Below are 67834 nucleotides of genomic sequence, written 5' to 3'. Positions count from 1 at the left end.
TCTGATCGCCTCCACCTTGGCTAATTCTGGCTTTAGGCAGCCGCTTCCCACCCGGTGGCCCAGGTAGGATACTTCAGCCATCCCCACCTTGCATTTCTCAGCCTTTACGGTCAGCTCAGTCTTCTGGAGTCGGTCCAGCACTTCTTTAACCTGGGAAACGGTCCTCCCAGGTCTGGCCAAAGACACAGATGTCGTCAATATACGCCACACCAAAACTCTCCATCCCCCTCAGTAGCTGATCCATCGGGCGCTGGAAGGTAGCAGGTGCCTCCTTGAGGCCGAAAGGCAGGGCCAGGAACTCAGAGCCCCAGAGGGGTGATAAAGGCCGATTTCAGCCTGGCATCTGCATCCAGTGGCACTTGCCAGTGGCCCTTTGTAAGATCCATGGTGGTGAGGTACCAAGCGCCTCCCAGCTTGTCTAGGAGCTCGTCAGGCCTGGGCCTGGGGGAGGCATCAGACACAGTGATGGCATTAAACTTCCGATAGTCCACACAGAACTGGATCGACCCGTCCTTTTTGGGGACCAGCACCACAGGTGAGGCCCAAGGGCTGGAAGACGGCTGGATCACCCCCAGAGCCAGCATGTCCCTGACCTCTCTTTCCAGGTTCTGAGCCGTTTTCCCAGTGACTCGGAATGGGGAGCATCTTGTAGGTGAGTGCGATCCTGTCTCCACCTGGTGGACAGTCAGATTCATGAGTGGAAAACAGCTGTGGGTACAGATGCAGCACCCCTCTGATCTCAGCTTGCTGGGCCGGGGTTAGCCGATCAGAGAGAGGGATTGCTTCCAGGGAGGAGCCAGCTCCAGTCTCAGGAAATAGATCTACTAAAGGGTCATCTCCCTGCTTCTCCCAATGCCCACACGGCCAACACCACATTCCCCCTGTCATAATATGGCTTCATCCTATTTACATGGTACACCCAGTGGTGGTGCGCCCGGTTCGACAACTCCACCACATTGTTTACCTCATTTAGTTGCTTGACAGCCTTGAAAGGGCCTTCCCAGGTGGCTTGTAGTTTTTCTTACGGGGATGAGAACCATCACCCAGTGGTGTATGCGCAGGCCCGCGCCATGCGGTGATACCAGACCTGCTGTTTCCTCTGAGCTCTGGCCAGATTCTGCTTGGCCAGGCCCATGAGCTCAGCCAGTCTTTCTCAGAAGGTCAAGACATACCCCACCACTGAGTCTCCATCGGGAGCGGCCTCCCCCTCCCATGCGTCTCTCATCAGGTCCAGGGGCCCCCTTGTCCTTCCATATAACAGTTCAAAAGGCGAAAACCCGGCAGACTCCTGGGGCACTTCCCTGTAAGCGAACAGCAGGTGAGGTAAGTACCAGGTTAATACTCTGTACTCCGTCACAGCCCTCTCCTCCCTTACTGGTTACATGACGGCAAAGTGAGCTCACAGAAGTATGATTCTCTCTTCCCACATGCCCCTTCTCCCGCCCCATCCTCTGTGAAATGGGGATAAAAGGGGGCTCAGGGTCTTGAGCTGAGATTGCTCCTTGGCATCCCGACAAACTGGGCCCTGGGCTGTTTGGAAGCTGGCCAGCAGCTGCACAGGCTCCATCTCAGCTGCTTCCGACTTCCCCCACCACCACCACCACCAGCACCCTTTGCAAGTCCAGCAGCTGGAGCTGGCCCTAGGCCCCCTCCCTGGAAACAGGCCCCTTGGTGCCTTCCCTGGCTCTGATGGCTCCAGCCCTGCTGCAGCTTTTCAGCAGGCCCCGCTCACTGTGAATGTGGGTGGGTTTTTCTTCAGCTGGCTCCATTCAGCTTGCTGGGAAAGGCAGGGAGGGCTCAGCCCTGGCTGGAGCTGCCAGCATTGGGCTCGGTGTGTGGTCCCCCTGCGTGTCTCCTCTTCCCCCTCCCCCCACCCCAGCTCCTTGGCGAGGTTTCAGCTCCACAAGCTGGGAGAGACTGAGTCAGGGAATCTGTGCTGGTGTCTCCAGGGGGCAAAGGAGACTTAAATGAGTGTAAAAGAGCAGCGTCCGGTCCGGCCCTACTGTGAGCAGATTTTCTTGCTGGAGAAAGCTAGATCATCTCTGTGCAAATGACTGTGGGGGTGGCCTGGGGAGCGCAGCCCAAACGCACTGTGTGTGAGTAAGGCAAGGAATGGCCGAGTCGCACTGCACACACCTATCCTGGTGTGCTAATGCAGGGGCCTCTGTTCAGGGCTAGGAGGAAGGCTGGAGTGAAGAAACAGCCATGCTTCTCAAGGCCCTTTGGAGCCAACAAATTGTCCTGTGAGCCTCCATAGTCCCACAATCCTTTGCAGCAGGGATTTGCATCCTGGCTGTTTCTTTTCTGCCACTTTGGGGTGTGGGCATTGTGCCCGATGATTATCCCCCCTGCGTCACAGCTGGGTCCTGTCCCAGCAGATGAGCGGCCCACGGGTAGAGAATACGGCAGCCTGCATTTCAGCGTTCTGCTGGGGTGAGACCTGGCTCAGAAGCCAGGACAGTAGAACGGGGCTGGTTAAAGGACTGTCCACAATCAGGGCTGAGCCCTAGGGGAGCAGCTCTGGCCGATAACAATGGACAATCTCCTGTAAGGAGGAAAACTTCCTTCGATGGATTTTCTTGTGTTCTCTCAGGGGAGCAGCTGTGTGCCTGTCTCCCCACATCATAGCCCTTGTCACTCCAACCTAGCCGGACAGGTGTGGAACTTCAGGCGCAGCCTCCGAAGGAACAGCTGGAGCCAGGGCTGTCAAATGAGATGAGGGAGGCCTAGTTCAGTGTTACAAGGGGGATAGCTCCTGACCAGACATGGGAGGCAGCAGTACCCGCCCCTGAGGCCTGCACATCTCTCTTGTTAGTTTCTCTGTAACTCACTCACGGGACAGGCAGGAGATGAGGTCTCTGCTGAAACTGTTCCACTGCTGTCCTGTCAATTAAAGGCAGAGAAAGACCCTGCTCCGCTTATCTGGTTTTCCAAAGAGACCTCCAGAAAAACTGGGCAAAGCCAGACTGGAGGTTCCTAAGGCAAGCACCAAGCAGGGAGGAAAAAAATAATCTTCCACACGCTCCTTAGACATCACAAAAGCCACAACCCAGCACTTGCTCTTTACTAATCACCTATAAGGAGCAGCTCGATCTGCTGTTTGTATGAATAGTGCCTGGAGAGGCCAACTGCCCTCAGAGCCTCATTGTGCTAGGAGCTGTATAAACACACACTAAGACCCCCTTCCACTCCCAAAGAGTTTGTCAAGCTGCTTGGAGTGACTCGGGGTGGGGGAGAGGGGGTACCAACCTCAGGGCAGCCTGTTAAGTAGTTAGTTTCACCCCCCAAATTGGCTGTGAGTTCTATACATAGATTTCACCCTGTATTTGGTGTGAACTCTGGCACTACACCAGCCTTAGGACGGTGTCACAGTCCCCATGGAGGCTCGCTGCCTGGCACTGTAGATTAGCAGGTTGTTGGAGCACCAGCATGTATATCCCACACACCTCCTGGGTGTGGTGTTCTGTCCTGTTTAGTGGCACCGAGATCACTTAGAGATTAACAAGTCTACTCTACAGCCTGAGCTCATGTGGTAGAGGCTCATACACTAAGTTCCTGAGGTCCCAGGTTTGATCCTGCCTGCCGACATCTGTGTTGTCAGCATGACAAATGCAGCTTGTTTCAGGGGTGGTATGTTTGGGTCTGTCCTCCCTCCCACCACCACTTTTAGGTTTTGTGGGTTGCTGAAGGCCCCCATGCCCTGGCATTTGTCTACCTTGTCCATGAATAGTGCTCCATGGGTAACACCCAGGGGAACTAGTGGGGACCGGACCCTGCCAGTTTTTATCCTCACGTTGTCCACAGTTGCTCTGAATTGGAGGCAGTGGTAAAAACATCCATGCCACCGTCAGCATGAGAGCACCACAGACAGGGCGCTGGTGGGCATGTTGAACAAAAACTGGGGCAATGGCAGCCTGGAACCAGAGGGGAAATTCTAGTGCGAAGGGACTGTTGGTTTTTTATGTCTAATCTGTCTAGCATCTAGCACGGGGTAGGCAACCTATGGCATGTGTGCCAAAGGAGGCACGCTAGCTGATTTTCAGTGGCACTCATGCTGCCTGGGTCCTGGCCACTGGTCTGGGGGGCTCTGCATTTTAATTTAATTTTAAATGAAGCTTCTTAAACATTTTAAAAAACGTATTTACTTTATATAAACAATAGTTTAGTTCTATATTATAGACTTATAGACAGAGACCTTCTAAAAACATTAAAATGTATTACTGGCACACGAAACCTTAAATTAGAGTGAATAAATGAAGACTCGGCACAGCACTTCTGAAAGGTTGCCGACCCCTGGCCTAGCACAAGGGGGCTTAAAAGTGACTTGGACAACGTACAGGAGTATGAATGAGCTAATACATCGCTCTTCTATAGGTGAGTAATAGATAGTTAAATAATAATCTATCGCATTAATGTGTAATATATATTTAAATACATTCTGGAGTGATACAAAATCCACTTAAAGGATTTACTGGACATGAACAATCACAGATCTGGGCTGGAGACAGGGAACTTCCAAAAACCTTAGGTTGATGGGGGAGGGGCATTAGCAGCCCCAAACTACTGCCCTAGATCAGTAGTTCTCAGCCAGGGGTATATGTATCCTTGGGGGTACACAGGGGTCTTCCAGGGAGTACTCAACTCATCTAGATTTTTTCCCAGTTTTACATCAGGCTACGAGGAAAGCATTAGCAAAGTTAGTACAAACTACAATTTCATACAATGACTTGTTTATACTGTTCTACCTACAATAGACTGAAATGTAAGTACAATATTTATATTCCAATTGATTTATTTTATAATTATATGGTAAAAATGAGAAACTCAGCACTTTTTTCAGTCCTAGTGTGCTGGGACGCTTGTATTCTTATGTCTGATTTTGAAAGCAAGTAGTGTTTGAGTGAGGGGATATGCAAGACAAATCAGACTCCTGAAAGAGGTACAGGAGTCTGGAAAGGTTGAGAACCGCTGCCCTAGATCAGGGGGAGTTCAACCTTTTTTCATGTGTGGACCCCTAAAAATTTTCAAATGGAGGAGTGGCCCCCCCCCTTGGAAATCTTAGACTGTCTGGGGACCCCCAGGCACTCACAGCCTGCCACTTGAAAACCATGGCCTGGAAGGGTCTGAACTCTGTGATCCAAAAAGGGTCTGCAGACAAAGGCTTTGAATGGAGTACAGATTTGGTGCAAGGATTCAGCTGGAGGTTGTGGCTCTTTACATCATAGACTACCAGGGTTGGAAGGGCTGGCTTTCAGGAGGTATCTAGTCTAACCCCCTGCACAAAGCAGGACCAATCCCCAGATAGATTTTTGCCTCAGATCCCTAAATGACCCCCTCAAGGATTGGAACTCACAACCCTGGAGTTAGCAGGCCAATGCTCAAACCACCAAGCTATTCCTCCCCCTTTATGAACTCATGGGTGCCAGCTGTTTTCCAAAGCAGGGCACTTCCAGAACTGGCCTAGATGACCTCAGGAGGTCTCCTGCAGCCCTAACAGTCTCTGGGTATGTCTACATCTAAAATTTTGCAGCGCTGGTTGTTACAGCTGTATTAGTACAGCTGTATAGGGCCAGCGCTGCAGAGTGGCCACACTTACAGCAACCAGCGCTGCAAGTGGTGTTAGATGTGGCCACACTGCAGCGCTGTTGGGCGGCTTCAAGGGGGGTTCGGGGAACGCGAGAGCAAACCGGGGAAGGAGACCAGCTTCGCTGCAGTTTGCTCTCGCGTTCCCCGAACCCCCCTGCAAACCGCAGGGAAGGAGACCTGCTTGCACGGAGGTTCGGGGAACGCGAGAGCAAACCGGGGAAGGAGACCAGCTTCGCCGCGGTTTGCTCTCGCGTTCCCCGAACCCCCCTGCAAACCGCAGGGAAGGAGACCTGCTTGCACGGAGGTTCGGGGAACGCGAGAGCAAACCGGGGAAGGAGACCAGCTTGATTACCAGAGGCTTCCTCAGGTATGCTGGGATACCTGCTTATTCCACGGAGGTCAAGAAAAGCGCTGGTAAGTGTCTACACTTGATCACCAGCGCTGGATCCTCTACACCCGAGACAAAACGGGAGTACGGCCAGCGCTGCAAACAGGGAGTTGCAGCGCTGGTGATGCCCTGCAGATGTGTACACCTCCTAAGTTGCAGCGCTGTAACCCCCTCACCAGCGCTGCAACTTTGTGATGTAGACAAGCCCTCTGATTGTATGAACGTGGCTCCCCTGGCACAGGGTAGGGAGCAGATTCCGGCTCGGATTCCGAAGGCCAGTGGAACAAACTGGAGTTGGAATAACACACACACACACACCCGCTCTGGGGCACGGTGCAGTCCCTTTGTCCTGCCCCACATGTGCCAGAAGAGCTCAAGCCACAGGGGTTCCCTCAGCCTGGGGGGAGCTCCGGCTTGCTTCTCCCTGCCTGCTGACCGCTCCCCGATTGGGGGGAGGGGGCTCCCCGTTACTTGCAGCCAGATCCCGCGGCTAGGAAGCCAGGCGAGGGGCTCCCCTTCTGCTGCCCGCGGCCGTGCGGAGCAGGGGGAGGGCCCCTCTCGCTCGCTCTTTTGGGCTCCCTCCAGCCTGCGCATTCCTGAGACAGGACCCAGGACAACAAAGGAGGCAGGAAAGGAGAAGCGCAAGACAAGTTTCTAGCGGGAGGAGGTGGCGGCGCATTGGGGGCGGGGCTGTTTCCCAACTTTCCTCCTTTCCCTGGCAAACTTTTTTTTGCAAACTTTTCGGGTTGTTGCGCGCAAGAGAGGGATCGGGGGCGGGGCGCGTTTCAAGGCCCGTCCCGCCCTCGCGCGGGCCGTTTTGGGGGGCTGGGGAGCCGGCCCCGGGGCTAGGGGAGCGAAGGGGGCAGGCGGAGGGGTGGGGGGTCGCTAGGATGAGCCTGGTGGCGGGGGGGCCGCGGGCCGAGGCTGCCCAAGATGGCTGGGAGTTTGCAGAGTGGCCCGCGGCGCCGGGGCCCGGCTCGCCCTAGGGGAGGCGCGGGGGGGCTGGGGATGGCCCCGGAGGGCTGGGCGCGGGGCCCCCTGCTCTGGGGGCTGCTGCTGCTGCTGCTGCTGCTGAGCCCGGGCCCGGGGCCGCCCGCCTGCCGCGGGGCGCAGCCCAACGCCTCGGCCGCCTGGGACCGCTGCAAGCGAGCGGCGCCCTGCGAGCGCCTCCGCTCCAACGCCTGCCTGGGCTCGGCGCTGCCCTACGCCGCCACCTCCACGCTGCTGGCCGCCGACTCGGGCTCCCAGGAGGAGGCGCACGACAAGCTGCTGCTCTGGTCCGGTACGAGGGCAGGGCATGGGGGGGGGAAATGCAGAGGGGCAAGGCATGGGGGGACTGGAAGCCAGTGCAGGGGGAGGGGGTAGGATATGGGGCCGGGGGGCCAGAGCAGAGAGAGGGGGACAAGGCATGGGGGGCCAATGCAGGGGGGCATGGCATAGAGGGCTGGGAGCTAATGCAGGGGGCGGGGGACAAGGCGTGGGGGGGGGAATGCAGCGGGGCAGGGCATGGGACTGGAAGCCAGTGCAGGGGGAGGAGGACAAGGCGTTGGGGGGAAATGCAGAGGGGCAGGGCATGGGGGGACTGGGAGCCAGTGCAGGGGGAGGAGGACAAGGCGTTGGGGGGAAATGCAGAGGGGCAGGGCATGGGGGGACTGGGAGCCAGTGCAGGGGCATGGGGGCAGGGCATGGGGGTAGGGGGGTCAGTGCAGTGGGAGGGGGACGAGGCATGGGGGGCCAATGCAGGGGGGCATGGCATAGAGGACTGAGAGCTAATGGAGGGGAAGGGGGGCAGGGCAGGGCATGGCGGTGCCAATGCAGGGGCAGGACATAGAGGGCTGAGGGTTAATGTGGGGGGGACAGAGCATGGGGGGAGGGGCAGGGCATGGGGTGCTGGGGGTTAATGCAAGAGAGGGGGCAGGATATAAGGAGTGGGGGGCTAATGCAAGAGGGTAGGCTACGGGACAAGGAGGCAAATGCACAGGGTACAGCATGGGGTCTGGGTGCCAGTGCAGGGAGAGGGGGCAAGGCATGGGGTGCTGGGGACCAATGCAGGGGGGTAGGCTATGGGGCCAGGAGGGAAATGCATGGGGCAGGGCATGGGGGCAAATTCAGGGGGAGCGGGCAGGTCATATAGGGAGCCTTAGGGGAAGAAGCAGGTCATGGGGGAAGGGATGTGGGCAAATACAGGGGGAGGGGTGGTCATGCAGGAGGCTTGGGGGAGGGGGCACATCATGGGGCCCTGGGGGCAAATGCTGGAGGTATTGGGGGGAAGTTCGGGGGGGGCAAAGGACAAATTCAGAGGGAGCCTGGAGGAGCATGGGGACAGGCCATACAGGGATGTTAGGGGGCCATTGGGTATAAAAAGAGGGGGTATTTTACTGCACACCTTACAGGGGTAGATCACTTGGCATCGGGTGGCCAAGTGCAGGCGGCAGCGGGGAGAGAAGCAGAGCTCACAGGGGGCTTGGGGAATTGGGGGGCAGGTCACAGGAGAGTGTAGTTCTTACAGATGTGTCCTGGACTCCCTTTATTCCTTCTGCTGTAATGCACCAGCTTAAGGTGTCTGGGTCTAAGTGTTGAGAGCCTTCTCCAGGCGCCAGCTGGATTCCTTTAGCTCAAGCATCACAGGTCTGTACTTTTGGTACTGACGATCCAGGGTTCGGTCCCTACTGACAGCGCGCGGTGTCTCATCACACCAGCCCTACGGTGACCCTAGGTTCATACAGTGCCAAGCTGCATGGGACCGTGGATGGCACGCTGGGTGCGGCGCTCCGATGTGCAGGTGTGGCCAGGAAAGCAACTGGTCATTCCCACCGGTGAGCAGCTCTGCACTTCGAAGTGCAAAGGGGAAAGTGACTCTTTGTCTGCTGATGCGGCGCGCTCCAGCCAGGTTCTGAGTCCCAGGTTGGGTTTTTTCCTGCGGCTTGTCTGCCCTCAGGACTGAGCTGGGGGCAGTTTCATTGCTGAGCCATGAGGCAGAATGGAGGATGGCTTTGCTTTGCCCACGTAAATCAGTATTCTTCCCTGCAGCCAGGAGGGCTAGGACCAAACCTACACTGCTGTCTGTAACCTAAACAGGTAGGAGCCAGCAGTTACCAGGGACAATTCCACAGAGCCTGGACTTAATGAACCCTGGTCGCAGCAGCAGCTGATTCCCAGCCCTGGAAAGGGAACCCTCCAAAGGCTGCTGTCCCTGGAGGATGAGGGTGGAAAGACGGGGAGGGAATTGGTCAGGTGCAAATGAAGGAGCTGGGGGAGTTGGGTGGGTTAGGACAGTGGTTCTCAACCAGGGGTACACATACCCCTAGGGGTATGCAAGGGTCTTCCAGGGGGTACATTGCCTCCTCTAGATATTGCCCTACTTTTACCAGGCTGCAAAAAAAGCACCAGCAAAGTGAGTACAAACTACAATTTCGTACAGACAATGACTTGTTTAGAGCTCGATATACGCTACACTGAAACGCAAGTACAGTATTTATAGTCCAATTGATTTATTTTACAGTTATACAGGAAATGAGAAAGTCAGTAATTTGTCAGTAATAGTGTGCTGGGACACTTGTTTTTTTGTCTGATTTTGTAACCAAGTTGTTTTTAAGTGAGGTGAAACTTGGGGTATGCAGGACAAAACAGACTCCTGAAAGGGGTACAGTCGTCTGGAGAGGTGGAGAGTCACTGGCTTAGGAGACTGGTAATGAGCCATTATCTCTTTCCTGGATCTCTCGTATGCCAGTTCTGACCTGGCCTATGTCAGGAGGAGCTGTAAGTTATCACCTGGTACACCGCTACCTCACCATAACGCCACCTGATACAACACAAATTTGGATATAACGCGGTAAAGCAGTGCTCGCGGGGGGGGGAGGAGGGGGCTGCACACTCCGGTGGATCAAAGCAAGTTCAGTATAATACGGTTTCACCTATAACGCGGTAAGATTTTTTGGCTCCCAAGGACAGCGTTAGATCGAGGTAGAGGTGTATATGACATTGGTTTCAGCCCAACTCCCAAAACCAGGGTTGGCCCCCTCGTTAGAACTCCCAAGAGAGTGGGTGTTGGGCATCAGACATACTGGTTTTGGGCTGTGAACGCTGCTGTTGCCCTGGCTGGTGGACGGCTGAATGGAGAACTTCCCTCTCCAAGTGTGTCTGGCGGGTTTCACCATGATAAAATCACGGCTACCGAACAAAATGAGCTTTTGCTGCCCCGGTGGTCTGGTGCGCCCCGTTCGTTCTGAGCATTCATCAGCACATCCTGCGGTGCGTGGCGGTAGCCAGCCTTTCCCCGGCTGACGCTTTCACTAGCAATCTGCCAGGATCCCACGTGCCAAATCTAATTTGCATTAGCTGGTGCGCACTGAAGCTGTCCCCAGCCTTAGTATCTGTGTGCATACTGCTGAAACTGCAGAGCCCTGCATGCATTGGCACCAGGCGCTGGATGCAGGGCAAGCAGTGTCCATAGGCTGCACCTCCTTGTAAAAGATGGAAGACGTCCGTGTATCATACATGGAGGAAACCAACAGCACCAACTGGCTTGCAGTGTATGAGGGTCATACATGGCTAATATTGTCTCTGCCTGCACTCTGTTTTGTTCTGTTACTATTAGTATATTCTCCTTTTTGGACTGTTTGCCTGTAGACAAAACTACCAGGAATCAGATTTAGATTAAATCTCAGGAGACTCTTTCTAACTGTAAGGCCAAGGCCAGGAGGACAATGGAACAGGTGCCTAGGGAGGTCAGGGAATCTCCTTCACTGGAGGTTTTCAAAAAGAGGCTAGCCATCTGCCTTTTGTGGTTTCTCTTGCCTCTTGGCAGAGAGTTAGACCAGATGAGCCTTGAGGTCCCTTCTAACCTTAGGGGTCTCAGATTCTGTGCTGGAGGGCCTGGTTAGTGTGATTGAATGCTTCTTTAGATGTGCCCACTGGACACGGTATCCCAAATTAGCCTGAGTTGTAGCTTTCGTCGGCTATCCTATCAACACGAGGATGATATCTGCAGGGGACGGGGAGAGTTATAGTTCTAGGATGGTAGAGATGCCTGTATTTGAGTCAACCAGTGGTTCGTCTGGCATGCCGTGTGCTTTAGCGGAAGACAAAAAGGACCATACGATGTATTTCTGGTGCGCCGATACCATGGAGATGGGTGCAGCAGGAGAACCCAACTCTGTATATGTGTTTTGATACAGAACAGCGCAAAGTCCTACACCTGGAAACATAGAGCGTGGGACCTAGGCACAGAATGGGGGACTGCATCCTGGAAAGCAGTGATTGTGGAACTGGGCAAGCTCCCAGTGCCATCCTGTGACAAAAGGGCTAACGTGAGCCTGGGATGTGTAAAGGCTGGGTGGGGAATAGGAGAAAGGAGGTGATTTTACCTCTGTCAATGGCAAAATACTGGAATACCATGTCCAGGTCTAGCATCTTTTAAAAAGAATGTTTGAAAATTGCAGCGGGTGCAGAGAAGAGCCACAGAAATGGTTCGAGGGCTGGAAAAAATGCTTCACGGTGAGACCGAAAGAGCTCAGTCTGTTTAGCTCGTCCAAAAGAAGATTAAGAGGTGACTTGATTACAGCGCATAAGGGTGTCCGTGGGGAGGAAATACAGGGTCCTAATGTCGTCTTTAATAAATGGTGAATTCTCCAGCTCTTGTCTACAGATCAAACCGGGAGGGAGGCCTTTTGGGGAGATGCGCTTAAGTCAAATGCAAGTGACTTGCTCAGCCCAGGAGAAAATGTCATGGACTGAGTTACACGGGAGGCTGATCTAATGGCCCCTTCGGGCCTTGAACTCTGTGAATATAGAGCAACACAGTATCATGGGAAGAAATTTATTCCTGATTCCCTCAATTCGTGGCTTGAAGCACTGACAGCCCTGGTCATTTTTTTCCCTTAGCCTCAGTGATCTGCAGATGCTAATGAAGTAGCAAGACCCAATCTGTTCCCAGCCCTAACGTGTCTTTAGGTTTCAATGCAAAGTAATGCACAGGCTTAATTTGATATATATATTTTTTAATCTCTAAATACAAAAAACATTAACGGTTTCATTGGAAGCCGGCCAGAGCTGGGTCGTTGGAGTAGTAGGGGATGAGTCTCCTTAGCCAACGTCAGGACTTCTTTGCGGGCAGCAGGGTTTTCTGCAGCTTGCGCTTTTTGAAGAAGCTGTAAGGTTGGGCTTTTCAAAACCCTTCTGTGTTACCCTAACCCAGCCCCCGTAGACGCCAATGGGGGAGTCTCATTGACTTCAGGGAGAGCAGAATTAGGCCAGTGCTGAGCCTTTGGAAAACCTTGCATGCGGTTGCCGCAGAAAACTCCTTCCAGCAATGCCAGCCTTTCTCAGAGGCTTGATATCCTCCAGGGACTGTGACGTTCTGCGGAGGGGTCAGGCGGCTGCAGCAGATTGGGGCCTACGGCATCAGCTGACGCAGATTCCAACAGACGCAGGCAAACGGTGCACTCTGGAAAGGAGCCAGCCCTGCCTCCTGGCTGGCAACGGTTCTTGGATCCTTTCCCCAGCCCTCAGTGCCCGCTGGGAGGGGAAGGTTCCCCCCGTCCTCTCTTCTGAGCCTGTGTGGAGGGAGGAAAGGCGCCCCTGTTGGGAAGTAAAGGGGTGCTGGGGCCCCTGCGTTCCACTGCTCGCACAGTGTGTGTTGGACTGGCGGACGAAGGGAAGAGTGGCTTGGTGCACCAGGGCATTCTCCAGATGGCTCCTACTCCAGGCATAAGTTATACTAAAAAGCTCCCGTATGTGGAGAGGGAAGACCTGGTCTTTCCCAGGGTGGCCCAGGAGCTGCCTTTTCGTTCCTCGTGGAGCTAGTGGGATGCCCCCGCTGTAGCCCTAGCCCTGTGATCACGGCTCTGCAGCAGGGCAAGTGTTGGAAAGCTGGAGTGAATGCAGGGAGGGTAGAAGATCTCTCCACCATGGAGGCAGCCCAGTAGCCAGCCTATAAGATGAGCCCCACTCCCCAAGATCAATATCGCACATTGGTGTATTTCACCCTGGTGTGTATACTGCTTGGGCCTGCTCTAGAGACTTCCCATCAAGGGCCTCAGTGCGTGTTACAGGCACGTCAGTGAGCTAGGGAAGTGTTATCCCTGTTTGGCAGGTGGAGAAAACCAGTTGCAGGGCGGGTGATGTGACCAGCAGAGTCACACAGAGAATCAGTGGCAAAGCTGGAAGTGGAACCAGGTCTGCTCCTAGAGGTGGGGATAGAACCCAGGAGTCCTGGCACACAGGTCCATGTTCTGATCATTGGACCAGACTCCCCTTGGCCCAGAGAATGCGTGGTCTGCTTGTTGCTAGGAGTGAGAGGACAGAGGCTTTGGGTTTCTGAGAGATGGGCTCTCTGGTGTGTCTTGTAGGGGTGTGTTTGCACAGAGAGTAAGTAGAAGAGCCTACGCGTTCTGTGGCTGGTGCGTGGTTAATGTGGGCTGCAGAGTCAAGGCCTGAGCTCTCTGCTAGCCCGTCTTCCCCCTACCATCATCGTCACCTCTCCGGGTTATCTTGGGTGAATGACATAGACTGAGCGTCTCTAGCCTGTTGCTGTAAGACCTGTGTCCCAGACCTCAGATTGTTCTTGTTTGAACAGCAGGATTCAGCCGTTCAGCCCCAAATAAGCATCTTCCCATTCCAGTCTGTGCTCACGCTCAGGGCCGGTGCTACCATTTAAGCCAACTAGGTGGTTGCCTAGGGTGCCAACATTTGGGGATGCCAAAAAGCGGCGCGCCCAATATTTTTTTTAAAGCCTTTCAGTGGCCGCTGTGCTGGGAGGGAGAGGGAGTCTGAGCCACCGGCAGCCAGCCCTGGGGTTGCCCTGGGTCAGCGCGTCGCTGGCAGCCAGCCAGCCCCGGGGTTGCCCGGGGTCAGTGCGCCACCGCCGGCAGCCAGCCAGCCAGCCCCGGGGTTGCCCGGGGTCAGCGCGCCACCGCCGGCAGCCAGCCAGCCCCGGGGTTGCCCGGGGTCAGCGCGCCACCGCCGGCAGCCAGCCAGCCCCGGGGTTGCCCGGGGTCAGCGCGCCACCGCCGGCAGCCAGCCAGCCCAGGGGTTCGGGCTGCCGGCGGCGCGCTGACCCAGAGGAACCCCTGGGCTGGCTGCTGGCTTCTCAGATTCCCTCTCCCTCCCAGCGCAGCGGCCGCTCCATCCTTCTCATTGCCGGAGAGGGCGCCGGCGGCTGAGCAGAGCTCCGCTGCTTAGCGCACGTGGCAGGAGCCACACGACAGCAGGGCTTCTGGAGCAGAGGTGAGCTGGGGTCGGGAGGTGCCAGACGGCTCCGGTGGAGGGGAGCTGGTGGGGGGGTGCCCCAGGGCAGAGCTGGTGCAGGGCTTGGGCGGGGGGGCGGGGTGCAAGGTGGCAGTTTCGCCTAGGGTGCGAAAATTCCTTTCACCGGCCCTGCTCACGCTCTCCTCTCATCCCCCTCCAGGATGTCCCCCTGTCACATTTCAGGTGGAGACGCCTGATCTGAATTTTCCTCTAAACCTTCCCCTCTGCCTCCTCGCCCATTTACTGCTGAAAAGCTCCCGGCGCCCAGCCTGGATACCTCCTCCACTCCCATCACATGAGCCACACCTCTCGTCCTCTATGTTCGCTTTGCCGTCTGCTTCAGCGGCTGCCTCCCCTCCGAGTCCCCATACGGCAACACCCTCTCCTCGCTCCGTCCTTGGTCTCAGCTCCTGCCCGCCCATCTCTCTTCCCACCTTCTTTCAGGCTGCTCCCCCTTGGATCTCCTCCTTCTCCTGCGGGACTCACCAGGCCGCTTCCATCTCCATCTCCAAACCTTCCGCCGAAGTTGGTTCAGGTGTACGAGTCCACGAGGCCAGCACCCGTCAGGACGTGTTCACTCTTGCTGTTAATCAGCCAGACGCAGGCATGCTCCTCAGCCACTGTGCAGCCTTCTGCCTGCTTGCACGTACAAGACTGTCTGTGGCTCACTTACACTGCACTCCTTGGGAACCACGCCCGCTCCTCTCTGAGCTCAGGAACCGCGCTCAGTAAATACCCATGAAACCCAGGCCCCTTAAAAACTCCGCTTGCTCTGAAGCGACACCGGAGATTTCATGCAAAAGATTTTGTGGTCCTTAGAAATGCAAGGGGAGATTAATCTAAATCTAGTGGGGTGCAGAGCCAGCAGTGTTCATGCAGTTGTCGTTCCCAGATTAACCTTAACTCTGCCCCCTGTGCTGCTGTCCTTTAACCATCCACTCTCTTGAAGTAGCCAGAGACAGACACCCCCCCCCCCCCGCAACCCTTTTCACACACAACTTTCCAGGACAGTTCATGGACCCACATGTCCCCTACCAACCCTTCACATACAGATAGGAAATGCTCGCTTCTCCAGGGACTAACTTTGCTTCCACACCAATACACGTGAGTATAGCCTCATCTTGTCACATGGTGATATAATCCACTGACCTTCCAGGCTCACTGTGAGATGCTGGGGTAGGGGGGGGTTTCTGCTTGTATAAGCCATTGGGTGAAGTTGTGAGGGAGTCTCTGACCCATATTTAGAAGTGAGTGGGGTCTGGGAAGGACTCAGACCTGTAAGAGGGGGGTGGGTGAGGACACCAGGGCCGTGTGGGTTATGGAGCGTGTGCCAACATTGGCAGGGGCACCAATGGTGGAGTTAAAACTGATGCTGAAATGGTGGTCAAGATAAAAATCCAAATGTTTTTAATAAACAAACGGCCTTTCCTATTCTACTAACAACAGGTGAGATAATGAACATGGAAATGATTTAAAATTTGCATTTGCTTCTCTTACGTCAGCTGCTCACACTTGGCATTTCTCATCAGTTTGATTAGCAAAACAAGATCATCCGTTTCACTTCCACCTCCCCCTTTCTCATCACTTCCAAGCCCCAAGGTGCCTGCATGACGCTGCCGTGTTACTTTGCAAAGGCTGGAAAGGAGTTTTGCTTGTAGATGGTCTCGTTTTTATTTTATTTTTACATTTAATAACAAATACTTTAGCATTTGAGATTGTGGTTGGTTTTTTACAAAGCTCATAAGCTTTGGGTGCAGTTTGACCTTGTTTTATCCCTTCAGCTTAGAATTGCTTAATAATTTATGTTTAAAGTCTCAACTCGAACGTTCTCTTAAGTAAGGGCTTTGGTAGCATGACAAGATTAAAGTGTTAATCGGGCCCTACTGACTCTTTGTTCTGTCAGATGCGTGTCTAATTGTTATTTTGAATCTTACTATTTGTCTCTGTCCTGAAGCAGTGAGTTCCACGGGTGAACGGTGTGTGGCATGTTTCAAAGATCTGTATTTCTGGAGGACTTTCTGGCTTGGGCAAACTAGTGTCACCCCTGGCGCTCACTCACTAGCCTATTTGCAGTCGCAGCAGGGAGGCTTCCAAGGTGTAGTGCTATCCCTTATCTCTGAGAGGTGGCAGAATTATCCCCATACATGTAGGGGGGAGTGGAGAAACCAAGAGGTTTAAGTCAGTGATTCTCCACCTTTCCAGACGACTGTCCCCCTTTCAGGAGTCCGATTTGTCTTGCATACCCCCAAGTGTCACCTCACTTAAAAACGACTTGCTTACACAATCAGAGCCTTCAAAGGGCAGGTCTTCCACCGTTGACTGGACTTCCCTGGGGAGCCTGGAGATGCACGGACTTCCCTGGGGAGCCAAGATGCACGGTGCATGACCACCAATGTTGCAATGGATCTTCTGGCCAGGTCTGTTGAGTCAAATGAAGCTGTAGCGCCGTGCTGGCGATGAGGTGGCCTTCGGCAATGTTGGCTTTACACTGTTCTTTTTTGTCATCTAGTAATTTTCTGGTAATATTTCTGGTAATATGGTCAGTTTATAGTAGTAATTATGGTAATTTTCACTCCATGCATTTGAAGAAGGGGGTTTTTTACCCACGAAAGCTTATGCTGAAATAAATCTGTTCATCTCTAAGGTGCCACAGGTACTCCTGTTCTTTTTACAAATACCAATGTGTGTCAGCGCACTATTACCGAAAATTTGCCGACCGCCTCCTTTCTGCCGTAGGATTATAAAATAAATCATTTGGACTATGAATATTGTACTTGCGTTTCAGTGTAGAGTATATCGAGCAGTCTAAATAAGTCATTGTCTGTATGAAATTTTAGTTTGTACTGACTTTGCTAGTGCTTTTTTCGCAGCCTGCTGTAACACTAGGCCAATATCTAGATGAGTTGATGTATATGTGCCCTGGTTGAGAACCACTGGCTTAAATGACTTGCTGAGATCACACAGTCCGTCAATGACAGAGCTGGGCTGCGAACCCAGGAGTCATGACTGACAGCACATTTTAGTCACGGGTATTTTCAGTAAAAGTCATGGACAGGTCACGGGCAGTAAATAAAAATTCATGGCCTGTGACCTGCCCATGACTTTTACTATATACCCCCTGACTAAAACTTGGGGGAGGGTGCAGCCTGGGGAGTGCTGGGGAGGGAGTCTCAGCCTGGGGGCCTCACAGGTGCTTGGAGGGGTGAGGGGGGAAGTTATGGCCCAGAGGGGCACCGCAGGTACTGAGGGGGCGTTGCGGTCTTGGGTGCTGCGGGAGCTGGGAGAGGGGGTTGGTGGGGCTGGGGCAGGCTCCCTACTGGCTCCTGGGAAGTGGGGACCCCAGATCCTAGTACCTAGTTCCATGTGCTGCCTCAGCTCTGTCCCAAGCCCTGGTTCTGCAGCTCCCATTGGCTGGGAACCACGGCCAATGGGAGCTGCGGGGGCGGTGCCTGCAGGTGGGGGCAGCCCATAGAGCTAGGCGCTGAGAGAGGCGAGCTTCTGTCTCCCTTCTGGGGAGCCCGCCCAGGTAAGCACCACTCGAGCCTTGAGCCCCCCACGCCCAAACTCCTGCTGCAACTTCCGTGACCTCCGTGACAAACACGGAGCCTTAGCCATGACACTTGCGCCCATGCTCTAAGCACTAGACCAGGCTGCCTTCTCCATAAGGAGCAATAATTCACTACAGAGAGAGAAGGGGAAGATGGAGCTAATTAAAGTTGCAGAGAGGCCAGGCAAAGAGAAGACGCTGCCGAGGGAACGTGTGTTTAGATGTCGTAGTGTTTGCATACGTTGGTATCCCGTGTGTTTTTGCAGTGAGCTCATCTCTATGATCTTTCACCTGCTTTGCCAGTCTCCGTGCAAATCGCTCACTTGTTGATCTCAAAATTCCCATTAGCAGGAGGGCTGCGGAGCCGGGATAATCACAGGGCCTGCTTGCAAGCCAGCCACTGATTACCGAACCCTTGCAAACAACCGCGGCAGGAGGAGACGTGTCCCTACAGGGGCTGCCATTGATGACTCATCAGCCTGGCCGGTTGGGACGTTCGGTGCATCAGTCACCGAACTCTGGTGCAATTGTCCTGGTGCCTTGTGAGGTGTTGGTTTGGCCTTTCACGGGAGATTCAGTAATTGGTCACTGAGGGACGATGGATTTCAAACACGAAGGACCAATGGGCCGACCCGCTGCGGCAGATGGTCCTGATACAAGGTGACAGGGAGCCGGAGGTTTGAAGAGCTGTTCCTGGGGAGAGGACTCAGGGGACAAGCTGCCCTCCCAGCCTAGGCTTGGGCCCAGGTTAGGGGAGAAACCATTTGACCACTCGCTACGTTTCATCTTTATTGCTTATTTTTTGAAGCAGGGCTTTCGTTGGCAATGAAGGGTTAATTAAGTTCATAACCAGCTCTGTGCGCTGCCCATTTTCCTGCCTTCCCTGGAGCTGGCGGTTCAAATCCCAGCGTGGTCAGCTTAGCCTGTTGTCCACCTTGGCTAGATAAAGGGAATCCCAGGCCGGGTGTGGCCAAACCAGGGCTCGTGAGTCTCCTGTGGATCTTCTACAGTTAAAGTTTGGCTTGCGGAGCCCCCCGTGTCCCCTCTGTTCTCCACTGGGGGGGGAGGCTCGGGGCTTCTGCACTGCAGTGGAGTAATGGGGCCCAGGGCTGCTGCCAGAGACGACTGGTGCCTCCTGAGAGTGGGGGAGCACAATTTAAATGTTCACTCTCCCCAGCAGCTTGAGTCACATACCCCAGGCATGTCCCCCCTGTCCCCCCCCCGGTAACCAGATGTCCGGATTTTATAGGAACAGTCCCGGTTTGGGGGCTTTTTCTTATATAGGCTCCTATTACCCCCACCCCCTTCCCAAATTTTTACACTTGTTGCCTGGTTACCCTACTTCCCCCACCCCCCGTTCTGCTCCGCAGCCCCTAGTCCAGGGGTGGGCAAACTTTTTGGCCTGAGGGCTGCATCCGGTTTCCAAAATTGTATGGAGGGCCGGCTAGGGGAGACTGTGCCTCCTCAAATAGCCAGGTGTGGCCTGGCCCTGCCCCATCCAACCCCCCCCAACCAACCCCAGACCCCCTGCCCCTGACTGCCCCCCCGCCACCCCATTCAACCCCTCCTCCTTCCTGACTTCCCCCCTGGGGCCCCTTCAACCCCCCTGTTCCCTGCTCTCTGACCACTCCAGCCTCTATCCACACCCCCAGCCCCTGACCACCACCCTGAACTCCCCTGCCCTCTATCCAAGCCCCCCTGCTCCCTGCCCCCTTACCGCACTGCCTGGAGCACCGGTGGCTGGTGCTGCTGCAGCCGCACTGCCCAGAGCACCAGGACAGGTAGCCGCACCACCCGGCTGGAGCCAGCCATGCCACCACGCAGCACAGAGCACCGGGTTGGGCAGCAGCTCTGCAGCTGCACTGCCCGGCAAGAGCTCACAGCCCCACCGCTCAGAGCATTGTGCCGGTGGCAGGGTGAGCTGAGGCTGCGGGGAGGGGGGACAGCAGGGGAGGGGCTGGGGCCAGCATCCCGGGCCAGGAGTTCAGGGGCTGGGCAGGAGGGTCCCACGGGCTGGATGTGGCCCACGGGCCGTAGTTTTCCCACCTCTGCCCTAGCCCCTGCATCTCCCAGTGTTAGCCCGGAGTGGAGAGGCAGCGGCAAACAGCTGGAAGCTGCAGGGAGGGGCCGCTGCTTTAGCTCCACAGGGAGAGGTAGCCACAAAAAGCAGCAGCCTCCCTGCAGCTTCCAGCTGTTTGCCGCTGCCTCTCCCCATGGCCGCAGGGAGGGGGCCTGGTGGCACCATGTGACTGGCAAAAATCTGGGGGGGCACGGGACACCCCCCCAGTGTCACCTCATCTCCAGCTTCTGCCCAGCGGGGAGGGGGGTCTAGGGGCTTGAGCCCCACAGGGTATGACTGCTGGGGCTCAGGGCTCCAGCCGGAGCAGGACTGAAGCCCCAAACCCCGGCAGGTGCCTCCCGACTCTCATACTTCTGACGATTGTCGTACGCAGCTCCGTCAGTCAGTCAGTTTGGCCACCCCTGCTCTATGTAACCAGCTGGGCCTGGCTTTTTAGCAGGAGGTGTCTGTTCAATAGCTCTGTCTGTGCTGCGGGGAGGCTGACCGTCCCATGGCGCTTGCCCTACGAAGGGAAGGTTACCCCCATGATCTCAGTTCTCCTTACTGCTGTCCTCCTCCACCCCAGAGGTGGCTGCCTTCCACCGGTGCGTTGTGTCAGTGCCTTGTAAAGCATGTGGAGATCATTCGCAGAGGTGCTATAAAAGGCAACGTATTAGCGTGACGCTAAAAATAATAATCAGAGGACTCACCATACGGTGGATTTGTGACACAGGAAACAGCTGGAATATCTGAGAGCTGAGGGTCTGTTAGCGCGTGGTGTGCAGCCACCCCAGCCCATCCTGACAGCTATTAATGGATTAAGGGAGATAGAGGAAGGATGGGGGAGTGTTGTGTGGGAGTTTGCTCTTTGTCCTGCACCATTTAACAGAGCAGGTCCAAAAATAACCCCCGGTTTTGATGATTGGGAGATAGGGGGTAAGAAATTGGCTGTGTGTGCCCCGTTATCCAGCGCTGGATGGAGCATGACAGACCTACCTGGTTCCGTTACATGTCCTAGTAGCGGCAGCTGTACAGACGCTGTGGTGGCCATCGGGGATTGAACTGAGAGTTTCAGCACCAGAAACACAGGCCTGTCCTGCTTGAGCTAGTGGAGTAACTCCTTGAGCTGTAGGTGGGTGTCACTGGCCCCAGCTGCTAGAGGGCGGTGCCGAGCCAGCATGTTACACCCGTGCCGAGTCCCCGCTGCTGCTTTTTCCTTCGGCCAGGTTTGCGGAACGCCCCTCGCTGCTGGGACGCGATCCAGCCCTTGCTCTGCGCCGTGTACATGCCCAAGTGCGAGGACGGCCAGGTGGAGCTGCCCAGCCAGACCTTGTGCCAGGCCACGCGAGGCCCGTGTACCATCGTGGAGCGGGAGCGGGGCTGGCCCGACTTCCTCAAGTGCACCACAGACCGCTTTCCTGAGGGCTGCCCGGTAAGCAGGCGTCTTATACCACACTGGCGTGCCCGGATGAGGGTTATTGACAGTCAGTTTTCAAGCGTCCTGTGACTGGCACAGAACTGTGGCAAGACTGGCTTTCTTCTAACCTTGACTGGCGGAGAGGGAGAGATTCCCAAGGCTATCTGCCCCTGGCCCCTTCCTGGCAGAGCCTCTGTGTCGACCCCTCTCCAGTCCGCCTCCCACGTCCCTTCCCCTTGCAGTTAAAGGAAGAGGACTCCGTCCTCGCACTGGGGGAACTGAAATGCTTCCCTGCCACGCTGGCTTATGCAGGATGCCACAAGAAGGATTTTGGCTGGAAGGAGCTTTATGGACTCTGGGCTGGAATCCCAATCCCATGGAAATCGATGGCAAAACTGCCACTGATTTCGGCAAGGCTGGGGTTTCATCCCAACAGATTCAGTGTCATCACCTCCCTGGGTGTGTGGAGTAATCCCTGTCTGAGACAGGCCTGGTAAGTGGGTCCCCCAAAGGCAGGGAGGCTCTCAGTGGCAGGTCTTGGACTCAGAACTCAGGAGTCCTGGTTCTCAGCCCTCAGCGTGGGTTATCCTCACATGACAGCATCCCTCCAACCCCTAACAATCCCCTTTCCTTTCTTCTCTGACCCCGCCCGTCCCCAGAACGAGGTGCAGAACCTCAAGTTCAACAGCTCGGGCCATTGCGAGGCCCCGCTGGTGCAGACGGACAACCCCAAGAGCTGGTACGAGGACGTGGAGGGCTGCGGCATCCAGTGCCAGAACCCCCTCTTCACGGAGCACGAGCATCGCGACATGCACCTTTACATCGCCACCTTCAGCTCCGTCACCATCTTCTGCACCTTCTTCACCCTGGTGAGCGGAGCGGGCCGGGGGGCTGCGGGAAGGGGGCAGAGGGAAATCTGCATTGGCTCAGAGCACCCCCGGTAGCTGACGTGAGCCTGTGCTGCTCCCGGCTGTGGGGCTGACCAGTAGGGGTCTGGAGCAGTGGCAGGAATGGGTGACGCACAGCCACAGACCCCGGCCCATCTGCCGGCTCTTCTCTCCCACTCCCGACCCCACCCCAGGCCACATTTGTTGCCGACTGGAAGAACTCGAACCGTTACCCGGCCGTCATCCTCTTCTACGTCAACGCCTGCTTTTTCGTGGGCAGCATCGGCTGGCTGGCACAGTTCATGGATGGAGCCCGCGGGGAGATCGTGTGCCGAGCCGACGGCACCATGCGGCTGGGAGAGCCGACGTAGGTACCTCCCCCCCCCCCCCATCTGTTTGCATTCGCCCGCTATGGGAGGGGTGGTGCTGCAGACCCCAGGCCCATCAGATGCGGTCAGGGAACTGGTGGGATTGGGGACAGGGCTGGCGATCTGGGCAAAGCTCCCGCTGACTCCCACAGGATCAGGGTTTGGCTCAGAGCCTCTTAAGGTGATGGGCCCTGCAGACTGCAAGGTGCGGTCAGAGGGTGTGGGCGCACTCTGGGTGCTGAGCCAGGCTAGCACATGTCTGTCTGTCAAGAACAAGCCGGAGTGGAGTGGGGGATGGGGAAGAGACCCCCTCCCGCCCCCCCAGTCCTATCCCGTCCTGCCTACTCAGCTCCAACGAGACCCTCTCCTGCGTGATCATCTTCGTCATCGTCTACTACTCGCTGATGTCGGGGGTGATCTGGTTCGTCATGCTGACCTACGCCTGGCACACCTCCTTCAAAGCACTGGGCACCACCTACCAGCCGCTGCTCGGCAAGACCTCCTACTTCCACCTGGTCACCTGGTCCATCCCCTTTGTCCTCACTGTCGCCATCCTGGCCGTCGCCCAGGTACGGGGCACCCGGCATGGAGACCTCTGTGCCCACCCCACCCTGGGGATCCTAAGGGATGCTCCCTTGTCAGTGAAAGGGGGAAAGTCCCGCCACTCTGCCCTGGGGGTGATCAGTTTATTGATGAGCAGGAACCGCCCCAGCGTCTCATCTCATTCCTACTCCATTTGTTGACCCTGCTGCCTGTGGCCCTCCTGTAGGCTCCCTGTATCTGAACTGTGTGTCCCACTGAGGTGGAGCATTTCCCAGCCTCCCCACTTCGTGCCTTTGCTGCACTGATAGACTGCATGGGACCCTGCTTATCTCCAAGGCCATGCTCCCAAACGCCATACCCAGGCTGCTCAAACTGACCCATAGAGGGCACCAGCTTCCATCCCCATCCCACTCCCTCCCCAGTTCGCACCCGATGCCAGTCATCTACAAAACCTGGGTCTACCAAATGGCAGAGCCATAGGCTGCCACATCACCGGATGGGCACCAGGTTCACCCTGTAAAGGGACGGCATAGTCCCTGGTTGGCCAGTCCATTCTCATGAGATTTCCAGCCCAATCTCCAGGCTGGGGAAGGACAGACACTGATGGCTCTGCCCTGACCAGGTGGACGGAGACTCGGTCAGCGGCATCTGCTTTGTGGGCTACAAGAACTATCGATACCGCGCTGGCTTCGTCCTGGCTCCCATCGGCCTGGTGCTGATCGTGGGAGGCTATTTCCTGATCCGAGGTGGGTGCTAACAACCCAGCGGGATTTGGTCTGGGAATCTTCTGCGCTAAGGCAGGAAACACTGTCCCCCGAACCAAAGGAGTCAGTCCCTTAGCTGGGTGAAGCGATATCTGTTATGAGACCAGCTTCTCCTGGGGAGAGAGAGAGAAGCTTTTGAGCTACCCAGAGCTCTTTGGTCTGGGAAAGGTACTGAGAGCATCACAGCTAAATACAAGAGAAACAGGTAGTTCAACATAAGTAGTTCGCACGTATCTAAGGGACCATTCAAGGGGAAGTGACCCATTAATACCGCTCCAGTCATGGGGGAGAAGGAAGGCAGCGGGGTCGGGGATTGTTAGTAAGTTACAAATTGTTGTAATAAGCCACAAATCCAGTGTCTCTGGTCAGTCCATGATTTTTAGTGTTGAGCAGAGTTAGGAATTTAAGCACCTGGCCCCCTCTTTTGAAGGTGTTGTGCAGGTTTCCTTTGTGGATAAGGATGGAGAAGTCAGCTATGGAGTGATCGCGCTGTGAAAAGTGTTTGCCCACACGTGATAGGGCGTTTTTGTCTTTACCCTTTTCCGGTGCAAATTCATTTGAGAGCGTTGTGATTGTCTGGTTTCACTCTCATCATTGTTCTTGGGGCATTAAACGTGGGCAAAATCAGCCAATCTTGTATTTAGCTGTGACAGGGTCCCTCACCAAAGGCTCTGTAGCAAAGTAAGCTGTCCTGGGATAAGAGGGGAGGTTCTCTCATGGATCAATAACTGGTTACACGATAGGAAACAAAGGGTAGGAATAAATGGTCAGTTTTCAGAATGGAGAGAGGTAAATAGTGGTGTTCCCCCAGGGGTCTGTTCTGGGCCCAGTCCTAGTCAACATATTCATAAATGATCTGGAAAAAGGGGTAAACAGGTGGTAAAATTTGCAGATGATAGAAAACTACTCAAGATAGATAAGTCCCAGGCAGACTGCGAAGAGCTGCAAGAGGATCGCTCAAAACTAGCTGACTTGGCAGCAAAATGGCAGATGAAATTCACTGTTGATAAATCCGAAGTACTGCACATTGGAAAATGTAATCAACTATGCATATAAAGTGATGGGATCTAAATTAGCTGTTGCCACTCAAGGAAGATCTTGGAGTCATTGTGGAGAGTTCTCTGAAATCATCCACTCAGTGTGCAGCGGCAGCCAAACAGCGAACAGAATGTTGGGAATCATCAAGAAAGGGATAGAAAACAAGACAGAAAATATCACATTGCCTCTGTATAAATCCACGGTGCACCCACATCCTGAATACTGTGTGCAGATGTGGTCACCCCATCTCAAAACAGTTATATTGAAATTGGAAAAGGTTTAGAAAAGGGCAACAAAAATGATTAGGGGTCTGGAACGGCTTCCGTATGAGGAGAGATTAATAAGACTGGGACTTTTCAGCTTGGAAAAGAGACAACTAAGAGGGGATATGATTGAGGTCCATAAAATTATGACTGATGGAGAAAGTGAATAAGGAAGTGTTATTTACTCCTCATAACACACATACTAGGGGGGTCACCAAATGAAATTAATAGGCAGCAGGTTTAAAACAAACAAAAGGCAGTATTTTTTCACACAACGCGCAGTCAATCTGTGGAACTCCTTGCCAGAGGATGTTGTGGAGGCCAAGACTAGAACAGGGTTTAAAGGAACTTAGATAAGTGCATGGAGGATAGGTCCATCGATGGCTATTAGCCAGGATGGGCAGGGATGGTGTTTCTAGCCTCAGGAGCTGGGAATGGGCGACAGGGAAGGGATCACTTGGTGATTATCTGTTCTGTTAATTCCCTCTGGGGCACCTGGCATTGGCCACCGTCAGCAGACAGGATACTGGGCTGGATGGACCTTTGGTCTGACCCAGTCTGGCCGTTCTTATGTGATGCTCTATGTACCATAGCCACCGAGTCCATCGGTGCTCCAGGCTGCTCCCTAGCTGCTTGATCCAGCAGCCCTGGTCCCGGCTGACGTGCCTGTCTTGCTGTCTGTCTGTCCTAGGTGTCATGACTCTGTTCTCCATCAAAAGCAACCACCCCGGCCTGCTGAGTGAGAAAGCTGCCAGCAAAATCAATGAGACCATGTTACGGCTGGGTAAGCCGGGTGGGTGTGGGCTCAGCTCCTGCCTTGCTGCCGGCGTTCTACCCCAGGCCATGATCTCGCCCATCCCAAAGGGCCAGCCTTGGGTAGGAGCCTCCCAGGGAAACCCAGGGCCTGCACAAAGCGGTGGCGCTGACCCAGTAGAAGACACAGAGGGGTATGAGTGACTCACCGAGGGTGCTCTCGCCTTTAGATAAGGCATGAAAGCCAGGTCCTGACCACTCCCGGAGCCTCTCTGCCAAGTTAACACAGGCCTTCTGGCCAGACTCCAGCTGAGTGAGTGCATTTTCCCTCCCTCGGATTCCCTGGGAAGGTTGGATATATTATTCCTTTTCTGGTCCGAACCTGTGGTGTAGGGCTGCTGTTACACAGCTGCCACGGTCCTCCCCAGAGGTGGCTGCGTTTCACTGCCGGGTAACGTGACCTCTGTGTGGATGGTATGTAAAGCTCTTTGGCTGAAAGGCGCGTTAGAAGCAGGTGCAGCTGATACTGACGAGGACCCCATCCAGAGCCGGCTTTATGAAGGGCGGGGCCTGATTTGAATACCCGGCAGCGGTCTGGGGCTTCAGCAGCACTTCGGCAGCAGGGGGTCCGCTCCGGGTCTTACGTGGCACTGAAGGTCCGCCCGCTGGAGCGGACACCTCCCCCCGCCACTGCCAAAATGCTGCTGAAGACCCAAAGCGGACCCTCCCCCCCGCCGCTGGGTGAGTTAAAAAAAAAATTAAAAAGACGCCTAAGGCTCGGGGCCTGATTCTGGGGAATCGGCCTAAAGCCGGCCCTGACCCCATCAGAGGCGTGGAAGGAGCCTGGGTTTGACCCCTCCCTTCACTTTTCCTGGATTGTGTTTCCATCGGGGCTTCCTCTGGCCGGCAACATGCCGCGTCCTGGCCCTGGGGCTGTGGGAATAACCCCCGTGCCTTTCTGTGCTTCCTTACAGGCATCTTTGGCTTCCTGGCCTTCGGCTTCGTCCTCATCACCTTCGCCTGCCACTTCTACGACTTCTTCAACCAGGCTGAGTGGGAGCGGAGCTTCCGGGAGTACGTCCTGTAAGTGGGGACAGGCCGTGCCCCCCTCGGTCCCTTTAACAGGTGCCCCCAGCCCCCCGGAGGGGCGGGAAGAGTCTTGAGGGGTACAGTAGAGCTCCTTGCTCCATGTTGGAAGAAGGTGATGCTTTCCATGACCTCCCCTCTGCCGCCAGGTCCTGTGACGACGCTCTTCCCATTCCCCACGCGGAAGTCTGGCTGCTTGTGTGGATTCCCACTCTGGCGTCGCCTAATGCCGTGGGAACGGCAGTCCCTGGGGGATGCCATGGCTGGTCCCCGTGTCACCCCTCACAAGCACGTCGGGGCGTGACTGACCTGGACCGTCTGTGCCCCCGTGCCTGTTCCCATTTCAGCGGGGAGCAGAGCCAAGCAACACGGGGACCAGGGACACCCTGATGTGCCTGATCCCGGGGAGATGCCTCAGGAGGAACCTGAGATGGGCCCGTTAGCCCGTCGCTGTGTTCAGTGTTGGGTCATTCCCTGCCAGGTTGGTCCCGAGGCTCAGACGGTGGGGCTTCCGCTGCACCCCGTAAGCCTCTGTTGAAACTTTCTGCAGAGGGCCCATCACGTGGCCTTCATGCGGCTGCCCTGCCCTCGCGTGGCCCCCATCACGGTGGTATCTGGGCAGCTGTTGGGGGCTGTCGAGCTGTGGGAAGGGGCCTCAACCCCTGAATCTAATCAGCAGCTGCTGCTCGAAGGGGGCGTGGGTCATTGCCCTTCATCTCGCTGCGCTAAGGGGAGGGCATGTCGCTGGGGATGGGGGATGGGCGGTGGCTTTCCGGGTGCCCCGGCTCCCCATTGCCCCAGTCAGGGTGGGTTTTAGCCCCTGCTCTTTAGCCGCCGTCATGCCCCGTGTTTCTGGCGCAGGTGCGAAGCGAACGTGACGATCGCCATCCAAACCAACAAGCCGATCCCAAACTGCGAGATCAAGAACCGGCCCAGCCTGCTGGTGGAGAAGATCAACCTCTTTGCCATGTTCGGCACCGGCATTTCCATGAGCACCTGGGTGTGGACCAAAGCCACCCTCCTCATCTGGAAGCGCACCTGGTGCAGGTGGGAGCAGCCCTCCCCCAGCCCGGAGCTATTGGGGTCTTAGGGTCCTGTCTCCTCAGCCCCAGGAGCTGAGGTTCAGTTGGGGGCACTGCATGCCCAAGGCCCCCAAGACACAGTCCAGCCCAGGTCCGTAGCTGTCCTTATCCAGCAGCTGTCTGGTGGCCCATGTGCGATGAATTCAGTAGGTCTCGGCTGGTTCCTAGGGGATGGAGTGTGTTCCCAGCAGAGACGCACAGAGTGGTATGTGTCAGAAGCTGAGTTGGGCAAGGTCAGGCCTAGTGACAGGAGCAGTGATAGTTGGGCCTAGTGGTCGGTGCAGTGGCAACCAAGCCAGGCACTGGAGACAAAGGTTGGAGTCATGAGTCAAGAGCTGGTTTGGAACAAAGCAATGGCGGGGCCGGGAAGGAGGCTGGAGTCGGGGCGGGGCTGGGGCAGGGCCGAGAAGGAGGCTGGAGTCGGGGCGGGGCCGGGAACGATGCTGGAGTTGGAGCAGGGCCGGGAAGGAGGCTGGAGTCGGGATGCGACTGGAGTTGGGGCAGGGCCGGGAAGGAGGCTGGAGTAGGGGCAGGGCTGGGGCAGGGCCGAGAAGGGGGCTGGAGTCTCGGGGCGGGGCCGAGAACGGGGCTTGAGTCGGGGCAGGGCTGGAGCAGGGCCGGGAAGGAGGCTGGAGTCAGGGTGGGGCCGGGAAGGAGGCTGGAGTCGGGGCGGGGCTGGAGCAGGGCCGGGAACGGGGCTGGAGTTGAGGCGGGGCTGGAGCAGAGCCGGGAAGGAGGCTGGAGTCGGGGCGGGGCCGGGAATGATGCTGGAGTCGGGGCGGGGCCGGGAACAGGGCTGGAGTCGGGGCAGGGCTGGAGTCGGGGCGGGAAGGAGGCTGGAGTCGGGGCCGGGGTAGGGCCGAGAATGGGGCTGGAGTCGGGGCTGGGGCCAAGAATGGGGCTGGAGTCAGGGCTGGGGCCGGGAACGGGGCTGGAGTCGGGGCGGGGGCGGGAAGGAGGCTGGAGTCGGGGCGAGGGTGGGGCCGGGAACGGGGCTGGAGTCGGAGCAGGGCCGGAAACAGGACTGGAGTTTGGGCGGGGCTGGAGTCGGGGCGGGGCCAGGAAGGAGGCTGGGGCCGGGAACGAGAACGGGGCTGGAGTCGGGGCGGGGGCAGGGCCAGTAACGGGGCTGGAGTCGGGGCGGGGCCGGGAATGGGGCTGGAGTCCGGGCGGGGCCGGAGTCGGGCCGGGGCCGGGAAGGGGGCTGGAGTCGGGGCAGGGCTGGAGCAGGGCCGGGAACAGGGCTGGAGTCGAGGCTGGGGCCGAGAACAGGAATGGGGCTGGAGTCGGGGTGGGGGCAGGGCCAGGAACCGGGCTGGAGTCGGGGCAGGGCCAGGAACGGGGCTGGAGTCAGGGCGGGGCCGGGAAGGCGGCTGGAGTCGGGGCAGGGCTGGAGCAGGGCCGGGAACAGGGCTGGTGTCGGGGCAGGGCCGGGAAGGAGGCTGGAGTCGGGTATGGGGCCGGGAACAGGGCTGGAGCAAGGGTCACCAGACTGCTCCTGGCTCGTGGATTGGCCGGAGTCGAGCGCAGGACGGACCCGTCACCAGATGTGGCTTCCCCAGGCTAGTTCAGGGATGGCTCGTCAGCTCCTCGCCGGGAGGCTGAATTCCCTGGCCCCCCAGCTACGGCCCCTCTGGTTCGGGAGCGACACTCGTCTGTGGGGTTGGGGGGAGCTGGTGCCGCCAGCGCCGCCTGCGTGGTACCTGGATGTGGCTCCGTAGGGGCGTTGGTCTCAGGCTGCCCCTCCAGCCCCGCATGTCCATTAAAGGGGGGGGAGGAGAAGTTATTCCTCCATCCGGAGCAGGGGGGCTGAGACCCCAGTCTGGCTGTGTGGGGAGCCGCGTGGCGCTGGGAAGAAGGGGCAGATCCTGGAGTTAGGGGGTGCAGGGCGGAGGGGGGGCGCCGGTGTGAGTTTGGCCCACAGCTGCAGGGGGGCTGCCGCCGAGGGATGGGGGAGCCTGGAGGGTGATCCCGGGGGTGGAGCTTGGGGCCCAAGTCTCCTTGACACTGACACCCCCGGCCACCGCTCTGGAAATGTCTTTTAGGCCCCAAGGTGGGAAGGGCCCTGGTGCCAGCAAGTTACTGACCATGTGTCCGTCTCCGGCCCCCCCTCCCCCCCGCGGCCGTGGTGCAGGGAGGGGGAATGTGGGGAAGGAGCCGGACACCCTGTCCTTGGGGTTGGGATGATGGAGGGGTTCCCTTGCTAACCGACAAACTGGCTTCCTGGCTCAGCAGGAGAGGGGTGGAGGGGGGCAGCCCAGGAGCACTCCTCAGCCCCACTGGAGAGGATCAGTGCCCTGCCCTCCCCGGCTGAGCCAGCCCCCCCAACCCCTTTCCCTCCCCCACAGGCTGACCGGCCAGAGCGACGATGAACCCAAGAGGATCAAGAAAAGCAGGATGATCGCCAAGGCCTTCTCCAAGCGGAAGGAGCTGCTGCGCAACCCGGAGCAGGAGGTGTCCTTCAGCATGCGCACCGTCTCGCACGACGGGCCCGTGGGTACGTCCCGGGAAGGGGGGAACCATGGGGGCTTCACGTGATGGGCCCGTGGGTACGTCCCGGGAGGGGGGGAACCATGGAGGCTTCGCACGACGGGCCCGTGGGTACGTCCCTGGAAGGGGGGAACCATGGAGGCTTCGCACGACGGGCCCGTGGGTACGTCCCGGGAAGGGGGGAACCATGGGGGCTTCACGTGATGGGCCCGTGGGTACGTCCCTGGAAGGGGGGAACCATGGAGGCTTCGCACGACGGGCCCGTGGGTACGTCCCGGGAAGGGGGGAATCATGGGGGCTTCACACAACAGGCCCGTGGGTACGTCCCGGGAAGGGGGGAACCATGGAGGCTTCACACGACGGGCCCGTGGGTACCTCCCGGGAAGGGGGGAATCATGGGGGCTTCACACAACAGGCCCGTGGGTACGTCCCGGGAAGGGGGAAACCATGGGGGCTTCACACGACGGGCCTGTGGGTACGTCCAGGGGGAAGGGAACCATGGGGGCTTCACACGACGGGACTGTGGGTACGTCCAGGGGGAAGGGAACCATGGGGGCTTCGCACGACGGGCCCGTGGGTACATCCCGGTGGGGGAACCATGGGGGCTTTACACACCACCTCCCCTGGTGCTAGGCCCCCTGTTCGGTGGCAGGTTTGCAGCCCCCACTGCTTATCAGTCGAGGGGGGGTGGGGAGACGCTTCCGTGGTCCCTGGTTTGTTGTGGGGCACGTGGGCCGTGGCTCTCAGCAAGGCACCTCCCTCTGCCCTCACTAGAGGGCGCTGACGAGAGCAGGCTGTCGCAGGGTCAGACCGGCCCATAACGCCCAGTCTGACCGCGCCGCCTTGTTATTAAGAGTTTGGCTGAATCTCTGCGCTCCTGAAAGGGGCCAGCAGCTAGTCTGGGCCAGACCAATGGTCCATCTAGCCCAGTGTCGTGTCTTCCGACAGTGGCTGGTACCAGGTGCTGGGAATGGACAGAACAGGCAACCCCTGAGTGATTCGTCCCCTCTCGTCCGTTCCCAGCATCTGACAAACAGGTCTAGAGACACCCAGAGCCTGGGGTTGCATCCCTAACCACTCGGCTAAAAGCCACTGATGGCCCTATCTCTCTAGAGCCGTGTTTCTCAAACTGGGGGCCAGGAGATCCACGGGCCCCACTGATCAACTCCTCCTGCTCCCTCCCAGGGCCTCCGGCGCGCCGGGGAGCAGCTGTTCAGCAGCGTGCAGTAGGCCCTGGGGGAGAGTGCGGGGGGGGGGGGGGCAGGGACAGGGTGCGCTCAGGGGAGAGGTGGAAAGAGGCAGGGAAGAGGAGGGGCAGGACCTGGGGCTGAGCCTTGGGGGTCCATGAAAAATTTAAAATCAAAATAGGGGTCCGCAGGTTGTTACCATTTGAGAACCGCTGTCCTGGAGCAGTGTCACATCCCTATGCCAGGGAGCCAGCAAGTGGCAGGATTTATTTACACATTAAAAGCATCATCAGAAACGTGACCGACGTAGAAATGGCCCCGCCCTACCCAGCGGATCTGCTCCTTGGACCCCGTTCCCTCCTGGCGTAACTCCATGAGTCCAAGGAAATTACCGCAGGGGGCGAACGTCTCTCTCTAGCTAATGTGTGCAGCCCATGGTGCTGTAGGATCAGGCGCGCCTTTGAGTCTTTAGTGGAATTACCCTCGCTCGTCCCTGAGAGGGCAGAGCTCTTACCCCCTTCAGGAGAAGGGAAACTGAGGCAGAAGGAGGTGACGTGACTTGCCCGCGGTCACAGTGGAAGTCTGTAGCAGAGCAGGGACTTGGACCCAGATGTGCCCTAACCACTGGCTCATCCTGCCTGTCTGTGTACAGCAGCGGTGGGGAAACTCCACGGCGGGGTTGCGAAACTCTCTGGGGGGCCGGGTAGGGAAGGCCGTGCAGAGGCATGTCAGGCTGACTTCTGGCCCGTTTGGCCGCCGCTTCGTGCTGTAAAAGCCGGGCAAAGACCCTCTGGGCTCTCAGGTCCTAGGCAGCTGGAAAACGCATCCTCACTGTGTCAGCCTGCTCTGCGGGGCCAGTAGCACAGGGTCCAGCCTCCGAGGGTTGGGGACATCGGGTGGAAATGGGAGGGCATCCTGGTCGCTACAGGAACGCTGGGCTTTGGTTCTGGAACAGGCTGTTTGTGGGATCAGCCAGGGCGGGAGACTGAGGTGAATCTGTGAAGATCCCTTCCCGCACCCCACTCAGGGTGCAGGATTCCCCCCTCTGCTGAGCGGGCGCTAAGAATCTCCTCTGTGGCTTTCATCCCAGCTGGCCTGGCTTTCGACATCAGTGAGCCCTCAGCTGACGTATCCTCAGCTTGGGCCCAGCACGTCACCAAGATGGTGGCCAGGAGAGGGGCTATCCTGCCGCAGGACATCTCCGTCACGCCCGTGGCGACACCGGGTGAGTCCCTGGGAAAGCGTGGGGTGGTGAGGGAGACAGGCAGGCGATGAGGTCATGACACCGCGCGCAAGGTAATTTGTGTCCCAGGAGCACCTAGAGGTTTCTGTTGAGATCAGGGCCCCTGGGTGGCGGGTGCTGCTCAGCCCCACTGCGAGAGACAGGCCCTGCAATCTAGCTTCTGGCAGTTGGAAAATGGAGGCAGAAAGATGAAGGTCCACAGAGCCAGAAATCAAATGCAGGACCCTTGCGTCCTAGTGCCTCAGCCACATGGCCAGCTTTGCTCGTCACTTCTAGATGGGAAGCACTGGACTGGGAATCAGGAGACTTTGGTTTTCCTCCTCGCCCTGACGCTAACCTGGTGCGTGACCTGGGGCAAGTCACTTCTCCACGCTAGGCCTGCATTTCCCCACCTGTAAAATGAAGGTGGTGATATCCGCCCCCCATCTGTAGGCTATGAGACCGGGGATACAAGGAGTGAAATCACAGAGATAGGAGAGGGATTGCACCACAGCCATGGAAATGCAGCCACTTCTGGGGTGGAACGTGGCACCCATTTAGTGGGCTCACAGTACAGGAAAGGCAGGGAAGGCGATTGCTGTGTGGAACCAGGGGAGATGTAATTCTGTGAATTGGAATTTGGTGGAAACGCTACAAATTGTAATAACCCAGGGTTAAAAATCCCACCTGACGTCCCAAACAACCTCTGCTCAGGGGAGGGGCAGGCCTGGCAGTGCATGGAAGGGAGGCAAGTCAGGACTGAGGGGCACCGGCAGAGCTGTGTGTGGGGACAAGCCCAGGGCTGGGGTAACGGGCTGCGGGTCGGGATTGAGGAGCGTGGGGACAAGCCCAGGGCTGGAGTAGCAGGGGCTGCAGGTTGGGATTGAGGAGCGTGGGGACAAGCCCAGGGTTAGGGTAGCAGGGGCTGCAGGTTGGGATTGAGGAGCGTGGGGACAAGCCCAGGGCTGGGGTAGCAGGGGCTACAGGTCGGGATTGAGGAGCGTGGGGACAAGCCCAGGGTTAGGGTAGCAGGGGCTGCGGGTTGGGATTGAGGAGCGTGGGAACAAGCCCAGGGCTAGGGTAGCAGGGGCTGCAGGTTGGGATTGAGGAGCGTGGGGACAAGCCCAGGGTTAGGGTAGCAGGGGCTGCGGGTCGGGATTGAGGAGCATGGGGACAAGCCCAGGGCTGGGGTAGCAGGGGCTGCGGGTTGGGATTGAGGAGCGTGGGGACAAGCCCAGGGCTGGGGTAGCAGGGGGCTGCGGGTCGGGATTGAGGAGCGTGGGGACAAGCCCAGGGCTGGGGTAGCAGGGGCTGCAGGTCGGGATTGAGGAGCGTGGGGACAAGCCCAGGGCTGGGGTAACGGGCTGCGGGTCGGGATTGAGGAGCGTGGGGACAAGCCCAGGGCTAGGGTAGCAGGGGCTGCGGGTCGGGATTGAGAGCGTGGGGACAAGCCCAGGGCTGGGGTAGCAGGGGCTGCGGGTCAGGACTGAGGAGCATAGGGACAAGCCCAGGGCTGGGGTAGCAGGGGCTGCAGGTCGGGATTGAGGAGCTTGGGGAGAAGCCCAGGGCTGGGTGGGGTAGCAGGGGCTGCGGGTTGGGATTGAGGAGTGTGGGGACAAGCCCAGGGCTAGGGCAGCAGGGGCTGCGGGTTGGGATTGAGGAGCGTGGGGACAAGCCCAGGGCTAGGGTAGCAGGGGCTGTGGGTCGGGATTGAGGAGCGTGGGGACAAGCCCAGGGCTGGGTGAGGTAGCAGGGGGTTGCGGGTTGGGATTGAGGAGCGTGGGGACAAGCCCAGGGCTGGGGTAGCAGGGGCTGCGGGTCAGGATTGAGGAGCGTGGGGACAAGCCCAGGGCTGGGGTAACGGGCTGCGGGTCGGGATTGAGGAGCGTGGGGACAAGCCCAGGGCTGGGGTAGCAGGGGCTGCGGGTCGGGATTGAGGAGCGTGGGGACAAGCCCAGGGCTGGGGTAGCAGGGGCTGCGGGTCGGAATTGAGGGCATGGGCAGAGCCATGTAAGGGGCCCCATGACGGGACCAGTAAGGAGCAGGGGTTGGGATTGAGAGCCATTTGCAGGCTGGGAATCTCTGGACTGGGACAGGTGCAGCGGCAGAGCTGGATCAGGACAAGGATCCATCACACTTGCTCACGCTGTGCCCGCACTCGGGTCTGTCTCCTGCCATCCCGGTCGTTGAGTTTCCCGCGGGGGGTTTAACAGCGAACCCGCCTGGGAAGGTCCCTCTCACCCCGTCTCCCCTCTCTCATGCCCGCAGTGCCGCCGGACGAAAGGGCGAACCTGTGGGTGGTGGATGCAGAGATCTCGCCCGAGCTGGAGAAGAGAGCCAGCCGCAAGAAGAGGAGGAGGAGGAAGAAGAAGGAAGTCTGCCCTCTGGGGCCTGCCCTCTGCGATGTGGGCTACTTCACCCCGCCGGCCCGCAGTGCCGTCCCTCGCCTGCCCAAGCTGCCACAGCAGAAGTGCCTGGTCGCCAACCCCAGGGAGTCTCAGCTTGGGGAAGAGGTGCTGCCCCCGGGCTCCTACCCTGGCCTGAGGTTCAGCGCCTTCCAGCACGAAGGCCTCTTGCCCCAGGACAACCCGGCCAGGTCCAGGAAACACGACTCCTTCCATCTGATCAGCAACCCCTTCTGCCCCGAGACCGGGCCCCAGGAAGATCTGGCCCTCCAGGGCAGCGTGCGGTGCTTCCTGGCACGCCAGCAGCACAACGGCTTGTTCCGGCTCCCCGCCACGGGCCTGGATCCTGGCGCCCTGCCCGGTGGGAGCATCCCCGGCGGGCCAAGGACTCATGGCAGGAGGCCAGGCTTCGCCCCCATCCACTCCCAGACAAACCTCATGGATGCCGAGCTGCTGGATGCCGATTCAGACTTTTAGGCCAGGAGGGACCCAGACCCTTTCTGTGCCTGGATAAGCCCTGGAGATCACCTCATCGGGACACAGGCTGTGGAGGAGCCTGCAGATCCCCCGCATACAGACGTGGGTTTAAAGCTCACACTCCAGGTTCTGACCAGGGACAGTTTTCGCTCAGAGGCAGGTTCTTCTCTGCTGCAAACCTTGATGCTTCCTTGGTAGCTTGTGGTTGCTTTTGAACTCCTTCCCCATCCTGGGTTTCCTGGGCCCCTCCCTGCCGATCTTCCCACCCGAGACATTCGGCCTTTATCCTGCCCGCAGGAGGGAGCCAGCCCTCGTCTCGGCTGGTTGAACGGCAGCTGGATGGGGCCTGCCAGGTATTGTTATTTATTGCTCTGCCGGTGACAGAAACAAAACCAAATGGACATTTGCTGGTGATGCCCCCAGAGGCCGGGCACCTGCGGGGCTTGTGGGATGGATTCAGGATGTCCCAGCTCCCAGATGGAGTCGTGGTTTGTTCCCTTCTTCACCCCGCTGCATGGAGTTTTTTGAGGACTCCTCCACTGGCAGCTCTGCCCCAGCTGGGTGCAGCGTTCACTCCCGGATCTTGGCCTGGGGGTGGGGATGAGCCTTGGAGAAGGAGAGAAACGTCCCGTGATGGCCTGGTGTAAGGGAGGCTGGGGGATCTATACAGAGAGGAGCCTCTCTGAGGGCAGAGAGAAGATCCCGTGGATTCCTTATCCCAGGAGCGTCCGGCTGTCCCGTGAACCACACCAGGGGCTGAAAGGAAGGGGCTGGCGGCTCTGAGCCATGGCAGCCGTAATAGACGGCTGGAGGGTTTAGTTAGGGGTCTGTTTATTAAACTCTCTGAAGCACTGGGGCCGCGTTGCTCCCAGATCTTCGCCCATTGCCAGGAGAGGTGGAGACTTTGTACGGGGAGGGGCGGCATGTGTAACATGTTGTCACCAGCATCAACCTCAGTGACTCAGCCAATCAGTATAACCCTCCTTGGGACACATCCCTGGGGGCAGGGACACGTTACCCTGCCCCGGAACCAGAGGCCTGGGCCAGACTTGTGCTGAACAGGAGCTGCTGGAGGGCAAGGAGTCCAGGTTGTAGGGCTCCGTGTGGCTCTCATGAAGCATTGCATGCTGGGATTTGTAGTCTCCTGCATTTTGGAACTTGTAGTCCCCACTTGATCTATCTATTGACACCCCTGTTTTAGATCCTCCTGGCTCGCTGGATGGGGACCAGTTCAAAACAAGCCCACGCTCGGCCTTCCCCTTTGAAGGCTCCATCCCCATGTGTGGAGGAAGCTAACTGGGCCCCTAGATGCTACTTAGTGGGTTTACATATTTCCGTTGTGTTACTGGTTTCTTAATGTACCTGTATAATACACAGACGTTTACTAGGGCTGAAGGCCATAAAAAGGATGTCCCAGCTGGAAATCCCTGACAGCAGCACGTCATGTCGCCTGCCTTCAGCCCGGATCTTGTTTACTGTGCTTTTTGCTGTGGAATATAAAACATTAATGCCCTTCTCACACCCAAAATGTGCCTCGTTCTAAGCTGGGCTCCCCGTTCTGCCCCCCATTCTGCCAGTGGAGTCACTCCAGATTGAAAAGGACATAACCGAGACCCGCAGGAGACCCCTCATCTGTATCAGAGCCACACGCTCAGGTTCCCTTTGGTCACCGAGATCCCTTTCACAAAGATGCAGCCTCAGAGGATGTATTCTTGCTTGGGGGGAGGAGGGGCGTTATTCCTCCTGTGTCCCAGCATCCCAAGCGGTAGGGAAGTGGCTTTCGATTGGCTGATGGTGATAGCCGAGAGCAGCTGTGTTGGCTTTTCCTGTTCGGTGCTGAACCGAGAAGGGCTGTGTTGGAGGGAGCGTGTTCCCCACACTGGGGCCGTGTAAAGGGCAAATAAAAGTTCTTCTCTGGTGCACTTGCGCCCTCAGAATCTGCTAGGTGGTTGGAATCCCCTTTTGCTTAAGAGTTGGTGGTTAAATGGGTCGTGTGTCATGGCTGTTTTCACTTAAGGGGCGGAGTCTCTCACATGCAAGCCCCGCCCCATCTGACTGTTTTTTGTGTAAGGGGTGGAGACTCAAGGACTAACCCCGCCCCGCGGGTGAAGGGGTGGTTGACTTGTTGGTACTAACCCCTCCCCTCGGTTGTTGATCTCCTGGGGTCAGGGGAGCTAATCCAGACACAGATAAAAACCAGCTCGACCTTTGACCCAGAACTCAAACCTGGAACTTCCAGGGGGTTTAAAAAGTCCGGCTGCCACGAACAGTTCATTTTCCATGTTCATGAGCAGCCGGGTTCCAGCTGGCAATGCCCAGGCCCAGGAGGAAGTCTCTCCTCATGGCATTTCTAGGCGTGCAGGGAGCCTCTTCCCACGGGAGGGGCTGGGCTGAAAAGTTGGGTTGAAGATGTAGTTTGCAGGGGCGGGTCTGGACCCAGGGTTCCAGTTTGGCTCATTGTAGGGAGAGGGCCAGCCAAGCCCATTCTAGCCAGATCTGAACTCCCCCAAAGTTCGGGCGGGATTGGAGCTGGCGTGTTCTCATTCGATCCTGACAGGACTCCCAGCCGGCCTCTGCCGGTGTGAGAGGCTTGGAGAAGCATCAAAGTGTCTTTGGTTTCTCCTGACGCCAGTTATGTCACTGAGGGTTCTGCACTGCAAAATCTGCTCCGCACTGCAAAGGGCCCCGTATACAGAGGCTGGCACATGCTACTAAGTGGGTCCCTCCGAATAATATAATGCCCAGGAAAAATGCTGCGGCTTTAAGCTGAAATGAAGGTGGTAAACAATTCCATAAGAACGTAGGAATTCTGGATCGTAGGAAGAGCGGTTCAGACTGCAGGTGTATCTAGTTCAGTATCTTGTCTCCCACGGTGGCCCCTACCAAATGCTTTGGAAGAAGGTGTAAGACTCCTCCTCGTGGTCAATTATAGAATAATGCGGTTTCTTCCCAGACCCTGGCAGTGTTAAGCCGACTAAGCCCTAAGGCATGAGGTTTCATATCCTTTCTAACATGTTTTATATCTGTCAGTGTTTCTTATTCGTGTAACTGTCTAAACTTTTGTTGAATCCGGCTAACTCCTGGTCTCAGTGATATCCAGTGGCAGCAAGTTCCACAGGTTAATTTTTCTGTCTAAAAGAAAAAAACTGCTTTTATCAGTATTAAATTTGCTATGTTTCAATTTAATTGTCTGCTCCCTTATTTGTACATAATGAAAAATAACCCAGCACCGCCAGCTGGAGAGAAGCTTGGTAGCTTTTTCTTAAAAGACCCCAACGTTATAAAGCCCAGAAATCCAATCCAGAATTGCATGTGAGTGGGCATTCCCATTTTAAATCAGGCAACATTTCCACGGTGTAAAAATGAGCTTTTATAAAATCTAAGGCCAGTAGACTGTCTGCCCAATTTAAAAAAATACTTCAGTGAAAACAATTGGCTTTTTAAATGCACAAACATTCACCTGTAGCATTTGGGAACACAAATCACAGAAAATCTCTGAGTGAAACTGCCTCCTACCAAAATGAAACTGACCTCAGGAATTTTTCGTCATCTGAATCAGGAGTCATGCAAAAATCAAATGAAGATCAAGAAGAGTGACAAACTGGATTTAAAGGGTGATTTAAGGAGTTAATATCCTAGGTCAAGAGAGAAGTTAAACATTGGGAATGCACAGGTGAGATCACCCAAACAGCCTTGACTCTGCCTCTACATCACTGCCCACAGACACCCTGAAACTAGGAGACAGGCCTATCTCCTAGCAATGCACATCAGTCAGTGTAAATGGATCATTTTACTCCTGTTCATAAGCCAATTGGACACTCTACTTAAAGTCCTGGTGTTAATTTGGATTATTTTTGACATTAACTAATTTTTTTAAATCCCCTTCGACATTAAGTCCTGATTTCATAAAACTTCTAAAAATATTTATAAGGGATTGTTCTGCTCCTTTGTTGAAATTTACAAAGGTGGTTACTGCAAGGGAGAAATTGGCCAGCCGGCTAGCCAGGGAAAACAGGGAAATTGACCCTAGATCAAATGCTGCTGAATGCACAAGGAAACCAGATTGGAAAAAGAGGATTTTCTTTCTGCTCCTGCAATCTCAGGTATTTCTAATAACTCGTTTGTATTCTGATAATGCCCAGGACCCAGATCCCATCTCTCTAGGTACTGCACAACCCCAGAGCAAAAAGACGGTTCCTGCCGCAAAGAATTTACTTTAAACAAGAGACGACAGATGGATACAGACAGGTGGGAGAGGACAAGGAAACCATGAGACAATATTGATCAACAGCAGTCTCCACACGTCAGCTGCCTAATCGTCACGTTTCTGTGTAGGCATCATGACGAGAGTTTTTTAAGGGATTTGAAGGAGAACGATGAATAACGGACGAAGTATTTTCAGGTGGACGGTGTCCCTTTTAAACTGGCTTCATCAAACTCCACCTGCCTCTAGAACGCAGGGAAAAAACAGCTTGTTACGCTACCCCCTTTCTCCAGGCCAGGACGTGTCACCCTGATGCATATAGAATAGAGAGGTGCATGGGGGATCCCCAGTTCTGTTCACCCATTTGCAGGAGCGCAGCAAATCTGTCTGGGGGGAGCTGATTGCTTCCTTCACTTTAAATAGTTCATTCAAGAGCGTTTTTCTCCAAGCGGTGGGGGGAGCGAAGGGCAAGGCTGAGTGTATGGGCTTGGCCTGGGATGAAGAATTGTCCCCCTTGGCAAGAACCAGGGATCCTTGCAGCCTGGGCTGTCTGGAGGAGTCAGTGCTGCAGCAGAGGGGACCATGCATTGCAATGGCAACATGCCTGAGGGTAGAGCAGATGCCCTGGACAGCCCTGCTCCTGTGTTACTGCTACGCAACAGGGTTGGCTGGTGCCTCAGTTTGCGGGAGCTGGTGGGGGGCATCCAGGCTCAAACCCTGCTGAAAATTTGCCCCTCTGAGTTTGCGCATTGCTCTGCCTGCTCCCTGGTGAGCTGCAGGGCGGCTCTGTCCTGTCCTGTGTACCAGTGGGCCAGGTGATCCAGCATCTTGTCTCTGACTGGCCAAATGCTCCAGGGAAGCTGGGAAAATGCTCTTCTCGGAGGGGTTTCGGCTGGCGGGCGAGAGGCGGCGCCTTACTAGGGTCGGAGGGAGGAGAAGGGGGTGCTGAAGAGAGATGGGATGAGAAGCAGCATTTTCCCTCCACCTGCCTCACCCCACCTGTGGCTCCAGCTGGGTGGGCGGGGGAGAGCGCAAGGCTGGAATTGGGGGGGGGGCACAGATCAGAATTCAGGGGCACCGGCAGAGCTGCAGGGCAGGGCTGGGCTAGTAGGGGGCTGCAGGTTGGGAGTGAGGGGCACTGGCAGAGCTGCAGGGCAGGGCTGGGCTAGTAGGGGGCTGCAGGTCGGGATTGAGGGGCACTGGCAGAGCTGTTGGGGGCAGGGCTGGGCTGGCTTAGCAGGGTGCTGTGGGTCGGGAGTGAGCGGCACTGGCAGAGCTGGGTGCAGGGCTGGGTTAGCAGGGGGCTGTGGGTCAGGATTGAGGGGCACTGGCAGAGCTGTGGGCGGAAGGGCTGGGCTAACGGGGCTGTGGGTCGGGAGTGAGGGGCACTGGCAGAGCTGGGTGCAGGGCTGGGTTAGCAGGGGGCTGTGGGTCAGGATTGAGGGGCACTGGCAGAGCTGGGTGCAGGGCTGGGTTAGCAGGGGGCTGTGGGTCAGGATTGAGGGGCACCGGCAGAGCTGGGGATGGGGCAGGGCTGGGCTAGCAGGGGGCTGTGGGTTGGGAGTGAGGGGCACTGGCAGAGTTTGGGGGCAGGGCAGGGCTGGGATAGCAGGGGCTGCATATTGGGACTGAAGGGCACTGGCAGAGCTGGGGCAGGGCTGGGCTAGCAGGGGGCTGCGGGTCAGGACTGAGGGGCACCGGCAGAGCTGCAGGGCAGGGCTGGGCTAGCAGGGGGCTGCGGGTCAGGACTGAGGGGCACCGGCAGAGCTGCAGGGCAGGGCTGGGCTAGCAGGGGGCTGCAGGTCAGGATTGAGGAGCACTGGCAGAGCTGGGGGCAGGGCTGGGATAGCAGGGGGCTGCGGGTCAGGACTATGGGGCACCGGCAGAGCTGGGGGCAGGGCTGGGATAGCAGGGGGCTGCGGGTCAGGACTATGGGGCACCGGCAGAGCTGGGGGAAGGGCTGGGCTAGCAGGGGGCTGCGGGTCAGGACTGAGGGGCACCGGCAGAGCTGCAGGGCAGGGCTGGGCTAGCAGGGGGCTGCGGGTCAGGACTGAGGGGCACCGGCAGAGCTGCAGGGCAGGGCTGGGCTAGCAGGGGGCTGCGGGTCAGGATTGAGGGGCACTGGCAGAGCTGGGGGCAGGGCTGGGCTAGCAGGGGGCTGTGGGTCAGGATTGAGGGGCACTGGCAGAGCTGCAGGGCAGGGCTGGGCTAGCAGGGGGCTGCAGGTCAGGATTGAGGAGCACTGGCAGAGCTGGGGGCAGGGCTGGGATAGCAGGGGGCTGCGGGTCAGGACTATGGGGCACCGGCAGAGCTGGGGGCAGGGCTGGGATAGCAGGGGGCTGCGGGTCAGGACTATGGGGCACCGGCAGAGCTGGGGGAAGGGCTGGGCTAGCAGGGGGCTGCGGGTCAGGACTGAGGGGCACCGGCAGAGCTGCAGGGCAGGGCTGGGCTAGCAGGGGGCTGCGGGTCAGGACTGAGGGGCACCGGCAGAGCTGCAGGGCAGGGCTGGGCTAGCAGGGGGCTGCGGGTCAGGACTGAGGGGCACCGGCAGAGCTGCAGGGCAGGGCTGGGCTAGCAGGGGGCTGCGGGTCAGGACTGAGGGGCACCGGCAGAGCTGGGTGCAGGGCTGGGCTAGCAGGGGGCTGCAGGTCAGGATTGAGGAGCACTGGCAGAGCTGGGGGCAGGGCTGGGATAGCAGGGGGCTGCGGGTCAGGACTATGGGGCACCGGCAGAGCTGGGGGCAGGGCTGTGCTAGGAGGGGGCTGCGGGTCAGGACTATGGGGCACCGGCAGAGCTGGGGGCAGGGCTGGGCTAACAGGGGGCTGCAAGTCAGGACTGAGGGGCACTAGGAGAGCTGGGGGCAGGGCTGGGCTAGCAGGGGGCTGCGGGTCAGGATTGAGGGGCACTGGCAGAGCTGGGGGCAGGGCTGGGCTAGCAGGGGGCTGTGGGTCAGGATTGAGGGGCACCGGCAGAGCTTTGGGGGGCACGGTTGGGCTAGCAGAGGGCTGCGGGTCAGGATCGAGGGGCACTGGCAGAGCTGGGGGCAGGGCAGGGCAGGGCTGGGCTAACAGGGGGCTGCGGGTCGGGACTGAGGGGCACTGGCAGAGCTGGGGGCAGGGCTGGGCTAACGGGGCTGTGGATCAGGATCGAGAGGCACTGGCAGAGCTGGGGGCAGGGCAGAGCAGGGCTGGGCTAACAGGGAGCTGCGGGTCGGGACTGAGGGGCACTGGCAGAGCTGGGGGAAGGGCTGGGCTAGCAGGGGGCTGCGGGTCAGGACTATGGGGCACCGGCAGAGCTGGGTGCAGGGCTGGGCTAGCAGGGGGCTGCGGGTCAGGACTATGGGGCACCGGCAGAGCTGGGTGCAGGGCTGGGCTAGCAGGGGGCTGCGGGTCAGGATTGAGGGGCACCGGCAGAGCTGGGTGCAGGGCTGGGCTAGCAGGGGGCTGCAGGTCGGGACTGAGGGGTATCACCGGAGCTGAGTGCACCTCCCTTCCTGTAACTCTCAAGCCAATAGCATCAACCCTTTAATTTTTGCTAAATTCACCTCATTTTTAAGTTAGGTCTTTCGGAAAGAAAGCAAAGACCCGCCTCGCCTGCACTCATTTGCAAGGGGGTCAGTGCCGCGGTCCAGCACCCGGTGTCCTGCATGGGGGTGCACAGCAGCCAGTGGGACCAGCTCATGCTAAATACTCCCCAGGGGGTTATACAGACGGGCGAAGGGAAAAGCTGGGGCCGCCCTTTGCCACGAGATGGCGCCAAGGGCCTAGCTGTCATTGGTGACCATTGTAACTCCAGGGTGGGCCCGGCCATGCAGCTTTGGGCGGTGTGCTAGGCCCTGGGTTTAGCAGAACAGTCTGTCCTGCGCTTGCTGGCTTGGCTCGAAGTGCCAGCCTGGTAATTATGGGGCAGGAGCAAATCTGCATTCCCATCACTGCCGCCGTTGGCCCGGGTAGTCAACGGGGGAGACGCATGTATTTTGGCAACCGCTGCAAAGCGCCTCTTTATTTAGCTTGGGAGCGAGGCCAGCAGCTCCCGTTCCCCCCCCCCCACAGCAGGCCCTCTAGCCGGAGAAAACTTGTAAATATTTCCTGCTGAAAGTTGTAGGGTGGTGGCCTTTCTATGCATGTTGGATGAATAACAGCAGCCCGAGTGGAGCTGCTGGCCTGAGGGTCAGGGGCAGTCCGTATAATTCCTGCTTGATCCCTGCTTCAAACCCAGCCTTGATGATAGAGGCCGATCATTGTTCCTGCTGATAGCTGTTGGCCTTTGTGACGGGAGTTGCAGACCAGTTCCTAGGCAGACGGGTGTTTGCCTCTGAAACCCGCTGGCACCGATTATCTCTCGTTATTGGCAGCCTCCGCAGAGGGGCTAGGCACAGCTGGGGCTCTGGAGCCTGAATTCCCCTCTGACCCAACGGGCGAGTGTCTCCAGATCAGGGCTGAGGCACACGGTAGAAGCCGTCTCTGAGACGCCACGTGCTGTGTAGATTTTGAATCCAGGACTTTGAGTTCCAGAGCTCCTCTCCTTTCCCCAGTATTTCAGGAGTTCTCCTGAGTCTCTCTTTGCGGAGGGATAAAATTCTAGCCAATCTGCCCCTCGAGGAGTGTTCTGTGTGTTACCTGCGTCAGTGAGCTTTGCTATCTTGTGATATCAAGCACATGGGCGAGGTCAAGCTCAAGACCTTGTTAGCAGTAGCAGTTGGTGAACATTTATATTGAGGTAGCACCTAGAAAACTCCAGCAGGTTGAGCCCCACTCTGCTGGGAGCTGTACAAGCAACTAATACATTTCAACCCCTGCCCCAAAGAGCTCACAGTCTGAAAACCAAGACACAACACGTGCATGAGACAAATATGTCTTCGGATTCCCGCTCCAGTGGCCTTTCCCTGGAACCGGCAGCCTGTCTTCTCTCTCCCGGGAGCATCGTTTTAAATGCTGCCCTCTGCCACAGCATCCAGCCAAGATCTTGATGTGCTGCCTTTACTCCGCTGCTGCTGTTTAAATTGCTGTTCCCGTTGTCCTCTGAAACAATCCTCGGAGTCTTCAGCCTTTGTTAGCAGGGAGATAGGGCGGAGTTTGCACCATGCTCTGAATTCGCTCAGGTTTGGTGTCTCATCCTAAGGAGCAATCAAGTTGAGAGTCCAGCCCTGCGAGCACACACCCCAGAGCCATTTCTATGCCATGTTTTCCAGTCTGGTTGTGAATGGTTTAGGGTGTTGGTGGATTTTCATGGCCATCTCAAGGGTGTTTGCTTAGGAAAAGGGCATAAGAACGGCCGTACTGGGTCAGACCAAAGATCCACCTAGCCCTGTATCCTGTCTTCCAACAGTGGCCTTTGTCAGGTGCCCCAGAGGGAATGAACAGAACAGACGATCATCAAGTGATCCATTCCCTGTCGCCCATTCCCAGCTTCTGGCAAACAGCGGCTAGGGACATCATCCTGCCCATCCTGGCTAATAGCCATTGATGGACCTGTCCTCCAGGAACTTATCTAGTTCTGGCATGTAGTAAGAAAGGTCTTGGCATAAACCAGATGAGGGGTATTAATAGGCTGACCAGATGTCCTGTTTTTAAAGGGACAGTTTCATTTTGGGGGGACTTTTTCTCATATAGGTGCCTATTACCCTCCACCCGCACCCCTTGTCCCGTTTTTTCACAGTTGCTATTTTGTCACCCTATATTAACTACTGGAACAATTTACTGGGTCCTGGTGGATTCTTCATCATTCAACGCTTTCAAGTCCAGACTGGCTGTTTTTCTAAACGCTCTGTTCTAGTTCCAACAGGAATTATTATTGGCCCTGTGTTATGCATTAGGTCAGTCTCGTCCCTTCTGGCCTTAGAGTCTGTGGAAACCACAGATCAGAACGTGTTTGTGTGCCTCCAGTCCCTGGAGAAATTTGAGTCTGTTCCAGCCCTCAGCGACAGGGCCTAACTTTTTAGCTTAAGCTACAGAGATTCATGCTCCTAGCTCTGGAGATCTCTGGTGCTGGCCAAGATGGCGACCGTCATGTTGACACCTGGTGTTTGGTTCCTTGAGAACTAGTTGGATTCGGGTCTGGAAGCTTGAATGGTCTCATCCAGTGATGTGTGTGGGTGTCCTTGCCAGGCATTCACCAGCCAGGAGGTGCAGGGGTCAGGCTCACAGAACAGCCCAAACATTGCCCAGGGCTTTTGTATGATCCAACTGAACTCCAGGAAGGCCGGTGGGATGAGTCCTCCTCTCTGCTCTCAGGCGTCTTCCTCAGTCTTCAGTGGAACTTTTCAGTGAAGCCCAATTTTTTTTTGGGGGGGGAGCAGAAGGGAGGAGAGATGCTTGTGTCTGAGGTTGAGTCTGCAGCTCTGCTTTGCCCATCCTGTGCTGCAAAGGTTATTTTGGCTTCCTCCACAATCGGGTTGTGTTTTCACAGGAACCTTTGTACTGCTGGCGATCACCTTTCCAGCAACCCGGGGCTGAAAAATGGCAGAGCGTGCAGAGATGAGTCCACAAAAACGATTCCAGGGCTGGAGAAAATGTCTCATCGTGAGCTCGATCTGTTTAATTCAGGGGTTCTCCAACTTCATTGCCCTGGGACACCCCTTCTGACAACAAAAATTACTACACAACCCTGGAGGCGGAAGGGGGACTGAAGCCTGAGCCCACCCTAGTCCCACTGCCCCGGGGGGGGCAAACCCAAGCCCCACTGCCCTGGATGGGTGGGAGGTCCAAAGCCAAACCCCAAGGGCTTCAGCTGGAGGTAGGAGGCCTGTAACCTGAGCACCACCGCCCAGGGCTGAAGCCCTCAGACTTTGGCCCCAGGCTTTAGCAAGTTTAAGACAACCCTGGCGACCCCATTAAAATGGGAGCCCAACCCACAGTTTAAGAACCACTGGTTTAATTTATCAAAAAGAAGATGGAAAGATGATCTGATCACTGTGTATCAGGACCTTCATGGGGAGAAATACTAGGTACTAAAAGGCTCTTCCATCTAGCGGAGAAAGAGAGAAGAACCAATGGCTGGACGCTGAAGCCGCACAAATTGCAATTGGAAATCGGGCACACATTTTTAACAGCAAAGGCGATTAGCCATTGGAACAAACTACCCAAGGAAGCGGTGGATTCTCTTGATGTCTTCAGTTCAGGACTCACTGCCTTTCTGGAAGACGCTTTATTCAAACAAGTCATTGAGCTCAATATGGGGGGAAGAGGGGAATGACCAGGTGAAATTCAGTGGCCCATGTTACCACAGGAGGTCAGACTCGATGAGCTAATGTTCCCTTCTGGCCTTAGGAATCTGTGAACTTGTAGTCTTTAGATGCTGTCTGCCGTCATTTGCTGGCGAATGGCAGTGACTTGTGGGCTTGGCATGCCGTGGTCCCTCTTTCTTAGGGCCTGCGGTGGTGTGTATAAACCCCACACAGAAGGGGTTAAGGAGCAGTTCTGGGACCACACCTGCTGTAGACCCTTCTCCAGCGCTTGGACAAGGAGCTTAATAGGGAGCCAGATGTCTCAGAAGCAGGAGACATGACCTATTCTACCCAACCCACTCTGCTCCTGACTGCAGAGTGTTTGCAATCACTGCCTCTCAAAGGCCCTGGGTTGGAGCCTGATGGGTACAGAGAAGAGGACCCAGGTTCCACTACCACCCACCCTTTTTGTGGAAGGGGCATAAACCTCTTCTCCCCCCGCCTTGGAGAGAAAGAGGATGGAGACATTGTAAGCCTGAGTCAAGGACCTGGAACCCCCAGGGGCAGCCCCATGGACAACAAAGGCCAAATAAGGACCCTTTGCGAGTGCACAGCTTTGCACATGCAAATATTTGCATGCGCGTTTCAAAACCTTAGCTCTGGCATGCAATATTCAGACCAACACTGAAGAAACTCCCATGTGGGATTAGATAGAGACAAAGGGTTAAATTAGCTTGGCTAAAAGATATATATGTGTTGCAGTCTGTGCAAAGTGCAGGTTCTCAGTGGTGGTGGGAAGGCCTTGAAAGATGGTCTGCTTGATTGGAAATACTGGACCTGGAATGTGGTGATAAGATTGGAAGAAGAGGCCTCAATTATCAGGAATGCTTCTGACCAGTGTTAGCAAAGAAAAGGATTTAAGAAGTAGTGACCACGCTCATGTAGGTCCCGATGAATGAGGTACAAAAGGGTGGACTCTTAGAGGCTTCGTTACTAGTGACTGCTGGTCCTGCTGGAGCTGCCCAACATGGGTTTGAGCATCCTGGGGCTCGGCCTGTTATAATTACCTACAACTGCATGTTATTGGATGGATGTAATAATTCCATAGGCATTCACGGCACGTTTGCAGCGGCTGTATAAATACCATTCGGCCTTCGAATTTAATAAAGAGATTTACGGTTAAATTGGTGTTGTGATGGTATCCTATAATTCCAGCACCATCCTGGATATGTCAGTCCTGGCCAGTTATCGCCCACTGTCAGACTTCTGGTTCCTGGGCAAGCTCAGAAAGAAGCCAGCCTAAGGCCAACCACAAGCTCATCTAACTTTCAAGACCCGGCACCACCTGGCTTCAGGCCAGGACACAAAAAAGGAGCTGGTTTCATGGCCCTGATGGCTGAGCTCCTCCTGTCAGGGGTAGAGAGGCAGCCGTCCGGGCTCAGCCCCCTGGGCCTCTCTGCAGCTTTTCACACCGCAGGCCGGGAGGTGGCAGGCTCCAGGGGAAGGTGCTGAAATGGTTTGAGTCCTTCTGGGAGGGACACCCCCAAAGAGCAGTGATGGGAAACTGCTCCTCCCCCCCAGACCTCTCGCTCATGGGGCTCCACCAGAGTCAATTCCTTCTCCAGCCCTTTTCAACATCTACCAACTCTATCATTCAACACCGGGCGAACGGGCCAGATGACATGGACTCAAGTGCCAGCAACATGCCGATGAGACACAGCCCTGTCTGTGCTTCACCGCATCCAAGCACACCACTGCCACCAGGACGGCCCAGTGCTTGGATGAGATCAGCTCTTGTGTGAAGCTGAACCCGAGCACAACAGATGTGATGCTGGTGGACAGGGAAAGTATTTTTAGGAAGTTGCAGCTGTGGCACAATCTTTGTTGTTGAAGATACACACCCACAGCTGGTGAATTCAGCTCTTGGATTCCCCGCTGATGCTGAGCTCTCACGTCACAGCATCCGTGAGGAACCCATTCTGCCATCTCCACTTGGCTGGGAGCCTCCATCCCATCCTGGCAGATAAAGACCTGGCCTCAGTTATTCCTGCCTTTGTCACCTCTCAGCTGGACGGCAGCAATGTGATTTACCTGGGGATGAAAGCCATCCGCAGTTAGGAAAGTCTAGCTAGTACAAAGCACAGCCATGAGTCTCCTCGGTAAAAAAGGCGACTGCAAACACATCTCACTTGTCCTCTTCTTGGCACTAGCTTCCCACAGAATTTTCAAATCAAGTTCAAGGTCTCAGTCCTTATCTTCCAAGCACTCCATGGCCTGGGCCCAGGGTATCTAACCAAAGGACCATTTAACACTCTGGGTTGAAGACCATGGTTGAAAGCTTCACTCCCGTGGCCCAGTGGAACTCTCAACAATAAGACAAAGCTAGTCCGTGCGGGAGACAGAACCTTCTCTGGGGAGGGGGAAGGGGCCAAGGCTGCAGAATGAACTCGCCCAGGGTTGTCGGGTGGCGTCATCTTGTGGCTCTTCAGAACACAACTCACCCAGCTGCAGGTCTCTGTTCCAGTAAGGTGCCTCCGGCCAGAGCAATCTTCAGTCCTACCCCTTTCAGGGCAGTTCAGGTTCAATGTTAATCAGGAACAAAAATAAATGTAACTCAAAATGGAGATCGTCTCACAAACCTTCAGTAAGGCTGCGGAATGGGCAGACCAGGTGCCCGCTCATGCCAAAACTGGCCCTCGCTGAACTCTGACAAATGCATAGCTGGAAACGAGTCACCTGTAAGTTAGTATAGTTAAAACAGATATTCGTGGTATAAGAATGTTTTTAGTGTTTAGACTTTATGAACTGCTTGTAGGATGCTGTATGTATTAATCCTTCTTAGAACATCTGTATTCCATGTTATTTGGAGTGTTTGCATTTTAAACCTCTGACTGTGTCACTCACTGACCAGGAAAAGAAGCATTAAGTAAGGTAAAGTGCTCGTCCTGCACACTATATGGTCCATTGAAGGCAGATGAGGCATTGTGTAGCATCAAAGGACAGAGACCCTGTTGAGTGCTTTCCTCACTCCCTCTGGGAAGGGGAGACCTGTGCATGAACTCATCCCACCACCTTGGATGTTGGGGTGAAGGGGATAAAATCCCTGGTGAGGAGAAACTGGGTTCTTTCTACTGTCTGGACTCTGAGGGGCAAAGATTCCTAAACATAAGCAAGAGATCGCCATGCTGCTTGGCCTGAGCTCAGGACCGGCGCTAGTATTTTTAGCGCCCTAAGCGCATGGCCATTTCTCCGCCCCGCTCGCTGGTCCCGCGGCTCCAGTGGACCTGCTGCAGTCGTGCCTGCGGAGGGTCCCCTGGTCCGCGGCTCTGGTGGAGCTGCCGCAGCCATGCCTGCGGGACTGTCCGCAGAAATGCCTGCAGCAGCTCCACTGGAGCCTCGGGACCAGGGGACCCTCCGCAGGCACGACTGTGGCAGGTCAATCGGAGCCGCCTGCTGCCCCCCCCGTCAAAATGCCGCCCCCCAATAATCCTGGCGCCCTAGGCGATTGCCTAGGCCGCCTAAATGGAAGTGCCGGCCCTGCCTGAGCTGCTTATTAGAGATGCTTCTATTACCTTTTCAGCTTTAAGACTGTAACTCATTTGTGTGTGTGTTTCCTGCTTTAGCAAAGAAATTATATATTCACTTGTAAATCACTCTAATTTCTTGTCTCCCCTTAATAAGCCATTAGTTAGTTTGTTGCAGGATTGGCTACAAGCATTGTCTTCAGTGTGAGATCTGAGTACAGCTGACCTGGGGTAAGTGACTGGTCCTTTGGGACTGAGAGTAACCTGAATATTGCTGTGATTCTGGATGTAAGGGACCGTCTGTCACTAAGACCAACTAGCTGGGGTGGCAAGACAGACTAGAGTGCCCCAAGGGACCGTCTGTGACTCCATGGTAGGACTGTTCTGGTGCTTTAGGAGCTGACACTTGGTAGTGGCTTGGTGAAATCTCATTACAGAACATACCACCCATTCAGGGTGTCTGCCCTGCTTTTTGATAGCCTGCCCTGAGGTTGGCACTCATGGTCGTGAGCCACTCCAGACAGCTGGAAGGGCATATCGAGTGTGGTCCTGCGGGGATTTGTCCTGAGTCTGGTTCTATTCAATATCTTCATAAATGATTTGGATCATGGTGTAGGTAGTACACTTATCAAGTTTGCAGATGATACCAAGCTGGGAGGGGTTGGAAGTGTTTTGGGGCCAGGATTAGAATTCAAAATGATCTTGGCAAACTGGAGAAGTGATCTGAAATAAATAGGATGAAATTGAATAAGGACAAGTGTAAAGTACTCCACTTTGGAAGGTATAAGCAATTGCACAAATACAAAATGGGAAATGACTGCCTAGGAAGGAGTCTGCAGAAAAGCTTCTAGGGGTTACAGTGGATCACAAATTAAAGCTGAGTCAACAAGGCAATAAACACTGTTCCAAAAAAAGAAGCAAACATCATTCTGGGCTGTATTAGCAGGTGTGTTGTAAGCAAGACGCAAGAAGTAATTCTTCCGCTCTACTCAGCACTGATGAATGGACTGTAAGGTGGATAGAAAGCTGGCTAGATCGTCGGGCTCAACAGGTAGCAATCAATGGCTCCATGTCTAGTTGGCAGCCAGTATCAAGTGGAGTGTCCCAGGGGTCGGCCCTGGAGCCGGTTTTGTTCAATATCTTCCTTAATGATCTGGAGGATGGTGTGGACTGCACCCTCAGCAAGTTTGCAGATGACACTAAACTGGGAGGAGTGGTAGATATGCTGCAGGGTAGGGATAGGATACAGAGGGACCCAGACAAATTAGAGGATTGGGCCAAAAGAAACCTGATGAGGTTCAACAAGGACAAGTGCAGAGTCCTGCACTTAGGATGGAAGAATCCCATGCACTGTTACAGACTCGGGGCCAGGTGGCTAGGCAGCAGTTCAGCAGAAAAGGACCTACGGGTTACAGTGGATGAGAAGCTGGATATGAGTCAGCAGTGTGCCCTTGTTGCCAAGAAGGCTAATGGCATTTTGGGCTGTATAAGTAGGGGCATTGCCAGCAGATCGAGGGACGTGATCATTCCCCTCTATTCAACATTGGTGGGGTCTCATCTGGAGTACAGTGTCCAGTTTTGGGCCCTATACTACAAGAAGAATGTGGAAAAATTTGGAAAGAGTACAACAGAGGGCAACAAAATTGATTAGGGGGCTGGAGCACATGATTTATGAGGAGAGGCTGAGGGAACTGGGATTGTTTAGTTTGCAGAAGAGAAGAATGAGAGAGATTTGATAGCAGCCTTCAATTACCTGAAAGGCGTTTCCAAAGAGGATGGATCTAGACTGTTCTCAGTGGTGGCAGATGACAGAACAAGGAGCAGAGGTCTCAGGTTGCAGTGGGGAAGGTCTAGGTTGGATATTAGGAAACACTATTTCACTAGGAGGGTGGTGAAGCACTAGAATGGGTTACCTACAGAGGTGGTGGAATTTCCATCCTTAGAGGTTTTTCAGGTCAGGCTTGACAAAGCCCTGGCTGGGATGATTTAGTTGGGGATTGGTCCTGCTTTGTGCAGGGGGTTGGACTAAATGACCTCCTGAGGTCCCTTCCAACCCTGATATTCTATGATAAGGCCTCAGCTGGAGTATTGTGTCTGGGCATCACACTCTGGGAAAGATGTGGGTAAACTGGAGAAAGTCCGGAGGAAAGCAATGGAAATGATTAAAGGTCTAGAAACTGTGACCTACAAGGAAAGATTTAAAAATGGATTTGCTTAGTCCGGAGAAGAGAAGACTGAGGGGGGAACCTGAAAACAGCCTTCAAGTAGGTACAAAGTTGTTATAAAGAGGAAGTGATACATTTGTTGTTCACATCTCATGCGAACTCATCAAACCTCCTTAGTTTGCAAATACTGGGCCTGATCTTCAGAGCTACTGAGCACCCTCCATGCCCACTCACTGCAAATCCAATGTGCTCTGTTGGCAGCTTGAAAGGTGCATTGTTCTAACCGCTAATCCTGCACAGTTGCCCTGGGATCTGAGTCAGACTGGGAGGGATCAGGCCTGGCTGCAACAGTCACTCTCCTGCCAACCCAACAAGTGCAGCTGGGCTACAGCAGGCTCCCTGATTGACTGCACCACCTGATCGTTAGGGAGGGCAGCTGGCTGGCTTTTAGCTCAGCAGCAGCTCTCTCTGGCTGCTCAACGTGTTCACCCCCACAGTTGCGACCCTCCCTGTGCCTGCTGCTCCTCACCTGACTCCAGCCCTGCTCCTAGTCCGGTCCCCACCTTCCCCCTCCTGGGTCTTTGCTACCTCATCTTGTTCCTGGCTCTGGCTTCCTTTCCTTGACTCTGGTTCTTGACCCCAGGCCTGACCTTTGGTGTGCCTTCTAGTTTCTATTCCTTGGCTACTGATTCCTGGGTCCAGCTCTGACTCCTGGCTGTGGCTACTGCTTCTTGACTTTGGCCCTGGCCCTGAGACTGGATCCCCTGCCCAGCTCCTGCTTTGATCATTAGGCCTGATTACCCACGGCCCAGTGTCTAACACAAATGGGGTTCATCCTGGTGTCTGCAGCTTCACCAAGAACAGAGAACCTGCTGGCCAATCTCTCCTTGGTTATACCTATGCCAACGTAGGGACACATTTTCAAAAGGGACCCTACCTGCCCTTCATTTGTGTACCTGCAACTCTGAGCACACAAAAATGTACATGTGCATTGTTGAGCACTATTTCTATTCTAGTCTGTATAGGTTTTTATACCACACTCATCACCAAAGTACCTGAGCGCCTACCAGTTGTGTATTAAGGACCATGACTACACATCTGTCTGTCATATGCTGTTTGTTCTCTCATCCTCCCCCCAGAGGGAGGATCACAGAATGTAGAACTGGAAAGGACCTCGAGAGGTCATCCAGCCCAGTCCCCTGCACCGAGGACTAAGTGTTACCTACACCATCCCTAACAGGTGTTTCATAGAACTGGAAGGGACCTCGAGAGGTCATCTAGTCCGGTCCCCTGCACTCAAGGCAGGGCTAAGTATTATCTAGACCAGTCTAGATTTCTATCTAGTATTGTCCAACCTGCTCTTAAAAATCCCCAGTGATGGAGATTCTGTAACCTCCCTGACAGTGAGGAAGCTTTTTTTAAAGTCTAACCGACGTCTCCCTTGCTACAATTTCAGCCCATTGCTTCTTGTCCTGTCCTCGGTGGCTAAGGAGAACTGCCCATACTTTGGGGTGCTGCATCTGAGGCTATGTCTACACTACAGAGTCTATACCAGAAAAGTGATGTCACCATCGCTATGTCAGCATAACTCCCTAGTGTAGACGCAGCCTATGCCAATGAAAGCATCCTTCCTTCAACATAGTTGCATCCACACTGGAGGATAGGTTAGCATAGCTATGGATTTTTCACAGCCCTGGCCAATGTAGCTATGTCAACCTAATATTTAAGGCTCCTGGGTGGATTTCCTATGCCTAGTCACAGTCAGAGCCTGTGGTCTCGTAGAATTGAGCTATTTCATGCCCTCGCCCTTGAGTAATAATCTTCTGTATGTGACATCTCACTCCTAGAACTAAGGGCCTATAATTTTCCACGGCCATTTTTTTATTTCCCCTTTTATTTGGCTTCCTTTCCACTACATTCCATAGATTCATAGATTCCAAGCCCAGAAGGGACCACTGTGATCAGCTGATCTGACTTCCTGTGTAACACAGACCACAGAACTTCCCCACAAGAAATCCCTAGAGCAGAGCTTTTAGAAAAACATCGCGTCTTGATTTAAAAATGGTCAGTGGTGGAGAATCCACCACGACTCTAGATAAACTGTTCCAATGGTCAATTACCCTCCCTGTCAAAAGTGTGCACCTTATTTCCAGGCTGAATTTGTCTCACTTCAACTTCCCGCCACTGGTTCGTGTCAGACCTCTCTCTGCCAGACTGAAGAGCCCATTGTTAAATATTTGTTCCTCGTCTGGATCCTTATTGATTCGGTTCTCTCACTACCATTCCTTGGCCAGAGCAGCGGCTCATGAGTTTCGTGCTCATTGCCACTTTCAGTGACCCCAGAATTATGCTGCCGTTTGGTTCTGCTAGTTGTTCTGAACCTGAACTGCACCTTGGCGTGAACTGTAGGATGTGAGTGATAATCGGGCCTAACTGTAACTTACTTTTCTTTGGCACCTAATGCTATGGTGATGGGAGTCACATAAGTAGGCAGACCGGCCATGTCTCACTAGAAAAGGTTTCTCTGTAGAGCTACACTGTGTGACAGACCCAGACCAGTGGGGTACAGGAGTCTGGCAGAGGGCAAATATACTGGTCACTGGATGAGTAGTTTTCTGTTCCCTGAGTGACCAGAGCAGGGGCTGCACTAGAGTAATCAGGAAGCTGCTAGAACCAATTAAGGCAGACAGGCTGATTAGATCACCTGCAGCCAATCAAGGCAGGCTAATCAGGGCACCTGGGTTTAAAAAGGAGCTCAATCCAGTCAGGTGGGGAGGAGCCAGAGGAGAGGAAGTGCGTGTGAGGAGCTGGGAGCAAGAGGCACAAGGAACTGAGAGTGAGAGGCTGCTGCTGGAGGGCTAAGGAGTACAAGTGTTATCAGACACCAAGAGGAAGGTCCTGTGGTGAGAATAAAGAAGGTGTTTGGAGGAGGCCATGGGGAAGTAGCCCAGGGAGTTGTAGCTGTCACACAGCTGTTACAGGAGGCACTATAGACAGCTGCAATCCACAGGGCCCTGGGCTGGAACCCGGAGTAGAGGGTGGGCCCAGGTTCCCCCCAAACCTCCCAACTCCTGATCAGACATGGGAGAAGTTGACCCAGACTGTGGGGAAGATCACTGAGGTGAGCAAATCTGCCAATAAGCGCAGGACCCAGCAAGGTAGAGGAGGAACTTTGTCACAACTGGCAAACCCTCCTAGTGTAGATGCAACTTATACTGGCAAAAGAGTGTAGCTTGTATTGGTTCCCCGAGCAAAATAAGCTATAGTGCGAAAAGTATGTTTATTGCAGATATAACTGTGTCAGCACTAGGGCTGTTGCCAGTATTGAAATGTTTAAAACAAAAAAAAAATCACACCACTAACTAATATTACTGTACTGGCAAAAGATTTTAGTGCAGACCTGACCATAGTATCTTTCCCACCAGTGTCCTAAAGTACTTCACAGAAAACACTGAAATGCAGTTACCTGTCATCATTGAAGAAGCAAATACTTTGCACTTGTAGGGACACATTCTCCCTTACAATCCAATCCTTTTGTTCCATTCTGCTTGCAAATGTCCAATGGATAATTCCCTAGTGGAAGGGAACTCTCTAGTCACGCAAAGCCAGCAGAGCTGGCTCCTTTGCTAGCTGCCTTCTTGCCCCAGCTCTGCTCCACTAGTGGAAGGTCTTTTAGGGACCTAGACCAGTGACATAAGTTAGAGAAGCCCCTAGGCTTCTCTAACTTGTGTTAACTGGTTTTTCTGATGTGCCCTTCCTGCCACTCTGTTATGCCAAGCAGAGCTCAGCTGCAGGGGATAACCATTCTCCCATGATGGTGAGGTGAGATGCCTTGCAAACATTCGCTAAGGCAGCCTCCTTACATCTCTCTCTCTTTTTTTTCTCCATTTAAAAAAATGAGAAACTGAGGTAGAGAGAGATTACAGTGCTGCTATGGTCAAAAAAGTGTGCAAAACTATGACCTCCCTCCTGAGGGGAGCTGCCCCCATGCATACGCAGATTCATGGGTATTGCCTGGAGTGTCAAAAATACCTTTTTACTACTTGGCTGAGTCAGCCCAGCTCTGGGGGAAGGAGCTGGACTCCATCCCCGCTCCAATCTGCATAACTTGCAGTATGGTTTACTAGGCTCCGAAGGCAGCGTCCTTATAGCTAGCAAAACCCAGCTTGACTTCCAGATCCCAGGTTGAATTTGCAGTGCATGCAACTAGAAAAAGAAACTGAGGGTATGTCTACACTTGCAGCTGTACAGCGCTGGGAGTTAAACCTGTCTTTGTATAGCTGAGCAGGGAAAGCGCTGCAGTCCGTCCACGCTGATAGCTACCAGCGCACTGTCATGGCCACATCTGCAGCACCTGCAGCAGCATTGGGAGCGGTGCATTATGGGCAGCTATCCCAGCGTTCCAGTGGCTGCAACGTGCTTTTCAAAAGGGGGGGTGGGGTGGAGTGTGACAGGGAGCGTGGGGGAGAGAGAGTGAGTGGATTTTTGGAGCTGACGCTGTGTCAGCAGCTGCCTTGCAAGTTCCAACCCCCATCCCTCTCTCACTCACTGAAAGCAAACGCAGCTGACAAGCAGCCTCCCCGAAACGGACCCTTGCTCCCTCCCTCCCGCGCGTCGTGCTGCTTCTCTCCTCTAGCGCCCTCCCCCTCTCTCTTCAAGCAAACGCTAGCTGTGGGTGTTCCAAAGGGATCCCCCTGCCTGCCTCTGCTCACTCATAGCAAACAAGCTGTGTTTGTTTTTTTGATAAGTAGCTCTGGGCACCCAGAGTTCACAACAAAATACAGAGGCATCACAAGAAAACAAAGAGAGTAATCTTTACTTAAAAGGATTATGGGAAGCTTCCGGAGGTCAGTTACAGCGTACTAAGATTATTCCCTGTTTACACTGGCACCCCAGCGCTGCAGCAGCAGCACTATACTCTTTATTCCTCTCGCGGAGGTGGAGTACAGCCAGCGCTGTAGCCAGGGAGATACAGCGCTGTATGTGCCTTGCCAGTGTGGACGGGGAGTGAGTTACAGCGCTGTAAAGCTACCAACAGCGCTGCAACTCTCCAGTGTAGCCAATGCCTGAGAAACTGTTATCTGGAGTCACTGAACAAGGATAAACAAGGAGTCTCTGTGCAGACTGTACAAGCACTTCTGGGACATTTACTGCACTTCTGACCACCGTCTGACCCTAAGTGATTTAGCTAAGGTTACAAAGCAAACCTTGGGAGAAACTGGAATAGGGAATAAGGAGTCCTAACTACCCAGCTTATCCTCTAACCAATACACACAACATGTCCTCCCTTCGCTAATGTAAATGGGAGCATTCAGTTTCCTCTGGCCTATGCTGCTATTAAACAAACCACAACCTAGGAAACTGCTGACTGTACAGTGAACGCATGGGGCCACTCTCAGCATCATTACAATAGGCTCCCCACCCTTCCACTGGGAGGGTTGCAAGGGGTTCGCAGTGACACCCTTGAATGAAATGAGGGTACTTTCTAGCGATGCTCAGACTTGTTCAGCTAAAATAACATTCTTCTCCCCCTTCTCAAACGTGGTCTTCACTTGCAGCCTGAATCTTTTCTTGTATTGATTTGTAGTCTGAAGATATTTGGTTAAAGGTGACTTGCAAGACGGAAATGAGCAGTGGAAATGAATTTGTGCCCTACTGTTTGTTTCCTTATGATCATAGAATCATGGAATAGCAGGGTTGGAAGGGACCTCAGGAGGTCACCTAGTCCGGTCCCTGCATGTATCATGAAGGCCTGGAAGGCAGTTTTGGTTTGTTTTGAATTGTTTGGATTTACCTTTTGAAATATCAAAGTGTGTTACATTTTGTTGGTTCTGGCTTTGGTGAAGGACTCATTGGCGGTTTCAGGGATGTGAACTGTCAGATTACTAAGCATGTCACTGGGGTTGTTGCATTTTAACAAAGAGGTTTTTTTTGTCCTAAGCATTTGAATTAAGTGTCAACTAAAACAAGAGCTGTAAACAGCCTGAATCGAAAATCACTTTTGCTCAATTAATCAGGGTTCACCCACAGTTTCTTGCATGTCAGCTCCAATTACATTTTCCAATTGCAGATCGAGTCTTCCTGGAAAAGAAAGGGAGGAGCCCAAAGTTGCTAATGTAAACAACACCCTCTTGTGTATTCGTTATTTTCCTTTCAGTTAAAACCAATTCCCTGGCCTCCTTTTTACATACTAAAGAAGCAAACATAGAACATAACCCCTTTATGATCCACTTTGTGGATCAACCACCTTCGAATTATTTTTTCATCTTTGTGTGCCTTGCTGCTGCTTCTAGGCCATCTGAGCTAAGGATTACAACAGCACAAAGGGCCTGCCCTATGGAGTTTCTTCTGCACATGGAACATTCAATGAAGCTGCAAGTCATACACAGACGGGTTGCACAGCTGGGCCCCAGGGCAAATGTCCTTTTGACCTTGTGGGCCTCATCAGATCAGCAACCTCACCGAGCAACAAGACCTTCCCTTGTACTTACCAACACAATTTTGCAGATTGATGAGCTCCAAGCAAACATCAGAAAGTTGTGGTGCTTATTAGACCTGGGTCCACTTTATCATTTGAAACATGCTCATTGCTAGTTACTCCAAGTACGTAAGAACGGCCATACTGGGTCAGACCAATGGACCATCTAGCCCAGTATCCTGTCTTCTCACAGTGGCCAAGGTCAGATGCTTCAGAGGGAATGAACAGAACAGGGCAATTATTGAGTGATCCATCCAGTCCCAGTTTCTGGCAGTCAGAGACTTAGGGATATCCAGAGCATGGGGTTACATCCCTGAGCATCTTGGCTAAAAGCCATTGATGGACCTGTGCTCCCTGAACGTATCTAAATCTTTTTGAACCCAGTTCTAGTTTTGGCCTTCACAACATCCCCTGGCAACGAGTTTCACAGGCTGACAGTACGTTGTGTGAAGAAGTGTACTCTTTTGTTTGTTCTAAACCTGCTGCCTATAAACTGGTCCTTCTGTTATGTGAAGGAGTAAATAACATTTTCTTATTCATTTTTTCCATACCATTCATGATTTTATAGACCACTGTCATATCTTCCTCCTTAGTCATCTCTTTTCCAAGATGAAAAGTCCCAATCTTTTTAATCTCACCTTATCTGGAAGCTGTTCCATGCCCCAAATCATTTTTTGTTGAAATTCCCTTTACTTTTCCCATTTCTAATATAGCTTTTTTTAGCTAGGACAACCAGAACTGCACACAGTATTCCATGGGTGGGCGTACCATGAATGTGTATAGTGGCATTATATTTACTGTCTTATTATCCATTCTTTTCTTTGTGGTTTCTAACATGCTGTTAGTGTTTTTTTTGAGTGCTGCTGCACATTGAGTGGATGTTTTCAGAGAACTATCGACAATGACTCCAAGCTCTTTCTTGAGTGGAAAAAGCTAATTGAGACCCCATCATTTGACCCCATGCATAGTTGGGATTATCTTTTCCAGTGTGCAATACTTTGCATTTATCAACATTAAATTTAATCTACCATTTTGTTGCCCAGTCACCCAGTTTTGTGAGATCTCTTGTAACTCTTTGCAGTCTGTTTTGGACTTAACTATTAAGCAAGAAGGTTCTTGTGAAAGGAAACGATAGGAAGATTCCAACTCATGCGTGCTGTGGGATGCAGGACTGGCCTTACCAGTTACAAGGCCTGGTTAGGAATGTTTGTCCACACAAGACCATAATGATGTACGGATTTGTACTGGTGGAATGACATCTGTGGAAGGCCATCAAGGCATGATATTGGAATAAATCCCCAGACGTAGGATTTATCTCTGTCACACCTAGGCTAGAAGGTTTTACAGGTAGCATTTTTGCTGGCATACAGCCGCCCATGTTTCAGTGTCACTAGAACGTATGTGCACTCGTCTGCCTTTGCCAGTGCCACCTCCTTGCTGCAAGAGGCTATATCAGCAAAAGACAGGCTGCACTATGGGTAAGCATCCCAGTGTGCCCCATTCGCCTGTCCAGCACACTGCCTTGTGGGATGTTTTCACAGCGCCTTGTGGGATAACAACACTCCTCCCTGGGGAATTGTGGGAACTCAAGTTCCCACAGTTCCCTTTGGTTCCTCCTGTAAACTGCTATTTTCATGCTTTTTTGAAAAATTCCCCCCTTCCTCTGTTACATCCCATAACCTGCTCTCCCTCACACTGGTTTCCAAGCTCTCCCTCTGCCATCTTGCTTTCAGAAGCATGGAGGATGCTAAACCAATCAGTGGCATTCCCATGTCTATTTTAGAGACGAGGCCTACAAGAAAACGTTACATGGGTGAAGGGCAGGGAGAAACCTAAACTCCTTGCTGCTGAGGCTAGGGGCCAGGAATAGGTCTCATTGTGGAGAACACAAGGGGAAAAGAGGTGGGGAAGAGCATAGAGATAATGGGCCCAATTCTTCCTCGAAGTGGCAGCCCTGGCACCTCAATGGCATAAACAAGAGCAGAACCTGGCACATTGTATCTAGTGCTTTCCAAAAAGTGCTTTGACTCCATCAAGTATTTGCTCCTGAGAGCACCCATTCTCAAAAATGTTTGTATTTAAATGGCTCATCTAGGTATCCATACCTTATTGAAGAGAATGGCTGAGGGAGAAGTTGGATACACCTTTGCCGCTAGCTATGTTTTTGAGAGAGCGTTTTCTGCAAGGCTGGCTTTAGAAGGCAGCTAATGGAGTCATTTACAGGACAAAGAGAAACGTTCTTTTAAAGATAGAGGCTTAGAATTTGTAGGAAATTGCAAAAGGGAGCAAATGCCACCCTTGATTGTTACTACACAAGATACCCCATAGCCATGAAGTGCCCCAGAGTCTCCTTGGTCTATGGACTTGTGGGAGTTCTCAAGCTAAACAGGTCATGGTAGATCACTATCTAAGGCCTTGTCTATGCTAGAATATGTAGATATACTGGCAAACCTTCCTACCAGAGAATCAGATTATACATGTCCCCTGAATGAAACAAACTATACCCTCAAAGGGACTTTTTTCGGTGGTATAATAACATATATACTACAGCTTTTTCCTGGTATAGCTATGCCCATTGTGGGGGGTGGGGGAGGCGCGCTCATGCGCCTAACCAACATAGCTATGACAGCAAAACCTTTAAGCCTAGATCAGACCTAAATGAGAAATGTCCAAGAAAATTTAAACGGGGGCGCGTTTCCAATCTGCAGATATTTACCCTCCATGAGGTGGTTGTGATATTTTCTGGAGGATGAGCTGACTGATCCATAATTACTAGTGATTTTTAATCTTGCGAGTGGAGTGTGAATTGTATTCCTACTTTACCGAGGCACAGAGCAGAAGGAAGGGTGGCCAGGGACTGGAGTGTGAGGAAACCCAGGTCCAGTTCTTTGCTATGCCACAGACTGCTTGTGTGTGACCTTGGGCCAGTCACTTCATCCTCTGTCTTTAGTTCCCCATCTGTAAAATGGGGATAATACTTCCCTAACTCACAGGTGTGCTGTGAGTATTGATACATTAAAGACTGAGAGAGGCTCAGATGCCATGGTATTGGGGACAATATAAGGACCTAAGATGGATGGAATTGAGCTCAAGAAGAGATGAGTGTTCTCATCAAAAGCATTTTTGAATGTAGATGTTTTTGGAAGGGATAAGGAGATAAATATGCAGAGGATTTCCAAGCTACCTGAATAACCAAATAAGTATTTTGTTGGTCACAGAAGAGAGGTTTCAAGGAATCTGAGAAATATTGGCAGTGAATATGTTTAACCATACCCACCCTCAGGGACAAATGTCAGAGTTATCTGGCCATCTGGTCTCCTTTTCTTTAATTAAATGAATGAAACCTATGATCACACAGGCCGGCCCAGAGACATTGCCAGAACAAATCAATAGCTGTAGGAAAATCAGATTGCTCATCTCAAATGCACAAATGCTATTAAGCAGAGACAGTCTGAACCATCATATCTATAGTGCACGGGGTGCCATAAAAAAGCAAATACTGTAGGAGGGTATTGACTTTTCCTGTGTTTAGAATATATATAGTATATATCAGTAGGATGACTACGGCATCTATATCCATCAGTTGACTTATGCAGCATTCATCCCTATGGTATCTGAGTGTGTCACAACATTATAAACTGTATACACCCTCTCTTTTTTTCCTACCACAAATCTGCAGGAACTTGACTTAGGGCATGTCCATGATAGATATGATAGAGGTCTATGAAATCATGACAGGTGTGGAGGAAGTGTTATTTACTCCTTCTCATAACACAAGAACTAGGGGTCACCAAATTAAATTAATAGGCAGGAGGTTTAAAACAAAGAAAAGGAAGTATTTTTTTCACACAATGCAGTCATCTCATGGAACTCTTTGCCAAAGGATTTTGTGAAGGCCAAGACTGTAACAGGGTTAAAAAAAGAATTAGATAAGTTAATGGAGGATAGGTCCATCAATGGCTATTAGCCAGGATGAGCAGGGATGATGTCCTTAGCCTTTGCTTGCCAGAAGCTGGGAAGGGGTGACAGGGGATGGATCACTTGATGATCACCTGTTCTCTTCTTTCCCTCTGGGGCACCTGGCATTGTCCACTGTCAGAAGACAGGATACTGGTCTAGATGGACCTTTGGTCTTATCCAGTATGGCTGCTCTTATGTTCTATAACTAGCATAGCATGGGGTCTTGGTCCATGACTCTGGCCCCTAGGACTGTGGGAATACAAACAAATAAATTATAGTAATAAAACTATGGCTTTGAAAACCCAGTTCAATGACTACAGCTTTGACAAAGAACTGGGTCTCCAAAAAAGCAGGTTTTTATTTTTGTTTTTTAAGCATCCTCAAAGAGACACTTGCTCTCCGGGAGCAAAGAAGCAATGACAGAGCAGGGGTAGCATGCACCTTAACTTTGTATTTTGTGGTTTTAGAAGTTTAAGTTTGTGTTACCTCAATGTTTCATTTCCTAGTTTTCAAAGCTTTGGCATGTAGCTGACATTCTGGAAAGGCACGAGACCACCCTGACTCTCCGTTAATGGAACTTTTGGGTATCTAATATTTTATAAAGCCAATAAAATTGTTTTGAAAGGAAAAAAAGTTTGTGCTGCTAACTGTATCCTTGTAGACACATGAAGGTCACCAGGGTTTCCCTCAAAACAGATGTTCCTGCCTCTGTACAAAACACCAACAGATGTTGATGTATTGTTGCAGGCGAGTAGGCTCCAAGTCTGTAGAACTGCTAAGGTAGCAGAGTAGATTATGTGATGGGTTCTAGGAGTTAGAAGCGGTAGCTTCTATTCCTGTAGCTGCTGCGTGACCTTGAGGAAGTCTTTGTATACGCCAAGTTTCCCCTCCGATACTTTGACTGTGTTATCTATTTAGCCTGTAAGCTGCTTGGGGCAGGAACTATTTGTACTGTGCTTCACGCAGTTGTGGTTGAGGCCTCTAAGCATAATTGCAACATAAATAATGGTGTTTTTAAAAACAAATATATTGTTTGTAATGTAGGGCCCCATTCTGCAAATATTCAAGCTTTACTCACTTGAACAGTCGGACTTTAGCATGACTGTGGGGATGTGCTTTGTGTTTGCAAGATCTGGGCCTTACAGGCAGATGTAGTTCTGGCCCTGAAGAGTTTACAAGCTGCTCAACAGACAAACACCCCCCTGCCCCTTAAAAAAACACCCCACCACGAAGATGGGGTGTGAAAGAGGTACAAGCCAAGGGCTGGTGGGAATTCTTGCAGCTGCAGACTTGGAGAAGGAAGAACCCAGAAGCCAGGCCTAGGGAATGGCTCAGTGGATGCCCCTGGGGCTTGGGGAAACAGGAGAGCAACGGGATCTGCACCAGTCTCCCACGTTACTGCTCTGCCGGAACCCCCAGCCGCAGCGCCGGGCAGGTGAGAACTACACCTCCCATGGCACCCCGCGCTCCCCGCCGCCATGAGGCGGGGCGCTCGGCGCGCAGCACGCCGGGAGCTGTAGTCCTGGCGGGCCCGGCCGGCGCTCCGCAGCCCTGGCGGCGAACTCCATGTCCCGTGGTGCCCCGCGCAGCGGCGGTCGCTGAGGGGAGGGGAGAGGGCGGCCGGGTCTGAGGGAGCCGGAGGACCGGGAGCAGCGGCAGCGGCGATGTCGGTGCAGGTGGCGGCCCCCGCCGTGGAGCTGAAGGAGCTGGGCGGCCCCAGAGAGAAGGGGGCGGCAGCCCCGTCCCGCCCGGCCGAGCCGGGGCCTCTCCCCCCGCCGGGGCTCGGCCTGGCCGGGGCGCCCTGCCCGCTGCCGGCCCCGGCCGGGGAGCGTGAGGCGGCGGTGGCGGCCCCCGGCGCGGGGTGCGGGGCCGAGCGGCCTCCCGTGAGCGGCTGCCCCGGGCTCCCCGCGGCCGGGCTGCCCCCCGGGGCCGCCAAGGTGCCGCAGGCGTCGGCCATGAAGAGGAGCGACCCGCACCACCCGCAGCACCGGCACCGGGACGGCGGGGACGGCGGCGCCGGGCGGGAGGCGATGGTCAGCCCCGACGGCACCGTCACCGAGGCGCCCCGCACCGTCAAGAAGGTACCGTGGGGGAGGGGACATTCCCCTGGGGGGGGGCCCAATGCAGGACCCCGCTCGGGCAGGGGGTTCCCCATGCCTGAGACCCGCAGAGCCGCCTTCCCCCTCACAGAGAGCCCTGGGAGAAGCAGCCCTGCCCCCTTTCTAGTCATGCCATGGGACAGGGACTCGCATCCTTTGAGAGGGAAACTCTTCTTACCCGGTAGGTATCTCTTTGCCCCTAGGAAGGGGCTCCCACACAAGCCTCTGGGGTAGGAGAGCCCAGTTCTCTGTGGCGATCCTCCCTTGCCAGCTTGCTGGTGGGGGGCTCTCTTTCTCCAAGAAAGATTGGGGCTCATCTCTTTGTCTGTAAGCGAGAGCTGCCATTGTTCTGGAGAGACCTTCCTTGTGACCCCTTGACAGCATACCCAGTGTTTGGGGGACCTGACCCACCTGATCTCTCCCTCGAGAGGCCAAAAGCGCTAGAACCAGAGACACTGAACTCCCTGAAGAGAGCTACTCCAGATAAACCCACTAATCCAGCCCTGGAGAGACCCCAGAGTACCCAGGTGGGGAGACTGCCATGTGCTATCCCTATAGGCACCCTCTCTTGGAGCACCCATAATCTGATACCTCCCTCCCATCATCTTCCTTGGTCATCTTTGTTCATAGGTAACCTCACATTATTTGTAGCTCCCCATGTGATATCACCCTATTCCTTCATCCCCTTTTTGGAGTCTGCCATCCTTGGGAAGGACACTTGTTTTCCTTCATATTTCCTCTCAAGGACCAGTGCTTGCTTGACAAGACAAAAATCATGGTGATGGATTTACTGTGTCAAGGATCATGACATATTTGACCTTCTAAATCTCTCAGGTAGAGGGGGAGTATTGATGTGGGTGGTGAGAGTTTCTGCCTGGGAAGAATTCTGCATCTCTGTCTCCAGGTACTTCTAAACTCAGCAGAGACAAAGTCTGATATAAGGGAAACAAACAGTACCCAACCAGAGGGAGCTGGTCCTCCATGCAGTAGGAGCAGAGTATTCGTGGAGGAGCAAAACCACCACCACCTCCATTGCCTAGCACAGTGGGATTGTTTATGGGCTGTGAATCTGTGTGGTTGCTATAGGAAGTGATATGTTGAATGAGGATGTCTGGGAGTACATGCTGTTCCTTCTCCTTCTGCAATGCTACTGATTTCCAGTCACTTCAGTGCCTGGGTTTTTTCCAGTGACTGAAGAGTTGTCTTTGCATTTATTAAACTAGGTTTACACATCCACAGTCCTTTTGGTACAGTCGTAAGTTTAAAGCAAATGTATGCAACTTTTAAGGCAATATACAGTAGTAAAACATATATTTGTTTGGCTTTAGGAATTTCAGGCCTTGTCTTCACTAGGGAAAAAGCATATTTTAAACGTGTTAACTAATCATTAATGCATGTTAAAATCCTGATGTAGACAGGATAAGTTATAGTTTTAATGTGTTGGCTGGAAAAGTATGCTTTCTGTTAGGATTTATCTTGACTGGCTAATCTGTTAAACCTACAATTTACCTTGTCTACACTAGGATTTTAACATGTGTCAACACATTATGTAATGTGCTTAAAATACTTTTTGTAGTGTAGGTATGACCTCTGAGGGTTAATAGCCAATGCTTTTTCCCCCCTTTCCATTATTTTCTCTTCTAGAAGTGTTTAGTAGTAGATATTAATTTGGTTTTGCAAAATTCTAGTTGCATAGGCAAATACTTTTTCTTTGCATGAAGAAATAATTATTAACACATCACCATGGCAAAGTGTGGGTGGGTTAAAGTGCCTAAATTGGTAGATTTCAGTGATTTTGCAATGCTGTTTTAGTTTTAATGATGGGATCATAATATCTGATCAGTAGCAAAATGACAAAAACATTTAGGACCTGATCCTACAAAGATATATGCACATGCTTAATTTTAATCACATTAACTTTACTTACTCTTGTCCCAATTAAGTTAAGAACCTTTTCTTAAGCCTGATGCTTTAATGTTTGTCCTCTTTTTCATTATACTGAGTTCCTGCGGCCATCAAATCCATGCTAACATTTTTTTAGCTACTTCTGACATCTTAGAATTCTGTATGTAGGCCCAAATTTTCAAAAGTGGCTACCGATAATGGGAATCTCAGTTTTTAAGATACCTTGGACCAGACTTTCAGAGGTCAAAGTCATTTAGACAGGTCACATCAGTCACTTAGTCTTAACAAATTAAAATTTCCAGTTGCAGCTTACTAATTAGATGAACTCCCCTTGACTTCAGTTGGAAGTGAGTGAGCTTTTAAAAATCAGGCTTAAGGTAATTGATATTGGACATCCATAAAATGAGGTATCCAAAATCAGAAAACTTTGGAAATGTTGGCATTAGTGATTGTTGTGTGGTAAGTTGGTAAGAGTACGGGTGTGAGAGAGTGTACACTTACACCGGTGTGCATAGCAATTTAATA

At 54.2% G+C, this 67834-nt stretch overlaps 1 protein-coding gene across 1 annotated transcript; it reads left to right on the top strand.

Moving 5' to 3' along the window:
- The first annotated feature begins 7110 nt into the window (after nucleotides 1-7110).
- Nucleotides 7111-38995, top strand: SMO (smoothened, frizzled class receptor). The gene is made up of 12 exons (XM_030581733.1): nucleotides 7111-7256; nucleotides 21054-21259; nucleotides 21904-22113; nucleotides 22326-22498; nucleotides 22849-23068; nucleotides 23665-23788; nucleotides 25799-25891; nucleotides 26835-26943; nucleotides 27808-27993; nucleotides 30377-30525; nucleotides 32796-32930; nucleotides 35196-38995. Exons 2-12 carry the CDS (start codon nucleotides 21113-21115, stop codon nucleotides 35807-35809), a joined length of 2160 nt encoding a protein of 719 aa, XP_030437593.1. The 5' UTR covers nucleotides 7111-7256; nucleotides 21054-21112; the 3' UTR covers nucleotides 35810-38995.
- The last annotated feature ends 28839 nt before the right edge of the window (nucleotides 38996-67834 follow it).

This window comes from Gopherus evgoodei, chromosome 1 (genome assembly GCF_007399415.2).
Source record: "Gopherus evgoodei ecotype Sinaloan lineage chromosome 1, rGopEvg1_v1.p, whole genome shotgun sequence".
Lineage (NCBI taxonomy): Eukaryota > Metazoa > Chordata > Testudines > Testudinidae > Gopherus > Gopherus evgoodei.
The sequence above is the reverse complement of the archived record's forward strand: the minus strand, read 5'-3'. Positions and strand labels throughout refer to the sequence as shown.

Coding starts and splice junctions, on each gene's coding strand:
- SMO (XM_030581733.1), top strand. CDS start 21,113: ATGCCCAAGTGCGAGGACGGCCAGGTGGAGCTGCCCAGCCAGACCTTG. Junction 21,260..21,903: donor GCTTTCCTGAGGGCTGCCCG/GTAAGCAGGCGT, acceptor GCCCGTCCCCAG/AACGAGGTGCAGAACCTCAA. Junction 26,944..27,807: donor AGCTTCCGGGAGTACGTCCT/GTAAGTGGGGAC, acceptor TTTCTGGCGCAG/GTGCGAAGCGAACGTGACGA.